Consider the following 60,948-nt stretch of genomic DNA (forward strand, 5'->3'; position numbering starts at 1 on the left):
TGTTAAGAAATTTCATATTAATTGCACATACATCATACTCTGTTTAGTTTGTTTTTTTTAAATTATTTGTGCCAACTTAGCAAAGGGCTTTGAGTTGGTTTCCTTTGAGTAGTAGCTTGTCATACTGAAACATCCTGTTCTCTTGAAACTCTCCTTTTAAAAAATAAACACTTCCATAAAATGTTATTTTGGAAGTTTATTAATCCCAGATTATTTTTTTTCTGTTTCTAAATGTCATGGGGGAGAGAAAAAAGAAAACGCTCATGACAGCTTTTGCCCCACCGTGTTATCTGTCTCTTATTTTATTTCGGGTATAAAAACTTGAGGATTTTGACATTTTAGGAATCTGGTTTTACCATTGTGTCATTAAAGCAATAAGATAATTTGAGAGCATATGATCTAAATGAAGACATTTGAAGGGTTATTTTAAATTCTAGAAGTTGATAATAGCCGGATAGCATACTCATTCCTTAACAGAAACTTATTTGTCAAAAGAATCAGAAAATATTAAAATATCTTTTTCCTAATAAAGCAAAATGACTTATACGCCAATTGAATAACTAATGAAACATAAGAAACATTCTTGAAAAGTGGTTTATGAATCTTTTCTCTAAAACCCCATCTGTAAATATTATAGAGTTAAGATTGCTTTCCAGCATCTGACATGACAGTAGGTAGGTTTCTTGTTATGTTTTTCATTTTTCTGGATAATTGCATGTGAATATATGCACATACCAACCAAAATAAAATCAGGGCCTCAAGTGGTAGTTTATTCAAAGTTTCTGGGCAGATAGTCCAAAAAAGCTGTTTACCTCTAAGTGCATATAGCCAGTTAAAGTGAACCTCATTTTTCCAGCTATAAAGAATTGGGAAGCATAATATTAGCCAGGCAGTAATGAAGCTAAATAGCTGTACAGCAGCTCTGCTCAATGATGTGCTGCTTAATACAGCAATTTGCTTTAGAAATCAAGGTGCAGATGTAAGGATTTTAGAAAAAATGAATTTGACACCAAATGTGAGTAGCATTGTTTGGCCTATTGAGTAGAGTCAGAATTTGAAGGGAGTTGAGGTTTAGAAATGAATGAATGAAGGTACCAGGTTCCTGACCCTTTCTTTCACGGTGTGTGACCATGATCACTCATGGGCATGTCTGGGTACTCAGCATGGGGCAGCTAAGTTAGCCTGGGGTTCATCCTGGCTCCAGGAATGGACTCTATTGGGCCAACCATTAGGCCTTCGGTTCCATGGGCTTGCTTTTGTCTTTACACTCCATGCAAGTGATGGAAATCTAAGTTCTAAAGCACTTTTGTGAAATACAAATGAAGTCAGAATTCTAAGAAAAATGTTTTGGTTTCTGCTGTCTCAAATATGTGGCGTTTAAAAAATTGATTATTAATATTTTTAATGGTTTTAACTCAGTTTTTTTTTTTTTTATTTCTTTGTCACTTCTTACAGCTTTTGAAGACCAAACTGCAAATACATACATTACCAGGGATGGTTTTGTGTTGCCCTATAGACTTCTTAAATTTGACAAAAAAAAATTCAGCGGAACTTATAGCCAACAGCTTTTTTTGAACTTCAAGTCAAAATGTGTTATTAATGATTCTATTATTACTTTCAGTTGAACTATTGTAATAATTTTGAAAAGGCAAAAAAATGAATAACTATCTGAAAAGCTTTAAAAGTGGCCTGTTACATATGTGGCACAGACAGCTCATGAGCACAGGACACTTAACAGTCTTGTGCCCTCTCCTTCATGTCTGATGTTGCCAGAAATACATCACAGATTCTGTATTTAACATACTTAGAGTGGTATGAGCCCTCAGGACTGCACCACAGAGTAAACACAACCTTTATATGGTGGCAAATTTGTGTGTCTTATTTGTTTCATTTGTGGTTGGGGACAAAGTTGATGTTTTTGTCTCAATAGTTGATACTGATCTTAAATGGTTATATAATCACCTGCTGTATATTGTGAAATGTGCAATAAAACAGAATTGTGTATATATAGTTATCTTTGGATGCCTGAAATTCCCAAGCTCATTTACAATATAAAGTATAAGGCTGGGCAAACATGTAAGGGAATAATCGATAGTAAACAGGATATATAAAATGGGAAGCAAAGGGCCTACTTCGCATTAAGCCAGTCGTATTGAACATGGGTTCAGTGTAAGTGAAGTACTATAGCGGGAGGAGTGTGCAGTCATCAAATGAAGGCTAGACAGAAGATTATATTTGAAAAGAGAGTAAGCTTTAAAAGAAATCAGACTTGGCTTCTTTTAAATCAAAGTATTTCTCTTGTGCAGATGAATGCAAATCAAAGACTTGAACAGGCATTCTAAATTTGAGGATTTTTAGTTTCTAATGCTGTCTTTTTTGCTTAATGTTAAATATTTGTTGCCTAAATGTCTCCCAGATTGTGTGGCAGAGTCTCTCTACATGTTTCCTCTTTTAAAGTTTCATTATTAAAAAATGGTTAAGCATACAAAGCTATTTTGTTTGATATCTTGAGTTTTGTGACTGAGTTTAAATGAAATCTGTTAAATGTTTTGGAGTTAACATACTTTTTTTGGTAATTGGAATAAAGTTGTTTTTTAAGCCTTTCTCGTAGTTGGATAGTATCTTATTACGAGCACTTTTCTTTTTTGTGGTAGATAAGTCTATGTCTTTTTATTGATAAAACATTTAGCACACTACCTTGACTTTTAGCCACTCACCAGAGGACTTTGCAGGTAAAACAATCCATTTATTCATCTTGTTTGATCATGATTGGTTCCATACAAGTTAATTTTCCACGTAGTTTAGTTGCAAAGCAGCTTTTTTAAATTAGTCTTTTTCAAATGTAATAAACTTTCCCCTACTGGGTATTAACTTTCTTGGTGAATTCACCTTATCGATAATTTGTTGTAATAGTGTACTGTCAGGTCATGCCTACCCCCAGGTTAAATGGTCCAGATGTTTATGCTTTTTTTGTTATTGTTTATCTACTATTGTCTTCATAGCTGCTCCTTTCTGTTGTAGCTATTTGGTTAGGAGAGTGAAATTATACTAACTACACTGTTGGCTTACGCGTTAAATTTTAAGCTGCTCCGTATCTCTGGGATAGTTGCAGTTGCCTGAAAAGGGGTGGCAAGGTAAGGGAGCAGTTGTTATATAATGATTCTAAAATTCCAGTTTTGGATAGAAATCCATCATAATGAGAAAGTGTAATATCCTGAACTTTGTAATTGATAAAAAGGTGTGTTTTACCATCATATCATCTGATGAAATGTCCTTTTAGCCCGCCTATAGCAGCCCTTACAGATTTCTAGACCTCCCGAGTGAGGCAGTAGATGTGACCATAACTGCAGGGCCCTCCCAAGTATCCAAGAGGCTGGCTCCCAACCTAATACATTTATCTGAAGTTCCCACCTAGGGAACTTTTGTTCCCAAATGAGCATATCTGATTTAAAGGTAGAAATTAAGGGTAAAATAGGATTTATCTAAATTCTCAACTCCCTTCAATCTATTCTTGATGTTGCTGTCAGAGTAATTTTTTAAATTTAAAAAAATGTATCATTACGCAATGCACAGAGTAATTTTTTAAATGTCACTTCAATAAATGCATTCCCTTTCCTCTACCATAAAGACCAAACACCTTGCCATGGCCTTCAAGGCACAGGATGATCCAGCTCTTGCCTCCCTTAGTCTCATATCTAGCGGAACTTGCCCTGCCCAGTTTCTGCACTCCAGTCCCCACCACTTCCTAATTACTTAGGGTGTGCTGTACTCATCTCTGCTCCTAGCCTCTACCCACGCAGACTCCCTGTGCCCTGAACACATACCTTCCCTATTTCACTTATGAACTGAGTCCTTTAGAGCTCAGCTCAAATATCCACTTCCTCAAGGAAACTGGCTCAAACTTTCACGACTAGGTCAGGCTACCCTGTTATAGGCTCTTGGGTCACTGTGTTCCTATTCTTCATAGCACTTACCCATTTTAATTGTGTTGTAATTATTTGATACCTGTTGCAACTTTAGAATGCCAGTTCAATAATGCAGAGACTTTGCTCTAGTTCCCTCCGTTTCCAGTGCCTGACACCTGGTAGATGTCTGATACATATTTAAGAATAAGTTGAGAATGAGGGGACACATGGATATTCAGGATCATGGCATTCTGGAATATCCTATCTGACTTTTTTTTTTAAGTTTATTAATATTTTTTTACATTCCATGATGTTGTGGAGCAGTTGGAGGGGAGGGGGAGAGGGCAAGGGGGAAGGGAATAGGGTGGGAAAAGGAGAAAGAAGGATGGGAGGGTTGAGGCCCCCTGGTAGCCCAGGGGATTTCTGGTTCTTCTAGGTTTTATAGTGTTCTTTGGTGATGTGACAACTTTACTAGTTAATATCAAACTTTGGTCTGTGGGTATATTGTTTTTTCTTACAGTTCTGTGTTGGATTATTTGCTGTTCCTACCACTTAAACTCAGCACTGGAACTAATTAGTTGTCTTTTGCTTACTTCTAAAATGGGGAAACTTCCTGTGGGGACCAGTACTTGAGCTCTGTAGTTGAGCTAAATTGCTTTGCTGCTGATTCCTTGGGGAAGGATTTTTTTGTGCAGCTCAGGTTTTAATGGTTGACTTTATAAGTATTTCCAGCTCTTGTAAGACCCGGTAAACCCGGGTTGTGTAGAAACTCTGGTCTGGGCCTGAGTCTTTTCAGCAAACTGCACCCCCTGCAGTTCTGTATTCCTGAGCAGTCTCCACTGAGTGGTACACTGACTGTAGGACAGATCAGCTGTCCCTGCTATGCCCCAGTGTTCTACTGGTGGGCCCTGTCTCCCCCACTGCCCGCACTCCAAACCCTTCCCATTGGGCGGGCCATATGCCAGCTATCTGACCATTTGTTGATGGGTCATGGAAGTTAAGAAGTAATTTTTATGCTGATCTCAAGGTACTGAGCTATCTTAGCTTGGGCTGCCATAACAAAATACCATAGGCTGGGTGGCATAAGAACAACAGACATCTATTTTTGACAGTTCTGGAGGCTAGGAAGTCCAAGATAAAGGTGCTAGCAGACTCAGTTCCTGGTGAGGGCTCTCTTCCTGACTTGCAGGAGGCCACCTTCTTGCTGTAACCTCACATAGTAGAGAGAGCACTCTAATCTCTTCCCCTTCTTTATAGGTCACTAATCTTATCATGGGGCCCCATCCTTATGACCTCATCTAAAACTAATTACCTCCCAAAGGCCCCACCTCCAAATACTATCACATTGGAGGTTATGGCTTCAACATATAGCAGGGGGCCGGGGGAGACACAAACATTCAGTCTACAACATGAGTTACATGATTGATAAGATATCCTCCTTTAACTTCAGCTATCCTTTACTTTTAAAAATGTCTAGCCAATTTGAGAATGAGTCAGGATGCAAATGATGTACAGGCACTCTGTTCTTATCCCTCCTGGCACTATTTCTTAATTGTGGAACTCACCCAAATGGAGTTAAATGAGAAGGGCAAAAAGAAAAGTATTCTTTAAAATAGTTTGCCATTGACTGCTGCTTTGTTACTGTAGAAGCAACCTGTTTTAGTTGTTTTGGAGCAAACCACCTCTGTAGCTGCTCTACCTTTCACCATCAACAGAAATAAAACAATTCAGTTCAGGTACTCTTTACTAGTTAAGTAGTTACTTGTGGGCAAGGCAGTTACTTGCTCCTATGTACAGTACAGTATAAAAGAAGAACACACGTAGTTACACTGAGATGCTACCTATTTGTTTCAGACAATAGTAGGAAAAAGAAACTCTCAAGGGTCGTCATTTCTATAATAATAGATGATTTATTGTAAGTAACTTTCTCCTTTCCCTTGGGCAAAAGCAGCTCAGAATTTTCCTTAGCCCTGTAAGACTTTTCTGGGAAAAGGGTTATTAAACAAATTTCCAGGTTTTCTTGGGCTCCCACTCCTCACTCTACACTAAATTATAGCAATAGAGTTTTGAGAAAGAACTGAAAGTAGAGATAAGGGTACATATGGAAGGTGAGTGCCTTTTATTTGTAGTTTGTGTGTAAAATATGGAGGTAAAGTATAAAAAAGTTAGTAGGTGAGGACCTGAACTTGGAAATACAACAGGTTTTACATGTCCTGAGAAAGCTAAGGTTGGGGGCTGACCAGTTAGCTCAGTTGATTAGAGCACGGTACTAATAATACCAAGGTCCACGGTTCAATCCCTGTACCAGCTAGCTGCCACCCCCCCCCCCAAAAAAAATCAAAAAAAGCTAAGGTGAAGTCCAAGAAGACTAAAGGTTTGCTATCACTATTCAGAGCTCTTGAAAACTTCCACTATACGCTGTCCAAGAATAGAAGAGCATGCTGTTTGTGTTTGGGAACAATACCAAGTATATTTGGGTTGATATCAGTTCAAACTAGAGGAAAACGGAATCCCTAATAATTTTAGTTCATGCCTGTTACAGTTTCTTCCTTTTACTTTTTTTTTTTTTTTTTTTAGCGAAGTTACCTTACATGTGCTCAGTATTAAAAAACTGCCCTTTTAGGACAAATTATTTTGACTTATGAGATTCTAGACTTATGGAAAATACAGAGCATTGGCCACCTGAGACAAGGTCCATGTAAACATTTAAACATCCCTTGGTTGTCCCACTGCCTCCCAGGCTGGATTAGGTGCCCTTCTGTGGCATGTGATGACTGTCTCGTACCTGGCTCTATCTCCACAACATTTGTGCTGGATCCTTCATGACAATGTGAATTCCTTGAGGGCAAAGATCTGTTTTGTCTTACAGATTTTTGTATCCACAGACTAGACGTCCTCATAATAAATATCTGTTCAATGAATGAATCTCAATCTGATCCTGGACATTCTCTTTATCACTATTATTCTCTCTGTTTCAGAAACATTTTTAATTTTTTAGAAATTTCTTCTAAAAATCATCAGCAGCAATACATATGTATGATTCCATTTATCTGATGTTCTAGAAGAGGTAAATCTATAGTGGGATAAAAAAAGAAAAGCGATTGCCTCTGGGAGGAAGGAGGCAGAGACTGACTGAGAAGGGGCATGAGGGAACTCTGTATCTTGACAGGCATTTGGATTACACAGGTGTATACATCTGTCTAAACTTACCTAACGTACAGTATTTGTGTACTCCGTTGCATGTAAATTTTACAACAAAATAAAAAGTTAAATATCGAACTCTAGTTAACAGGTATGTTGCGCATTTTTAGAATGGGTACAGATGTCAGCAATATTCAAAATTCACCAAAAACTAAGATGGATTGATGGGTGGATAGAGTATTAGATAAATGATAAGAACAGTAAAATGTTAATGGTAGAACCTTGGTAAACGCTGAAACCTTGTAAAATTCTTTCAACTTTGCTCTGTGTTTGAACATTTTCATAATAAAATGTTGGGGAAAATCATTAGAGGGTTTATCACAGAACACTTGATGTCAGCAATGTATTGAGACTCAGTTTAGTTCTTTCAGTATGCTTGTTATTCTTACACTGCCATGAAGTTATAGGAGAATACTTCAAAATGCTCGTGGAAAAATGGAATTAAAAGATAATATGAATATTTCATTTCCATGAACTTTCTGAAGACCCCTCCTAGGATAGTACAGAAATAGTTGCTACAAGGGAACACCAGGCTGTGGCCTAGGAATTTATTTATCTTTCACTAACAATAATGGTATGACAGTACCTTCCCTCAGACCCAAACTATCCCCCACAGACTGTGATAGGGTTGGTGGGTAAAACAGAGGCTAATCTTTCAACCTCGTTCTTTCTTAGGACTGCCCCAGAAGTGAGGGGTCTATCCATCTCCTGACTAGCAGGGACCAGGGTAAGGATCATGATATTCCTGCCAATAAATATACTGCAACTTTCAATAAATGCCAGGAAATCCTCCTCTCAATTACACACATTTATTAAGTACGTAAAACTAGGTAATAACTGCTACCGAATAAATATAATGTATTCAGAACAGATCTGATACTTAGTATATAACTTTTAAAAGTAATCCTTTCACAAGTAAATTTGGATCCTTCATCTCACCCCGACAAAAACTAATCTTTTATAAAGAAGGGCTGTTACAGTTGTCATATTTTACAAGTTACACAGCAGTCTAGTGTACTCATAATTTAAATGACTTTCAAGGAAACAACTATTTTTTTTTAAAGGTTAAAAAAGTGTTTTGAGTTGTGTATGCCCTGGTTAAAGTTTCAGTTGTTACTTTTCTGGATTTATTGTTATTGTTAGCAACAGTTGCAGCTATTTACAGCTCACACCAGGGAGTGTATATTTCTGTAGCAGCCCTCCTTCTTTCTTAGTTAGAAGATAAGACCCACAGCACCCAGTCTGTTCCTGAGAAGGTAAAATAATCTTAGCTTAATTAACTGCTCAGTAATTTAAATATGCTAAATTAGGGAAATCTTAACTCCAGCTGAATAAGTGCCAACCTGATAATGTACTGAGAATGATGTAGCTGATGGGATACATTGTTGTCCATCCATAATATCAAGCTCAAAAAGTTAAGATGTTTGCTAAACTGACTTCTTTTATCTACACAGAGATCGTGGGATCTGTCATCCATGAAAAATCTAAACACTAGCTGCATTTCTATGTCCATGGTTCTCAAACTGTGGTGCCCAGGCCTACAGCATCAGCTTAGAACTGATTAGAAATACTAAACTGGGGCTCCCACCACAGACCTACACAATCAAAAACTCTGGATATGGACCCAGCAACCAGTTTTAATAAATCCTCCCCTAAAGTTTGAGCACCGGGGGCCGGCCCGTGGCTCACTCGGGAGAGTGCGGTGCTAATAACACCAAGGCCCCGGGTTCGGATCCCATATACGGATGGCCAGTTCACTCACTGGGTGAGCATGGTGCTGACCACACCAAGTCAAGGGTTAAGATCCCCTTACCGGTCATCTTAAATAAATAAATAAATAAAAAGAAATAAAGTTTGAGCACCACTTTCCGTGTCCTCTGCCAGAGAGAGAGGCCTGGAGGAAAACTCAGGGGGCAGGTCCAGTGGATGTTATGAAAGGAAAATTCAGATATTCCCAAGAGGGGGTGAGATGGGATGGAGCAGGGGATAGCATGAAGCCTCTCCAAAGAATGAGAATTATACTCTGTGATTAGGATAAAGTCAGAGCTAATTAATGTTGTATTACGGCAGGTCCTTCTAATACCTTGTGAGAGGACAATGGAAAAGCTGGTTTTAGCTCAAGACTGCTGGCCCATTGTCTTGAGTGCTCCTGTAGGAGTAGGGGAGGCAGAGATAAGAACCTGATCTAAGGCCTAAAATGGCCTAGGATATGAATCCAAATGCACAGTCTGTCTCTGCCCAGGATACTCACTGGGAAATACAGTATTGCCAAATAGAGTTGATACACAGTCTTCTTATCCTTCACACTAGATAACCACTGACGACTGATGGATGACTTCTTAATACATCCACATTTACCCCATCATGGACCAGGCAAGCCTACAGTTATCCCAGTATTGTGGAAAGAATATTTATGAGTATGGGTTTCTTACTTGAAGCCACTCAGAACAAGAGAAACTTTACCAACTCTGGAAGTGCTAAACATTAACAAGTTTTAGGCTTGCTTATCTTTGCCCTTTGATAATATTGCGGATTTTTTTTTTAGTCCCAGTATGTAGTTTTTGAGATGCAGCAACTAATTTTACAAAATGTTCCATAAATGTACATATATGTCATGATTTGAATACCTGTTTCAGACTGATATTCCAAATAGTTTTAAAAGCAGCATATGACAGCTATAAATCAAAATATAGATAAACTCTAGTAGAAAAAGGTCTGAGGGAGAAAAGCACTTATGTGTTAGAAGATGACTGTGAAAACATTATTGACCCTAAACACTTAAGCAGAGGTTTTTCAACTTTTTCACATTGATATTAGAAAACTTTTACCTAATTATAAAGCTGCAATACATTTCTCTTACAATGACAATCTGTATTCACAATGTTCTACATAGTTAGCATGCAGTGAACATTTTCTCATTGAATTGTCAAAGCAGCATAGCAGTTGAAGTTAGGCCATAAAGTCCGACAGACCTGGGTATGAGTCTAAGTCTGAAACTTAGTAGGTATATGACTTTAGATAAATTAATCTCTAAGTAAGTATTTTCTTCCTCTGGAAAATGGGAATAACAACAGTACCAATCTCATAAGAATGCATTAAGGATTAATTAATGCCTATGAAGCACTAAGCCTAGTACTCAGTACACAGTAAGCAAGCAGAGTAATATCCGCTCCATCCCCACAGATGTCCACATCCTTAATACCAGAGCTTGTGACTATGTGATGTTACAGGGGCTAATTAAGGTTGTAGATGGGATTAAGTTAGCTAATCAGCAAGCCTTAAAATGGGAAGATTACCCTGGATTATGCAGTGGGCCCAATGTAATTGTAAATGAAAGAGGGAGGCAGAAGAGTGAGTGGCTTTGAAGGCAGAAGAAGCAATGAGCCAAGGAATGCAGGTAGTCTCTAGAAGCTGGAAAAGGCAAGGAAGCATTCTTCTCTATAGCCCCCATAGAGAACACAGCCCTGCTGACACCTTGATTTTATCCCAGTGAGATCCATTTCAGACCTCCAGAACTGTGACATAAATTTGTGTTGTTTTAAACCACTCAGCTTGTGGTAGTATGTTGCAGCAGTAGTAGAAAACCAATATACATAGTTAATTCATTAGCAAGAATGCGTGCCAAATAATAATGTCCTCTTCAGTAAAAATATCGATTTTCAGAAAGCCCCCAAAATGTCAGTAATACAGATAATTGAAATAGTGATAATTAGTGCTATGGTTAATTAAATCAGTTTGTCTACATGATTTCACAAAATCATCTGAATTGAAAGAGATTCTATTTTTACCTTCAATAACTTACCCAAAAAATGAGTGTCCCGAATATGACTGTCACTATTCTGGTAAAAAAAAATAATAATATGGTAAAATGAAGCATCAATCACACTGTTAAATAATATGACAAGAAAATGTTATTCTTGGGAACACTGTGAAAAACAGCATGTTCTAAGTTTATCTACATGAGAACCAATCACTGTATAGAGCTTGATAAAAAGTCAAAATTTATCAATTATGCTTCCTATCGATATTAATATTTTTTACTGAATAAAGAACTAATTTTTAAAACTCCACAAAACATGATTCATAACAAATAAGCTTGTAAATGGCCAGAAAATTAGTGAACATATTTGAACGAATGGGATCTTAGTAAATGTATTTTCAGTGTAAGATGCCAAGTCTATGTTTTAGACAGTGATCATGACAAAATGAAATGTATAGCCAAAGAATAGTTTATACCTGGAGGTACAGAAATTTAGAACTCTGATTTTTAAAAATTTTATCCTTTAAATATTTTTCTTCTCTATGTTTTATAATGTGTATAATAGATCAGTATAACAGTATATTTATAACTTACAAATAATCAAAATTTGGAGTATATTCTTAAATTTTTTATGATGGGGGTTACATGATCAAAAAGTTTAGAATATCACTAACTAGAACCACCAAGATACCACCTCTGTCACAGCCTTATGCTTGATTCTGGTCTAAACATGGTTAAAGCAAAAATTCTCAAACTATTATTAAATGCAAGTTTGCCATCAACTTCTTAAACAGGTTAACCACACATAGTGTGTCAAATGTTTCAAAGTAGCATTTATTTTTTAAAAGCACATTATGAGGTAGACTTACACCAAAATTTTTAGTGTATATATAATGTAAAGGTTTATTAAAACCTTAAAATTCCATGTACGTGTATGTATATAGATAAACTCATCACCTACAAATCTACCTTCATCCATTTGAAAGACTCAAAACAATTCAACTGAAAAGGTGAAAAGCCAATTACATTTTTAGAAAACTTTTCTAACTCTGAAATAAAGGACATCTAATCTGTCAAAAAATTTGTGGGAAGGAGATGTTTTGTTTTAAATTTAGATTTTAGAAGGTATTTTACTAAATCATGCTCTTTGTAGCTAGTTTTCAGTGAATGTGAATATCCACTAGACAGTAGGTGAAAGATACTATAACTCATTATTTTGTTTCCATCATGTCAAAATGATAACATCTAAGCAGGACCAGCTATATAATTTGTGAGCCCAGTGCAAAAGAAAAATGCAGGCCCCTTGTTCAAAAAATTAAGAATTTTAAGATGGTTACAGCGCAGCATTAAACCAAGCACAGCGCCTTTCTAAGTGTGGGGCCCTATATAACTGTACAAGTCCAATACCCATAAAGCCAGCCCTGAATCTAAGTCTATTTCAACTGCAGCTATGGAATACCAAGACTTTAGTTATTTTTGTCCCTTTAGTCCCCAGTACTAGCCTAGGCATATAACAGGATTCAATGTTTGTTGAATGAAAAATTGAGTCTTACAGTTTTCCAAATCAATGAGAAATGTTTAGTTACTTATTGTCAGAACAAATCTTACCCTGAGGAATATAGTCTGTTATTTATAACAATAAATGATAGATTCCTCTAGTACTGAATAATTTGCACATTGCATTCTGGCTTCATGGGAGCTTGAGGCCACATATGGGAAAGGTTCATTTGATTCACTCAGCAAATATTTATTGAACTACTCTGTGTCAGGTCAGGTCCTGTGCCAGGCACTCGGGATACAATAAATAAGACAGTACCTGCCCTCAAGGAGCTTACAGTCTAGCATAAGAACTTACAGCACCTCACAACCTACTGAGAAAACTTTCGGGGTATCTAGTATATTATTTGGAACACTCCAAATTTCCTGAAAATGTGACTCTAAATTTTACCAGAAAGCACAGTCTAAAAATGAAAGATACAGTGAAATTTAAAAGAAAATTCAAATATTCACCCTTTAATGTAAAAACCAAGAAATGTAAATGAGGAAGAAACTTAGGAAAGCTGAAAATTCTGCCTATTTTAAAGACTTTGGGCCAGATTTAAATTTTAAAAATTTATTACCTCTGGGTGGCATTTTCATTTATAGTGACGTTTATATACACAAGAGGTTTATATATATGAGATGTGTTCTTTGGGGCTTTTGATAAAACCCATATCTCTATCACATTTACAGCATAAAGGTAAATTTGAGACTTTGCTTTTGATAATAATTATCATTTGAATGGGAAAAATTCTTAAGACATCATTTAGAATCATCTCTAGAATATAAATTTTAGTACAATCTTATTCTCTAATGAGCCTAACCTGTCTTTGTACAACATGTGATAATTCAAATATATATTTTAATGGTTATTGACAAAGTTTAATGGCATCAAATACTCTTAAGTCTATCTAGATTTTATTTTCATTGTTTTTTTTATTTCCTGCAGTCTTCTGGTTTTTTTCTATGTAATCAAGACAGCAATAATGGACTGCTTTTTTCTTGAAAGCATGAAAGCCTCCTGTACAAACACAGAGATTTTGTTGTTGCTTTGCTGTACTTTGGTACATTGCTGTTTATTTTTTAATCTAGCAGCATCCTTAGTTCATAGTATCTTACTTAGTTGCAACTGAAAAAATCACTAGCCCAGGCTTTAACTGGGAGCTTCTATTATCCAGAAGGTGAACCCGTCAGAAAAGCAGAAAGCAACCAAAAGAGCTGCCTCTAAGACTGTGTACACAGAGTTTGTCCAGCTCTTACTTTAGATACTCTGAACAGGCTTGGTTATCACATGCCTCAGCTCATAACAGATAAACACAGCACATTAAAGAAAGTGGGTGGGGAAAAAAAAGAAAGCAGGGAACCTGACAGAACCAGGCATACTGATAGTGTGGGAAGAGATGGAACAAACTACTCGGCAAAAAAAAAAAAAAAAGCAATCTGAGGCAAATGATTATATATACCTCAGGGCTGAGAAAATCTCTCTATAATAGACATTAATAACTCATATTTGTTATAGCCCTTTACTTTTGATGAAGTATTTTATATATATCAGAGCTTTTATATACATCAGAATCCACTAGATATTTGTAATAATGTAACATTATGAATATAACTTTTAACTCTTCATCATGAAAAAGTGAATTCCACTGAGCATGCTGTTTAAGGCGGCAGGGAGGTATACTAACATACCTAAAAGACTTGCATCAAAAATAATTACAAGTTTTAAATTTTGGCACTTAAGAGATACGCATTAGTTTTCCAAAAATTCATACATATGGTTTCCTTCATGACCAACACAAGGTATTACTGAGTGAATTTTCACAGCATTCAGTGACTGCTGGTCATTAAACAGGGATGATTGTCATCAGTAAATTATCAGACTATTTCTCCTGCTAAACGCAAGTTTAACAGATACTTAAGGATGCCAGTACCATATATTCTGACAAATATGGGAAACACTAGGCTTCTAAAAGATTCTCAGTATCTTCCCTATATTGCACTTTCTAGAGAACACAACTTTTGCAGTGATGTAATGTGATCTTAGTTCTAGACATATGAGTGGGAAACGTTACTTCCCTGCTTGTTTTCCTAAAATTTTTGGCATAGCCTCTTCTCAGGGATGTAACAAGAAGAAATAACCAAATATGCGTGTGTTTTGGGTTTCTGAGGAAAAAGACCACAGACATTTAAAAAAGACTAGAATAGAGGTCTCTTCTGCTTTAGCCACTTCATTTTCAAAATTGAAAATAAAGAAGTACTGTATATTTGATGTTCCTAACTCTTTCAACATAGCATTGCTGTAAACATTCTGTTCTGCAGAAAGCTTTTTAAAACAGGAGAACAATTTATACTACATTTACCAACAATTACACTACATTACCAATTATAATACATTTAACCAATTAACATGAATAAAAACAACTGAATAAAATTTAGAGAAAAAACTCATCAGATTAGATTTTATACTGTAAGTGAAATGGGACCTTGAAATGGTAACATGTAATTTCCTCCAATAGAATAGCATTCCTGATTCCCTTTAATTCCTTGATTAATATTCCCTGATGACTATTTGATCATAACCATACCTCAAGGAGAACAAAGTTTCTTTTGTTGAATTTGCTGGCTGTTAATTTTTAATTCTCGTCTACACGGCTCTATTTTCATACAAGGATATTTATCCTCCATTGTTCTTTTCTATTTTATAGTTGCTTAAGCTGCTTGAGGTTTTTTAGTTAGGAATGGACTTCATATATGCCCTGAGTTTATGATATTAATTCTCATGTAAATTATCAATCTTGTAAATGTTCTTTTACACGGTACAGAAAGTAAGCCAGCTCCGTAATAAAAAAACTTCAGAAGATACTAAACAAATTAACAGGCTAGTCTGCCATCCTTTACAAACTAAAGGGCAAAATGGTAGAGTAGTAAGCAGAGACTTTGGACTAAAATAAACAAAAAAACAAATGTGGGTTTGAATTCTAGTGCTGCCACCCACTGCCAACTCTGTGACTTAAGGCATGTCACTTAATCTTTCTGACCCATCATTACCTCCAAAGTAAATTGGGGCTCATTCCACCTACCTTGCAAGGTTTTTGTGAGGGTTAGTAGTAAAGCACATACATTATTTGACATATAATAAGTACTCTATGGTAGTTAAAGAATTGGTGGCTAAATTTAGAGTTGGGCAACATGTTGGCCCGGCATCTGATCTGGAACTCTTTCCAAAGTTGATAGAATTTACAAAATCTTCCTTTGAATATCAGTATGGTCATTATATTTGGTAGCTTACTTATTTTTTATTGTACATATTTAACCTTATTTTTAATGATAACATTGTTTGGGTGTTTTTACCTCCAAAACTATGTTTTCTTTTAAATATATATTTTTTGCAAAGTTCACAGCAAGCCTATATTTTCACTGTGCTTTGTTAAATTTTTCAATGACTAGAAAGCTTTCAATTTTTTAACATCCATAGTAAAATGATATAATTTTAAAATTTGTCCTGGAGCCAAACACTGTTCCAATTAAGATATAACCTTGTATATGTGTGTGAATGGCTGTTCAGTAGGTCCTACAAAGAAATGTCTATTTTATTCATGTATTTAAACATTTCTGTAAGATTTAAAATACTTTTCTTACGGCTGGAATTCTCAGCATCTACTCCTATGCTTTCCTTTTTCAGTCTATTGGCTAGTTTAAGGGTATTCACAATAATACAACTTAAAGACAAAGTTTTCATAAGTTATTGTTTTTAAGAGTCACCATAATACAGTAGAAATTGTCCTGAGCAAAGAATTAGGAGACTAGTTCTGCCACTAACTTTGTTTGCAGCATGACCTTAGGCAAATCACTTAACTTCCCTCATTTGTCAAATAATGCAACTGATTCCACTCCAAGTTATTTTCTACCTTTAAAATTGTTCACTTAATATTATTACTTTTAAATAATCAAAACACTTTCTGGGAATTTTGTTAAGCACCAGATGGTTATAGAAGTATTTACTGCTGTTTAAGGTTGTGTTTTTCAAACTATGATCCAGAGACCACCTCAATAACAGGTTCCTGTTAAAAATACATATTCTTGTCTTCTCCCTGGCTGAATCAGAATTTCCTAGGGTGAGGCCCAGGTTTCTGCATTTTTCACAAGCTCCTCAATGATTATAATGCACCCTAATGTTTGAGAATCACTGGCCTAAAGAGGATGGACCTAAGAGGGCAGGACTAGTACATGGCTTAAATTACTCCAGCCTTTGGCAAACCCCTTCTAAACACAATTCTATTCAATGTGGAGGAGACTGGAAGAAACATGCTTATTCAACAGAGCAGTTGCCCTGTACTTGACCCCAGCTTGATGCTTTTAACCTCTTGTGTTCCATAACAAAACACAAAAAAAGGTCTTCTTATCAACATTTAGTCTTGATATCTAAGTCACTGACTACCACAATTATGACAACAGCTTGAAGAGGACTGCAGTTCTTCCCTCACTAATGGTAAGAAAGTTCAGCTTGTGACACCTGGCTTAAGGAAGAAAGATGAGTAAAACACCACCCCTTTACTCTATTCCCCCTCGACCGCAATACTGTTAACACATCAGCCTGTGTGATTCAAATAATCTGGTAGAGAAAACACAGATCTAAGTCACATTGTTCTCATCACTCTGTGGCCAGACATTGTACTAATCTAATAAATAAATCCTTTTCTGTACAATAGAAATGACCAAAGTCCATTCCACCTCCTCCTTTCCTTTCTAATGCTATTGATAGAAACAAAATACCAAGTAAGGACACATGCTACAGATTTTAAATTCATACAAGTAAATTACAAAGAGAGAAGGTAATATTTTTTCTAGAATTTCACAAAATCCCTCTCATCATGAAAAAAAATCTGTATAATTTTAACAGGAAATTTAAGACATTTTGTTGCAAGACTATCTAACAGTTACGAGAATAATACCATTATTTGTGCTCAATATAGAGAAATGTTAACAGCAACTTTAAAAGGCCAAGTATACTGATAAGTAAAGATGAAATTTCTTTTTCAATAACCAGTATGCCAACATCATACTTCTGGATTTTATTCAATACTAATGTCACGGGTCTGTCTATCCCAACCAAAACTCCTGCTATATGTCCACAAAATTCATACCAAAATCAAAAAACAAAAAGGGAGGAAGGGAGGAGAGAGAAAAGAATGGAGGAAGAGAGGAAGGAAGGGAGGAAGGAACTTGATAAGAGCTACCATGCAAAATAACCAGAAAACCTGGAGTTCAGTGGCACAGGTCAGCAGGAGCAGAGGAATGCTGAGAAAGATGATGCTGCATAGAGTCTAACTTGGAGATGTCTGTATGATGCTGGATGACCAAGTACTCAGGTCACAGGTGTGTTCATGGACCAATAAGAACCAGAATCTTGACCCAAACTTATAAGATCTTCTAAAAAGCAAATACTTCACTTAAATTGAAGTAGTTTATAGTCAAACACCAGAATTGTTCCTTATTTGATATAAGTTGTGCCTAAAACTTTGGCTGATACAAAGAAACCCGTCCACTAAGGCACCCTGAGGCAATCTGACAATGTGTTGGAGAGAACTTTGTTGTCAGTACCACATCATTATGAGAGTACAGAGAACGGATCACCCGCAGGGGACTGGCTTCTTTGGGCAAACAGTCAACAAGTTCACTGCACTGTTTGTCAAATCCCAACAAACGAATCCCGTAGCCATGTGGGGAAGAAATCATTCGCCCATCAGGGCTGAAACAAAGTTCTTTGATATAACCCCTGCCTACATTGGCTTCTTCAATGTAATGAGTCAGTCGTAGAGAACAGCGAGGTGAGACAGGTCGCACTGGAGCTCCTTCTTGGAATTCGTAGACACAAGTCCACTAGGGAGAGAGAAGGGAGACAAACTAAGGTTATAGGGTCCCAAATATTGCTATTTTTTAAAGCTCAACACATTGCCAAAGCCAAATAATTACTGCAAGAAATCAATCAGATAAATACTACACCGTCCCAACTAACAAAACTTGTAGGTCCCATCCCTCTTTTTATCGTCATAAACTGAGTTTATTCTGTGCTATGATGCTTTGAAGCCTTTTGTTCCCTGAGGCTGCCTGTGACTTCTGTAGTAATATATTACTTTTTTTTTTTTTTTTCCCTTTTTGGCAACTGGCTGGTATGGAGATCTGAACACTTCACTTTGGTGTTATCAGCAGCACACTCTCCCAAATGAGCTAACTGGCCAGTCAACTTTTCTGAGGGCAACAACAATCATGATATTTTAAAAACCTGGGGGTACATCCAAGCCCTAGAGTACCTCTTCCCCTACACACTTCAAAGGCTCTTCTTTCCTTCTTTCAGTTGTGGCCTCTAGAGCCAGTGAGATCCTTGGAAGACTCTTGCTTTCCAGAGTGATGAATTATAAGGTCATTTAAGACCTTTTCCCCTTGTCATCAGCTTAGTCCCTTCCTTTCCCAGAGTTTCCCCTAGTTTTTAAAAAGAGAAAAGTATATTACTCAATTGGCTTAGCAAAACCTCACATTTAGGCAGCTTAGCTGAAACATCGAAGTCCTACATTTACAATATGAGGGTATGTCAAAAAGTTCATGGAAAGATTAGTATTATCTTTAAATTCTATTTTTCACAAACTTTCTGAAGTACTCTCATATGAGGGATTTTTTTTAGGGTGAGATGAAAGAGGCAAGAATTAAAAAGCTGGGCACAATCTGAGCTGATGATGGATTTTATAATTCTCAGCTTGCTACACCCATGCAGGAGAGAAGGAAGAGTTTGCAAGGAATAAAGATACCATTTAGCACTAGAGGACAGAAACAGGAGAGTCGAGAAGCAAGATCTCTGATAGTGTGCCCTTGCAAGCAGGGATTGTGTCCAGTGATCAGGCTAAGGTCTAAACACATGGCAACGACAATTTATCCAATGAACCCTGTTGAAGGTAGAACACTGTTGCCTGTACCTCCTGATCATCAGTGTTGCTTGAGCACCGCAGAAGAGTGGCCCAGCCTTTTGGGTGCAGCTGTAGGGATGTGATGCAGTTTCCACGGTCTCTCTCACCAGGAACTTCAGGAGTTAAGACTTCAAGACTATTTCGTGGTGACACTCCTAAGACACAACAAAATGAGGATGTGGGATTTGTATTATCAAAGGACTAAGGCGGTTCTTCAAAGCTTTGATTTCTGGCAGTTATCTCCCATGCCTTCATTCCTTAGCCTGCCCCTTATGCTACCACATGTAAAAGAACATGGTACCAGCCAGTGTATGATGTGTGAGTTTTTGGGGTGGGGCCATGGGGAAAGGGTATAACTACAACTAAATAATCTAAGTTCCTGCAGCAGGAATCACCAGTGACCTAAGGCTGAAGCACGAAAGCTGACTATGGATCATTTTGATTTGGATCTATATCTCAGAAAGCTCTTTAAGGGCCGGCCCGTAGCTCACTCGGGAGAGTGTGGTGCTGATAACACCAAGGCCACGGGTTCGGATCCTATATAGGGATGGCCGGTTCGCTCAGTGGCTGAGCGTGGTGCTGACAACACCAAGCCAAGGGTTAAGATCCCCTTACCGGTCATCTTTTTAAAAAAAAAAAAAAGAAAGCTCTTTAAGTTAAAATCAAAGTTATATGACATGGAAGGAATCTAGAAAAGTAAAAGATAAGAACTCTCATCTCAGAGGACCTGGTGCTCTCTAGTCCAGAGAAGGATTTACTTGGAAGCCATGAGGATTGCCTTTATATAAATAAAAGGATCAGGACTTATGGCCCCTGACAGTACTATAAACAACAAATAGACCTATAACTTTGGAGGTAAGGGAGGACACCTCACATAAAGGTATGTCAAAACATGGTCTGGGAGACATTGCCAATTATATATCTTCCTGGTGACTCTACTACACCCCATTATTTCCTTCTACCTAGTTCCCAATAGAGATGACTGCTGTTGTAAGCCACTCTTACTACGGTGTATGTCATAAACTTCAGGTGTGTGGAGAAGCACTTGTAGACATTGTAAGGAAGCAGCTCAGAAATTTAATATGAAGAGAAATATTTCAACACTTTTCTGCCTATGGAAGGAGCTACTTTGAAGGTAATGAGCTCCCTGTCAGACCCTTTGTGAGTTGTTTCTCAATAAGGTGTGTTATCTTCTTTTTAAAGAAGATATCTTCTTTAATGTATCTTCCCTTTAGATTACTACACCACTGCAGTAGTAATCTAAAAACCCGTGAAGCTCTAAATTACACTATTACAGCCAAACTATACCTAAATAATGATTTCACATGTGATCAAACTTAAACAACTTTAGGAAAAAAAACTCCCTATCTTAAGAATTAATTTTGAAACCAATGTTTCAATTAAAAAATAAATTCCTTAAAAAAAGAATTAATTTTGAAAATCTGTAACAAAAGCAGAAAAGAAACCTACTATAAATAGGTAAGCAGTGGTTTGCTAAGTTGTGCACCTTGGAGGTTCCTCAGAAGCTGGCAAAAGTTGGGTACCATGTGGGAGCCAAGATGGAGATGGGATAGAGAAGACTGGTGTGTCAAAGGTTCCCCTAATTTCACTTGAACCAGAGCTACCTCGATTTTATTTCTATGGCATCCCTAAAAATCCACAGCCAATTTCAAGTGAAATGAGTTTGAAAGTCTCCACTCTGCACAGCTAATATATCTGCCAAAGAATGGTGCTAACATACTCTGACACCTGAAGACCCAGGATTTCCAACATTCAGACCAACTTTACCTATAAGCCTCACCTTCTCCCATCTTTTTCCTCTCTTTCCACCCTCTAATTTTCTTCTGCTTCCTTCCCAGACTCCTTATATATATCATCTCTTCTCTCATTCCCAACTCTGTACAGCATAAAACTGCTTTATACTTGCGTTTACAACACCGGTCAATAGCAAACAAGCATGTTAACTATTTTTTTCTTCTTAAATTAAGTTTCTTTTTCTTGTGGATGGTATAGCCAATCAACAAAGATTTTTCTCAATGATTATCAGGTGTCTTAGCTTGTTTTCCATAGCCCAAGTAAAAGAACAGGTAAAAAATCTTCAAAAGATGTTTCTGCCACAAATCAAAGGAGGCATGTTATGCACTTCTGGCATAATTCGGTATATTTAAGGGGAGGAGTTTTTAATCTTAAAGTGAAACATCACAATCTTCAATATCTAGAGGAAAGTGGATAGGCTATTGGTTAGGTTAGAAAGGGCTCTCAAATCATCCTACTGACATAAGTAGTCATGCAAGATAACCAGCATCTACCAGGTAAAGCCACCTAGAGAAAACACAACAAGTCCAAGATTTGTTCCTGTCCTAAATATTGAGGTAGCGACATGCCTATCTCCAAAAGGTGTCCCAAAATGACAAAAAACAAAATAAAAAAACAAACAAAACAAAGCCATATATCTGGCCATTAATACTCAGCCCACAAAGAAGAGGATAAACAATAAATGTTGTTGAGAGCTTAGATGCAGACTAGTATGGAGAGGGCTGGTAGGTGGAAATTTTACAGATAGAAAGCATTTCAATCAGGGGTGGCCTGGCTTCAGTATGGCCCGCGCTGCTCTCTCCAGTCAAGCTGCAGGCCAGATGCGGGTATTTCTTTCCAGAGCCTGCAATCTACATCACAGAAGGGAATGTTAGAATCCTGAGAGAAAGAGGTGTTAAAGGCAGCTGCTCTGTGGCCACTCACGTGGGTTGAAGCCTTGCTCAGCTAGTTTTCCCATCTAATATGAAGACAATTCCTTTCTTGCAGGGTTCTTGTGGAAACAGAACATTATGAGCTCCCCTTTTCTTTAACTTAACTGTGGTTGAAAATAACCAGAGTCAGAGGTCACAAAACCTCACTTTACTAATCAACGGTGAGAGCCTGTTGACCCAGGCTGAGAACCCTAAGCTCTGAATCACCCGTTACATCTTGTCAGATTTTTCCAAAAATGACTTTACCTCAAAAAAAAAAAAATTAAAGTTTATCCTGTAACTTAGAAAGTTGAGAATTCCAATCAATATGGCGGAATAGACGGTCTTCAGCGTCACTCTCTCCCACAAATCAACTAATTTACAACTATTAAAAATCAACACAGCCAAGCTGGGGCCACTAGAGCTCATGGGAAGAGGAGGCGAGACCTATGGAGTGCATGAAGGCCAGAGAAGCCACGATGAGAGAAAGAAAAAACTGCTCTGACCTTTTCGAGCCCCAACCACTTCCAGGCTGGAGCTGCTGAGTGCATGGAGCAGGAGCCAGCAAAAGCCACCACTGTGTCCTTCAGATGAAGTTGCATGGAGGTGGCAGGGAAGAAGATGGCCTTGGTGGCCCCCAAGCCAGCAAGACCACTAATAGGGTTCCCGTGAACCCACGCAGGACCAAAGAGCCACAACAAATGAAAAATAGGAGCCACTCAGAGGCCAGTGAGTCATCGCAAGGGACCAGCATACAGCCCATCCCATAGGAAGTGTTTGGAGCACGGGCAGTGGGGGAGATGGGCCCACCAGGAGAACACTGTCACACAGCAAGGACAGCTAATCTGAACACCCATCAGCATAGCACCACTCAGAGGAGATTGGTCAGGAATATAGAATTGCATGGGGTGCAGTTTGTTGAAAAGACTCAGGCCCAGACCAGTATTTCTACATAACCCAGATGCACTGGATTTCACTAAACCTGGAAGTCATATAAAGTCAACCATTAAATATGGAGCTGCACAAAAAGCCCTCCCCAGGGAATCAACAGCAAAGCAACAATTTAGCTCAGCCATAGAGCTCAAGTACTGATCCCCACAGGAAGTTCCCCACTTTAGAAGTAAGCAAAGGACAAAAATTAGTTCCAGCACAGAGTTTAAGTGGTGGGAATAGCAAATAATCCAACGCAGAACTGAAAGAAAAACAGAGTACCCACAACCAGAGACAAAGTTTGATATTAACTAGTAAAGGTCTCATTTCATCAAAGAACACCTATAACACCTAGAAGGACTAGAAGTCCCCTGGGATACCAAGCCAGAAAGGGGGGACAACCAGGCACACCAGCAGTGCCACGGGGCCCACCTGGGGTCCTGAGTTATAGAACCGGGGACCGGACCCTTTGCCCACAACCAGGCATACCACCAGTGCCACAGGGCCTGCCTGGGGTCCTGAGGCATGGATGAAGGGACTGGACTCCCTCCCATAACCAGGGACACCACCACCACCAAAAACAACTAGGTAAGGAGCATGCCAAAAACATCACCTCCATGTGGGTGGCCCACCATAGCTACCATAATAACCATAGCTGCTGCAAAAGCAGCTAGATGCCACAACCACTGTGCAGATGGTCCACCAGCCACTGGAGTACATTGACACAAGGAGAGTCACCAGCAGAAACCAAAGAAAGGAAGAGGATGTCTCTCTCCACAAAGCTCATTCCAGAGTGACAGAAGAAGCATCTGCTCTATGATAATATTGGGGGACCTGAACATACCTCTCAGTATTGGGCAGATCATCTAGGCAACAAATCAACAGAGTAACCATTACTCTTTCAGAAGGAGAGAAGAAATCTAGGGTAATTAGAGTGAGAGGGTGGAGGGAGAGGGGGATGGGGAGAGATTGGAAAAGGGGCATGAAGAATAAGTATGACTTGTAACAATATATATGCTAATATTGATTTGATCAACATATGTCAATACTGAACCCCAAAAATATGTATAATCAATTATGATTCAATTTAAAATTAAAAAATCAGGGGTAAAAGGGATAGGCAGAGCAACTAGTTCCGCCAGAATGGTGGGAGGGGGGAAACTGGCAAATATAGAGTGGGGCCAGGTTGTAGCTCAATTTATCCCATAATCCCTCTGAGACTGTCAGGCATTGCACAGATAAGGAAATGGCACAGCAAAAAGCCAACTGGGCCAGAACCAGATAACTTTCACAATCACCTGATAAATTCATCCCTTATATTTATACAGCACTTTCACATGCATAATCTCATTTACTTTTCACAACAATCTTGATTGGAATCTACATATCCCCACTACACTTCCTACTACTTCCTCTTCAAACTATACCAAACTAAGTCCAGGTAACAATAACCAAAGCTCAACTTCCATCAAAGATTTAAGCCCAAGATATTCAAACCCAGAGACTCTGGTTAGCTTTTTGAAAATGATGACTAAAGGGTAAGAAACTCTCATCTCGATTTGCTTTTATTTTTATGAGTTAAAACCAAACCAAAGAAAGCTACTTGGTGGAATCTTTTAACCTACCTTCTCTTTGAGAGGCTCGTGACATGAGCTTCTCAGAAGATGAATTAGAATCACTATGATGACAAGGTGAACCAGAAACTCTAGGACCGGATGAACTGGACGAAGTGGTCAAATCTTGAAAAAACAAAAAGTTCTGACAATAAATCCAGCATAATTCTAGTAATGTCTCTTAACTTTTTAAATATCCACTTGAACCATACTTTTAAAATCCATCTGAAACACAGCAAAAAATGCTCACATAAAACTGGCCTATAAATAAGACTGAGGAAGGCAGGATGGCTCTTTGAAAGATGGCTTTTAAGGCCTAATCCTTTTCTAAAATCTTTTATATCAAAGACTTGCTTACATGAAATAAAAATGGAAAACCAAATAAAGAAAGGAGCATCTTTGGTTCCCCATCATTTCTGCACTGAAACAGAACAAAAAATTCAATGAAAATGAAAAACTGAGCTATTTAGCCTGTTGTTTAATGTTAGAATAGTGTCCAAAAAACAGGTCCACCACTAGAATACAAACAAATCCTTCTTTAAAGCATAACAAAAACTTCTATTATCATTTTTGAAATTATGTGAATACTGTCTTTGAAACGCAGTACAAAGCCTTAAATTGAAATCTGTGGAAAAAGTCAAATAAATATCAGAGTTGAGTTTGATATATTACTCCAAATAGCAATTTCTATTTCAGCACACTTTTTAAAAATTAAAATAAAAATTAATATTTATTTATATAATTTATTATCTGTACAACCATAATAAAAGTTACCATTTTAGTTTTGCTAATAGGAATAACTTTTAACAAAGGTGATTTAAGTTAAATAGCTATGATTTCCTTGCACCTTTTCATTATTATTTTAAATATATCTTGACATTTGTTTTCAAGGCAAAAAAAGAAAGCTGAATCAGTAAAATGAATTTCATGATAAACACAAATGAGAAAATCTGAGATCACTATAATCCCAAAATTCTTTTATAGAGGAAACAGTCTGGGAAATATTATAAAAAATTAATTTAAGTATTACTTGATTTATGAAAGGTTTATGTAAACATAAATTTAACTCATTAAAAAAAAAAGACAAAAACGAACATTCTATAACTCCTCCAAAAAGACTTATTCAAGTACAAGTTTAAAATAAAAATTAAAAGGAAAATAATTTTTAGATGGAAAAGTTCACAAAAAGAGATACTTATCATCAAATGTAATCTTCTCCCCTGAAACACAGCAATTTTAGATTGCTGTTCTTTATGCCTCCTGCTTGCTTCCCATGAAGGGTGCACTTTTATTAAACTGATTCATGATGAGGTGAATTGCAGAAAGTCTAGGGTTTTGTTTTTTGGACCCTGTTCCCTTCTTGAGCTTTTAGATCCTGATAGAGTGGAAAAACACTTATTCTAACTTTCTGGCTTCTACACTTGGCTTGTTTTTGTCATTTCTTATATCCTAATGGATTTCATGTGTATCTTCCTTGGGTAATACTTTTTGGAGGGGTTTTTGTGCCTTAACAGAACGGCAGCTACTTTCCTTCTTTTGTGTCTGTCTGACTTTCCCAATGAAGAAGTCACTACCACGATCACTATTCTCAGACATGGAAGACATTTGCACCTTTCAGCATGTCTACTTTTTTCTTCAGAAGAGGGTGTATTGCTAGACGATAAAACCTTTCTTCTGTATTATCATCAAAATATTCCTTCTCCTCTTCATGTAATTCTACTTCACCATCACTGTTACCACCAAGGGAGCTATCAGACCCTTTCCTCTTTTTGGTTTAATGTTCTGATTTTTGGTTCAGGAGGTGACTTTTGGGGTTCAAGAAGAACTACAAAATCCTTTCCCAAAGGCTTTTATGGAGAATTTGGAATGTGTACTGCTTTGGGTTTATGTTTCATCTTGGCCAATTTTTTTCTTTGGATTATTTATTGGTTTCTTTACCAGTATTTTGGCTTTTTGATCGCTACTAAAGTTCCTTCATGCTGTAAGTTACCTGCATATCATTTGAATACCAGGCATGTTTAGAATGATTTTCTTTTGAGTATTCTTTGATGACTCAACTTCAGCAACACTTTCTCTTGCATCTTCAGAGGCTCGAACGGCACCTTTTAGCATACTTTTTTCTTCAGAAGAGGTTGTATTGCTAGACTGGCAATTGCTCTTTCAGTTGCAGTAGAATCTGGCTTTTTGCAGATTTTTTCAAAGTTGATATCATCAACAACAGATTTAGTTACTACATCAGTTTTCAATTCCTTCATGGCATTAATTTCAAGCAGTTGTTGCACCCATCTTTGTTTATTTTTGTTTGTTTGTTTTTTTGGTGGCTGGCTGGTACAGGGATCTGAATCCTTGACCCTGACTTGGAGTTATACCACCTCACTCTAACCAACTGAGCTAACTGGTCAACCCTTCCCTTCTTTTCTCATCTTCACAACCCTGTTATTGAGGTTCAGAGTTCCCAGATGAGCCACAATAGGCTGAAGGAGAGGATCCACTGCTGCCTGCACATGAACTCTGTCTGCCCATCACACTTTTCTAGTGACCCCACACTTCTGTTGGAATTCTTATTAAACTAATTTCCTGTGATGTTATTTAGCATCAGAATTACCCTTAGAAAACTAAAAACCTTCTTGGTTTTTGAGTCAAAAAAGGCCAACAAAACCTTGTTTTTGTTTTGTTTTTCATTTCTTGTTATTTTTGTTTCAACTAGACTTTCTAAACACTATTTCTCACTAAGCTAAAGACAATTATCAATGTTTAACTTAAAGGCAATTCTGAATCTAAAAGGACAATTTCACATACTTATGAAATCCATTGCTTTCAATTACATTGGTGAAACTTAAATTTCTACTTTTAGAAGTTGGGCAACTGCAGTATAATTATGTCTATTCTTTCCCAAAGATATCTTTAGACGTGGCCCTGTGCATACAGGAGAAACATTCCAACCATTTTTTTTTTGGCTCATAATCAAAACTTTATTAAAAAACTGACATCAAAATAGGAGATCACTGTTGTATACCTTAGAAAATGAAACATAATTACATTATCTTCATAGAGTAACTAGAATTACTGAACTTATGATAAGGTTTTCTGAGATAACACAAATTCAGGAAGTTATGTGGGTCATTAGAGTTGCTTTCTTCTAAGTTAGCACTCCTCTGTGAGTCTGGCCTCTTCTCCAGTAGGCTGGCACAACACTGTTGAACAACCTACACAAAGAACGACTATCTAAGCGTGGCTGAAAACTGTGGTAATCTTGTAGCAACCTTGACGTTTTACACACATAAAATAATAATTTGGACTTATGTTTTTTTCTTTTCCTCTTTCAAGGACGGATGCAGTAAACCTCTAGCCAAAGGCATGCTGATCCTTTCAGAAGTCCAGCCTGTCCAGACCTCTCAGGCAACACCCCTAGAGAGCAGCCCATTCTAACCATTTGAAGCTATATTTCATAGTAATTTATGAACATTCTGTGTTCCAAATGCTTAAGTCTTTTTTTCTAGGTTCTTGTTCATAAACACAATATTATAAATGACAGTTATGTTCCCAGACCAGTCCTCTCTTTACCAAAGGTAGATGAAATATGGTCTGTTTATCACACGTTGATAAAATATAGTACTTAAGTTTTTCTGAGCCCCAAGGTCACTTAACTCTAATGGAATCAGCAATGGGAGATGGGACAGGACTTTATCAAGGAGTGTTTAGGGAGACATGAGATAAGATGGCACCAGCTACCTATGCCTGGACATCTGGAAGTGTAGGATACAATACAGACTTAAAACTAAAACTCCGTATTGACCATAACTTAAAAGCTCTGCTGGATTCCAGAAGGACTTAAGAAGATTGATACTACCCTGGACCACCACTAACTTTTGAGATAATAATGATTCAGAAGTACTGATGAAAGATTCTCTGGCTAGAAGAAAGCTAAAAGAAAATATTTTTAGAATTAGCAGTTATTCTTCCTAGATCATTTGTGATACAGAGACACAAATTAATGCTATGTCAGAGATACACAAAAATCATAATACTTCCATGAAAAAGAAGCTATCACTGAGCTTTCTAAAAAATGCCTTTTAATTTTCTTCCTCTTTTCCTGCTATCAATCTCAGAAACATATACCATCTGTATGCCTGAAATTCCTTAGGAAACTTTTTTAATCAAAAAAGAAAAGCTTACCTGAACTTGATGTAGTTCTTCTTGCCCTCAAAATGGGATAGCTGCCTACTTCTAAAGACTTGGTTAAGTCAAGATCATGCAAAATCAAGAGGTATCCAGAGGACGTTGAGATCAACATTTTGGAACAATCTGGTGTTAATCTCATTCGCATGAGAAAACGTGTATGAAAGAATTTCTTATGTGGACACCCATCTTCTGTACACCTACAGAAAAAAATTAAACCAACAAAACCTAGAGTTATCATAAATATAATGGTTCAGTGATAGTCATATTATTTTTGCCCTTCAAATAAATTTACACTCAATGTATATTTAGATTTACACACATGCCCTTAACTCTTTTTTTGGTCACTATTCCTGCTTTCATCTCCAGTCTTCCTTTTCAGATCATCCTCTTTCTTAAGTATATCCCTCAGAATTTTTTTAAGTAAGACTTTGTTAAGGTAAGTTCTCTCATTTTTTATTGTTCTGAAAGTCCTTATTTCACACTTTTTTTTTTTTTAAATAAAGGTTTAGCTGAGCATATAACCTTTAAGTGGACAGTTATTTCTTTCTGAATATTGACACGTTCCCCTGAGTTCTGGCTTCCACTGTCACCATTTATAAGTCTGCTATCAGTCTGTTACTTTGTTTTTGTTTGTTTGTTTGTTTGTTTTTAAAAAAGATGACCGGTAAGGGGATCTTAACCCTTGACTTGGTGTTGTCAGCACCACGCTCAGCCAGTGAGCAACCGGCCATCCCTATATGGGATCCGAACCCGTGGCTTTGGTGTTATCAGCACCACACTCTCCCGAGTGAGCCACGGGCCGGCCCTCAGTCTGTTACTTTGGATAATTTACCTTTTTTTCTCCTCTGGCTAATTTTCTCTTTGTCTTTGGACTACTGCAGTTTCACTCTGATAGGCGTAAATCTAATTTCTTTTCATTTATTTTTATTGGGATTCATTTGACTTTCCAAATCTTAAGATTCATATTATTCATATATTCTAGAAAATTCTCAGTTATTACTCCATTATTATCTTTCACCCATTTTCTCTATTCTTTTGGAGCTCCAAATAGATGTTTGAAACATTCACATTTGACTCTCCTTGTCTCATAACTGCTCTTTCAGGTTTTCTATCTCCTCATTTCCATATGTTGTATTCTGGGTTACTTTTCAATATCTATCTCCTAAACTATTTTTTTAAGCTATGTCTAACCTGCTATTTGACCTGTCCAATGATTTTGAGATTTCCATAGTTGTATTTTTTTAACTTAAGTTCTATGTGGCTCTTTTCCAAATCTGCCTGGTCTTTCTGATAGATTTTTATTCCTTGCCTATTCTTATTGCCCTTTTATTTCCTTTTTTTTGTTAATTATTTTTAAAACTGTGAGCCATAGCATACCTACAGTAAAGTATATAAATAAAATGTGCAGAGTTTAAAGAAAAATGAACACCACTCATCACCCATGTTAAGAAGTTGGAAAATACCAGTACTTTATAAGCCCCCCTATTTCTCTCCTTTTTTGCACCCTATTTTTGCTTCAAGCATACAATATCATTTCTTATCTCCAAGAGGATAGTAATAGCTTTTTAAAAATATTTTTCCTTTTCCCTGTGTAGTCTCGGTTTATTCCAAAAAATTCTCCCTATTTGTGTCGGTCTCTATATTAGTAGTTTTTCTTAAATGTCTGATTATCTTTGGCTCATGATTAAGAATGGGGAACTAAAATTGACTGGGAACTCTGCGTGCAGGGTATGTAGGGCTTCAGTTTCACTATACAGGGTGAAGCCATGTTTTGAGGAGATCCTAATGTATCTTTGGACCATTAACTGGAAGAAGGCTGAAGATCTCTGAATTCGATATTCACGGTGCAAAAGAATCACTCAATCCCGTTGATTCTGGTAAAGTACCCAAGCGTTCAACTGTGTCTATCATCCTTCAACACAGAGATTCTCTATTTTACCCTCTTTAGAGAATAAAATTTAAAGCTTCTGCTAAAATGGCAGGTCAACTGCACAGTGCTGTGCATTAAGGGAGGAAACAGAAGTTCTTAAATACCTTTCACTTGACTCCTTACTTTAGCTACCTCTTCTACAACAGAGTACCCAGGGCTGCCAGTTCCTGTGATTTTTGAGGATTTTGTTTAATTGTTTTCAGTTCTTAACTCTCCCCTACTGCCAGCTTAGAATTCAATTTTTTGGACTTACTAGGTCAAGTTTAAGTTAGTTGCCAAGTCAGCTGCTATTTATCTACCTGCTTTCCAGCTTCTAAAATTCTATTGTCATTGCTTCCTCTCCTGTTTCTCCATCTTTATGAGTTTACACTCTTTATTTTATTTTATTTACTTATTTATTTATTTTTTGTCTTTTTCGTGACCAGTACTCAGCCAGTGAGTGCACCGGCCATTCCGAAATAGGATCCGAACCCGCGGCGGGAGCGTCGCCGCGCTCCCAGCGCCGCACTTTCCCGAGTGCGCCACGGGCTCAGCCCTTACACTCGTTATTTTAAAAATTGCTTATTGTAGTTTTGGAGGAGTCTTTTCATCTACAAACATTATTTAGGTCTTACAATGACTTAAATGAAGTTTTACAAGTTTCTCCATAGAGGCTATATACATTTTCTGTTGTAATTTATCCATATGTACCAACTAAATTTTTTTTATTACAAAAAAGTATATTCTTTTAAAAATTTAAATTGTTTGCAGTGATATAAAAACACTTGATTTTTACATTTTGATCTTATATCTAACAATCTTTATTTTTATTTTTTAATTGACAAATGAAAAGTGTATATATTTAGGTATACAAGATGTTTTGAAAACGTATACATTTTATGGGACTGGCCAGTTAACTCAGTTGGTTAGAGTGTGGTGTTAATAACACTAAGGTCCAGGGTTCAGATCCCTGTATAGACCAGCCACCAAAAAAAAAAGAAAGAAAAAGAGAAATGTATATATTTTGTAATGGCTAATTCAAGCTAATTAATAAAGTCCTCCCTTGGTATCCTTGGGAGATTAGTTCTAAGACCCCTGAGGATATTAAAATCCGTGAATGCCCAAGACCCTCAAGTAAAATGATATGTTATTTGCATATAATCTACATACATTCTCCTTATACATTAAATCACCTCTAGATTACTTATAATACTTAATACAATGCAAATGCTGTATTGTTATACTGCATTTTTTATTTGTATTGTTTTTTATTGTATTGTTATTTTTTAGTGTTTATTTTTTTCTGACTATTTTCGATCCTTGATTGGTTGAATCATGGATGTGGAGCCTGCAGATATGGAGGGCCAACTATATATGCATTACCTCATATACTTATCATTTACTTGTGGTAAGAACATGTAAAATCTTCTCTGTAGCAAATTTCAGATGTACAATACATTGTTATTAACTATGGTCACCACGTTGTACAATATAAATCTCTTGAACTTATTCCTCCTGTCTAACTGAAATTATCTATCCTTTGATCAATACTTCCCCAGCCCTGTACCCCACCCTCCCCAAACCCATCCCCAGCTCCTGGTAACCACCCACCATTCTACTCTGCTTCTATGAATTTGACTTTTTAAAATTCCACATGAAGTGTTATTTATCTTTCAGTCTGGCTTATTTCACTTAACATAATGTCCTCCAAGATTATCCACACTGTTGCAAATGACAAGATTTCCTTCTTTTTAAAGGTGGAATAGTATTCCATTGTGTATATGCACTACATTTTAAAAATCCATTTATCCACTGATGGACATTTAGTTTGATTCTGTGTCTTGGCTACCGTGACTAATGATGCTATGAACATGGAACTGCCGACCTCTTTGCAATACTAATTTCCTTTGGATATACACCTAGTAGGGGAATTGCTGGATTGTATGGTAGATGTATTATTAATTTTTTGAGGAAGCTCCATACTGTTTTCCATAATTTATATCTAACAATCTTGGTTAACTCTAATTCTGATCATTTCTCCAAAGAATTCCCATAATTTTCTACATAGACTAGGAATTGGAAAACTATGGCCCAGGGCAAATCTGGCCCATTGCCCATTTTTATAAAATTTGTATGAACACAGCCACACTCATTTGTTTATATATTGTTTATGGCTACTCAGAAATCATCTAGTACACAAAGTCTAAAATATTTATTACCTGTTCCTTTTATAGAAATAGTTTACCAACCCCTGATAGAATCATATCATCCATGAATAATATTAAGTCTGTTTCCTAATCTATATATATATGTGTATATATATGTATATATTTTCTTTCTCTTTTTTTTTTCCAACTAGAACCCTGCCTCTCTGTTCCCCCATGACACTGATGAACAGTAGTAGTAAGAGTAGGCATGCTCTCCTCCCTGGTTTTTTTTTTTTTTTTTTTTTTAACAGTTTGATGGGTGTCCTGAAAATCCTGCCTGATTTTATAGATAAACCTTCTTAAAGGCTTATCGTTAAAAATGTGCTATAGATTTTTAGTGTATACTTTTCATGAGTTTCCTTCTATTCCTAGCTAATTAACGGTTTGTTTTTTAAACAATTGTATTGAGGTTAATTTATACACCATAAAATTCATTCAGTTTAAGTGTACAATTAAACGCTCTTTAGGGGAGAGGGAGAGGGAGATGGGGAGAGATTGGACAAGGGGCATAAAGAATAATTACAATTTGTAACAATGTATATGCTAGTAAAATTGATTTGATCAACATATCTCAATGTTGAACCCCCAAAATATGTATAATCAATTGATTCAATAAAAAAAATAATAAATTAAAAAATAAAATAAAATAAATGAAGAATTGCTGGCACTTTAAATTAATAAATAAATAAAAATAAACTCTCTTTAGTAAATTTACAGAGTTGTGCAATCATCAACACAATCCAGTTTTAGAACATTTTTGTAAACTTAATAGATCCCTCCTGCCCATAAGCAATCACTCCCTGTTCCCTCTCCGAGCTCTAAGCAACCACTAATCTACTTTCTGTCTCTGTAGATTTGTCTATTCTGGACATAACATAGAAATAAAACCATACAATAAGTCATTTTTTCACTTAGCGTAATTTTGAGATTAATCCATGTTGTAGCATATAACAGTACTTTGTTCATTTTCATTGCCAAAGAGTATCCCATTGTATAGATATACCACATTTTATTTATTTACCACTTGATGGATATTTAGACTGGTTCCATTTGTTGGCTACTATGAATACTACTACTATAAACATTCATGTACATATCTGTTCATTTCTCTTGCATAGCTATTTAGGAGTAGAATTGCTGGGTCACATGGTAACTATATTTAACATTTTACAAAACTGCCAAACTGTTTTCTAAGGTGGCTATACTATTTTACATTCCCAACAGCTATGTGGGTTCCAACAATGAGAATTCCAGTTTCTCCATAGTCTTGCCAATACTTGTTACTGATTAATAATATTATGTCTTCAAATCCATAAACATGGAATATCTCTCCATTCACTTATAACTTCTGATATTTCTTTCAGTAGTGCTTTATAGTTCTTAATGTACAAATCTTATACTTTTGTTAAATTTATTATTATTTTATTCTTTTTGATGCTATTGTGAATGGAACTATTTTCTTCATTCATTTTTGGATTGTTCATTGATTATAAGTAGAAATACAATTGATTTTTGCATATTAATCATGTATATCTTGTGAATTTGCTGAACCTGTTTTATTAGTGCTACTGGGGTTTTTTTGGTGGACTCCTTAAAATCTGGTATACACAAAATCATATCTTTTGCATATGAAGACAGTTTTACTTCTTCCTTTCCAATTAGTTTCTTTATAAGAAGGCATTTTATTGAAATCTTCACAACAGAGGAATAACTGGCATTTCAGGTGGGACAATAACTGGCATTTTAGATGGGAATGTGCAAACTGTCCTGTGTACTGCAGGAAGTTTAGGAATTCTGGTCCCTGCCAACTGTATGCTAGCAGATATTCTCCTTCTTTCTTTCTCCATAGTGACAACCAAAACTGCCACACACATTATTTCCAAATATTCCCTTCAAGATCAGTACCACTCCAAATAAGAACTATTTTTTTAATGCATAAAAACAAAGTGCAAAAATTATAAAACAAATAGGTTTAGAATTGAAGGACCTAAGAATGAGAAACATTTTAGTTTCACATATGAAATAAAAATGTTTTTCCTTAAATTTCTTAAATTCAGAAAATTCATTTTATAAACCAGTTTTCATCATTAACTATACTACTTGGTCTCTTTCCCATATAATTTTCTCCAAAACTTTTAGTTGTAATATATGACTAAATGCAAGTAACAAAAGATAAAAATCACTTTTTTTTTTTTTTTTTTTTTTTTAAAAGATGACCGGTAAGGGGATCTTAACCCTTGACTTGGTGTTATCAGCACCACACTCTCCCAAGTGAGCCACAGGCCGGCCCTAAAATCACTTTTTGATTGTTTTTCCTAAGGCCAGTTTCTTTCTCAGGGCTAGGACAGAACACTGAATTTGTTCACTGTCTTTAAAAAAATGTTTTGTTCACAATCCTAACATGGTCTCCTAGTCACAAACCTGTTAGTGTCCCAAATAATGACATTTCCATCAAATCCTGATGTTACTAAGAGTCTTGTATTAGTATCATATTCGATGTTCTTCACCCAGCTAGTGTGACCATGTAAAGTGCATACTTTGGTGTTCAATTTTCTCAGATCCCATAGTGCTATTGTAGTGTCATCAGAGCAGGTAGCGAACAGCCGGTTATCAAGAAATCTACAAAAGCAGAAAAGAAAAACTTGTTCATTTAATCTTTTTAAAGAAAACTTGATTTGAGAAACGGTCTCTATATACAAACTCAACAACACATTGATTCTGATATACAATAAACAGTAAGTATAATTAACATAATCATAGGGTCAGGATACTAGAATTTATTGAGAGCCACAAAAAAACTTGATCCATTTGCTTTAAATTACTGATTTTTATTTGGAACTGGAAATATGGGTAGGTGTTTGGAGAACAGTGGTAGACAAAAAAAAAAAAGAACTTTAGAATTTGTACAGGAAATAAAAACGGTGAGAGAATTCAATAAGAGATTAAGGAAATTTTGAAAACTTGATTGCTGAGGGGCACACATTAAGCATAAAGTGTTCAAAATCATGAGAAATATTTACTCTGCTACAAGTAACATCTCTTTCTATTTAGAATATTTATATACAAAAATTGTTATTCAGTATAAATGATAACTCCCAGATTGCCATCATCTTTAATCTATTAATTCAAAGGCATTCCCCAAATAATGTCACTTAGCAAAATTTTATTGGGACTAGTCAAGATTATAAGATACAAGATTATAAGATAGACAATTAAAATGCTCTATAATTCAGACTTTTTATTATTTTACACTAATTTCTCAACCCTTAGTGGGGTATATTCTATACAAATACTTAAAACATAATGAACCTACCATTCACATTTGAATGTCTGTCTAATTTACCATTAGGATGCTTTCTCTAACCTATCCTGTGATATATAACTTCCTTATCTCTTGCAGGGGAAATGAATTCTGGAACTTCATCCAAGATAAAATTATATATAATTCTTCTCAGAAATAAGCCTCAATATTCACAAATACCATAATGATCTTCCTGAAAAATATCATGGTTTTAATATCCCAGGCCTTTATACAGGCTATTTCTGCTATCTGAAATCACTTTCCCCTTTTCCTTTGATCTGGCTAACTCCTGCTTTCTTTTTAATATTCAGCTGTCATCCCCTCCCGGAAGATTTCCTTCTCTATCCATCCTGGGGTAAATCTACCAATTCCCTAAGCTCCCTAAGTAGTCTACACTTCCATCATAATACTTAACATTACAGTGTAAGGAGTAACTTTACAAGGCTATAAACTCCTTGAAGGCAGAGGGACCTGTATGCCTCATTCATGATTAGATTTGCAGTAACCAACATGCAGTACAAGGCACATATGCACTTGACATATATTTATTAAATGAATGAATGAGAGGAGTTCACTGCCCAGTGGAGAAGACATTATGAACACAAGTACATAATTACACAAAATAATTGTGTGGAATAAGCAAAGGAAAGAGGGTGGTTAGGAAAGACTTCACAGTGGTGTCATTTGAATTGACTTTAAAATATGAGCAAGAATTCTTGAAGTGGCCAAGGGGTAGCCAAAGGTAGAGTGGTCACTGTATAAATGTTATCATAATCTTTCTTCCTTTTTAGACTGATTTGCAATTGTTGCATGTTTACATTGCTTACAATTTTTTTACTATTAAAAACCACTAAGATGAACATCCTCACAGCAGCCAAATATTAATCACGTCCCCATTTATTTCTCTATATACATTCCCAGAAAAATGTGTTGCTAAGTAAAAAGGGATTTTTAAAAATGTAAGGCATTTGAAACATATAGCCAACTTATCTTCCAAAAGAACATACTAACTTATAGTTCCACCAGTAGTTAGGAGAGTGTCCATTTCCCCAAACCCTTGTCACACAGATTTTTTTTCAAATTCTGCTAAGTGCTAGAAAAAAATATCATCTTAAGTTCTTACTTTTAGTAAAGTTGAACTTTTTTCACATTTATTAGAAAATTATATTTCCCTTATGAATTGGTGTTCATGTTCCTTAATGATGTTACAATAGCAGTATTTTTATTATTGAGTTGCAAAATTGCTCCCTTTTCGGGGGGGGGTCAGGGGGGTTGGCCAGTCTGGGGATCTGAACCCTTGACCTTGGTGTTATAGCACCACACTCTAGCCAACTGAGACAACCAGCCAGCCCTCAAATTTCTTTATAACAAGGATAATAATATAACTCAGTTTTTCAAATATAGTATTTGCACATATTTTTCCATACATACTTCTACCTTTTAATGTGGTTTATACGTTTTCTTACTATATCAAAATTTTAATTCTTATATTACCAAATCCATTTTCCCCTTATAAATTTACCTTGACTGATGAGGCTTTTTAAAGTAAAACTGGTTCAATGACGTCTACATTTCACAGGAATTATATGAGAAAAATACATATAAAAATATTTTTAAAAATACAAAAGACTACTGGAAAGTCAGTCAAACTTTTAAAATAAGTTGAGCATCTCATACATTTGAAAAATTTGGGGTAAAAGCCATATACTGAAGATATTTTCTTCAGTCTACAGAAGATATTTAATGCACATATGGATTAAAAACCCCAGTGGGGCTTACTGCTATAAGCCAGTGGTCCACCTGAAGGGATTTAAGGAATAGAGTGAGATGATTAGAAAGGAGTTTCAGAAAGATCTCTGAGATGACTAGGTTCCCCAACTCTTGGATTTTCATAAAAAATAAAATGGGTGATCAGCTTTTTGTTTTTGTTAATCAGATCACTTAAAAAAGTATAATAATTTCATGAAAGGATATTTTAATATAAAAAACATAGAAAGAAAATGATCTTGGGGAAAAAAACAAGTAATTTTGAATTGAGTAGGTTTACCTTAATGAAAAATTCAATACTTTGACTTTACTTGGATCATTTCTGCCTCAAAGTGTTATCTGTTAAAATTTTTTGTATCGGAGAATCATTGGTAAAGAGAATCCCAGAATATTAAGAATGGAGGATGTGAAGGCGTTCTGGCTGTGACATCTGTCACTTCACTGACTGCCAGGGTTGATTCAGCTGATCTGGCTGGCTAGGTGGCTGTACCCTTCCTCCCTCATGGCTCCATTTGCGTCCCTCCTGAAGCTGTGTGTTCCACTGAAGAGGACGACCTTCCCTGATAGAGGAGAGGACCATTCTTCGGTCAAAAGTACACAAGTAGCTACAATCCCCTGCTAAAATCTCCAAACAAGCTCTCAATAATGTAGACTAGGAAACCAGTTAAAGAACCTAGGAAATTTTTATCCTAAAATAAGTAGATGCAGAAAATGTAAAGTGTTAGACAAGTCCTTGGAGATGTGGCCTAGTCCTCTCTAACTAAAACTCAGCGTATCCTACTAAGTTAATAATTGTAAAATATTTATAACTCAACAGTCACTAATAAATAGGAGACATTTCACACACACTGGATCTCTGAATCACAGAACTTCTCCAAATGTCCCCATCAAACCCCAACATATGACTATAACACCTCTGGATAAACTGACATTTTGATAAATCAAGGTCTTCATTATTAGAGGATAATTGGTAAAGGAAAGAATTTGAGAGTGAAGTCTCTTAAAAGAGTACCAACATTTCACTGTATAAGTGAAAGTGTTGTTGAGTATCTTTAAAAAAATTAAACTGAAAATCATGAAAATAAACTTTTTTCCCATTTATTTAACTCTATGCAAATTCATAGAGCAAGAATGGATTAAATGTTGGGTTTTTCCATATCCTTCCAAAAAAATTATGATAGCATAACATGATATCCTCACTTCATATCTGAGTTTTGTACTACAATAAAAAAGGCCATTTCTGTATAAATAATCAAGGGTTTTATCAATTTTCCCAAGAGCCTTTCCTTAGTTCCTGTGAGATATTCACATAGTTCTTTGAAGTGTCTATCATGTCATCATTTCTGTCATTTTCTTTTCTCTAATTGATAACTAGTCTAACTCTATCACCTCTTCATTTGCCAATTGTTTTTTCATGTAACTCGATCAGTTTCCTAACATCATTTTCAGGGCTTCAAGAAATTCTACATCCTCTGCAAGATGAGAAATTTCATGTTCTCACTGATTGCAAAATATTTCTTGAAATATAACAATTAGCAAAAGACCAATAAAGACAGTGGGAGGGAGAAATAGATCCTGGGATACTTAAATGGATACTAACTTTTGAACTGTCATATCAGTAAGTAAATATTCTTATGATGACCTTGGGGCTTCTCTCTCCAACCTCGTAATTGGGGATGAGGGGGATGTGGATTATTAAATGGACTCTCCAATCCACATACAGAGTCCTCATGATTGAGAAATACATCTGTATAATAACTATAAGTATTTAAATTATATACTTTTCCCAAAATATGAACAGAAAATATTCTCCACAATTATCAATGTTTTTATTTTACAAGATAAGCAAACCATAAAACTAAGAAATGAACTAGAAGACATTTTCAAGTATGTGCAAAATGACCACCTAGAACCAAACCAGAAAATGAACGTCCACATCTTTAAGCAATAGAGTGAGGTGGTCTAATGAAACTGAGTATGAATTCCATCTCTACCACTTACTATATATAAGACCTTACTCAAGTCTCTTTATCTGAGTTGCAATTTCTTCATATCTGTCTCACATTGGGATACTGTGAGGCTTAAACAATATAACGTATGAAAAATGCTTCACAGAAGGTTTGGCACATACTAAGCATGCAAAATACGGAAGTTAGTATCATTAACAAGTAATGCACACTTAAATTCATGCACCTGAACACCCTTCATATCCTCACTCAAAACTTTTATATGTACTTTTAAACAAGCTTCAAAATCCGTTTCTGTAATCAACAGATCAGAAGAAGCAGATTCAAATTTGTAGATGTGCGGTGCTAATGCAGGCATACCGACAGCAGCAAATGAAAGCTGACACTGATAAAGAACACAAATTCTAACAGCAGATTAGTCAAAGGTCATTTTGAGTAAGGGCAAACAAGTTGACACAAGTTTTTTCTTTTAGAGATAAGAAAAATTTAAATTGTAAAATATTAAAAACATAGAGAAAATTATGAAGAATGTAACAAACACCTGTGATACCCACCACCCAGCTTTATCAAATTTTAACATTTTGTTATCTTTCAGATATTTTCTAAACATTACAAACACAGTTGAAGTACATCATGTATCCCTCCCCAATCCCATTCCCTTCCCTCCCTCCCTCTCCAGAGGGAACCACTATCCAAAATTTGTTGTCATTCCCCATACAAGTTTTTAATACCACAAATCCATACGTTTGTAGCCATAAACAATTTACAGTATCATTTTGCATTCAATTTATTCTGTAAATATTTAGTGAGCACCCACTATGTGGTAGGCACAGTTCTAGGTGCTGGAAGAGAGCAGAGAAGAAATAAATACATGCCCTCATCAAGCTTATGTTTGTAAAGTTTTCAAACTTTATATAAATGGTATCACACTGGATAGCTTCTTCTACAATTTGCTTTTCTGCCTTGACCTTAACTTTCTCAGATGTATATCAGATGCTGATGCTTTTAGTTCATTCATTTTAACTGATGTATAGTATTCCATTGCATGAGTATACCAGAATTTATCTATTTTCCTTTTGATGAACATTAATGTTGTTTCCAACTTCTCTTTATTACTAACAATGCTATAATGAACCTTCTTTATACATCCCTTTGCTAAGATGTGCATCAATTTCTTAAAAAATATATGGATCTTTTACTTTATCAGATATTGCTAAACTGCTCTTCAAAACAATTTCACCAATTTATACTCCATCAATATTAATTAAGAATTCCTACTTCTTAACATCTCTGCTAATACTTGGTATTTCTTCATTGTTACTTCCATTTGCACTTCCATGATAACTAGTAAGCTTGAAAATCTTTCCCTATCTATTGCTCATTGTAGTTTCTCTTACATGATTCTGGATACTAATCTTTTTTGGTTAAATGCACTGAAAATATCTTTTCCCATCAGCCTATAATTTACCTTCCCACACTGTTACTGTCTTTGATTATAATTTAAATTTAAAATTTTTATGCAGTGGAACTTAATATTTAATGCTTTTTAAACCAAGTTTTATGAAAACCTCTGTTGGTATTTTAACAAAAACTGTACAGAATTTACATACCAATTTGGGAAGAACTGACTTCTTTATGATACTGGAGTTTTCTCCTCCAGAGATTTGCATTTGTTTTTGCAGGTATCTGATATCACTTCCAACCTGGATTCAACTTAAAATTGTTGGCTGGAGGTTTTGAATCATATGGGAGTGTGAATTTAGGCCCCATATACGCATGAATGCTGGCCTATGGTTAGATATTCACAGAGGAGATTTTCTGACACTCCTCTACCCAATGTCACAGTCTAGATGAACATGGTGGTTTATTTCTACACCATCTTTATGCTGAAAGGAGCCTTCTGGAGTCCTAACCTTATGTAGAGTCTTTTATTAGACTCCTCACCTTAACTGGCCCTAGAATTAACTATCCTATCGCCTGTATTCCTCATACATGTCAAAACAGAAGCCCAAGGTGAGCAGCATTTGGCAGATACCTCTAGGGTAAAGCCAGCTGAATATGTGTTTACTTCTTTGCATTCCTGCTTCCATTTCACTTTTGGCCCAAGGATTCCTTCCTCTCTTATAAGCTCAACTATTAAGAAAAAAAAAAAATATATATATATATATGTTTGTGTGTGTGTGTGTAAATATATGAGGGTACTTCAAAAAGTTCATGGAAAAACAATTAAAATACAATATGAATCTTTCCATGAACTTTTTGAAGTATCTTCATATATATATATACAAACACACACATACATACATAAAACATTTCATCTAGCATTTGTTTTTAATAGAAAGATTGCAGATTGTTCAGGATATTTTAAAATCTTCTACAGCTTTATTTTTATCATCTTGATTTACTAGTTTTAGACAGAACTATATCAAAGTCTCTCACTATGATTGCAGACTTGTAATTCTCTAAAATTCTGTTCTTGCTTTGTGCATCAAGGCTACGTGTAAGATGCACATAAGTTTGTGACTATTATATCTTCTTGATAGATTTTTCCTTTTTTAAATATGTATTGTTGCATTTTATTCTTATTAAAGCCTTTGGTTTTATATTTGTCCAATACTGATAATCTCCACTGGTTTTCCTTTCCCATTTCTTTTTTTTTTTTTTTTTTTTTAAAGACTTCCGGTAAGGGGATCTCAACCCTTGACTTGGTGTTGTTAGCACCATGCTCTCCCTCAAGTGAGCTAACCAGCCATCCCTATATAGGGATCCAAACCCGTGGCCTTGGTGTTATCAGCACCACACTCTCCCAAGTGAGCCGCGGGCTGGCCCTTCTTTTCCCATTTCCGAGTGGTTTATTTTTGGTATCTCTAAAAAGACTACATAGATAATTTTGTTTTTTATTCAAATTGATGACTCTGTGTCATTTCATAAGGAAGGTCAATCCATTTATATTTACCGTGAACTCATATATTCGGAACTCTTTCTACTTCTTGTTTTCTATTTATCATATTTATCATGACACCAAGATCAAGGGTCCAGATCCCCATACCTACCCCCACCCCCCAAAAATTAATTTCACCTCTTTCTTTTTTCTTTCTTAATGTGACTACTATAAAATTTAAAACTATATATGTGGCTAGTATTACATTTCTATTGGATAGTGCTATCTAGAGTTTTAGTTTTAACTTTGTCTTAAATGTGCCCTCCTAAAAAACCCTAAATTATTTTCCTTCTGCTATTGATAACATTTAACATTTTACTTAGTTAAAATTCTTCAGTCTAGATTAACAGTTTACCTGGATATAATATGGTATTGAATGTTATTTTGCCTTAATATTGAAGAAATTAATATTATCCCATTTTCTCCTGGTATCAATTGTTGCTGCTGGGAAAGCTTCTGTGAGTTTAATTATCATAACTCTGTACTTGATCTGCCTTCTAACTTTGGTGGCTTTTAAGATTTTCTCTTGATCTTTGATATTCTAGAGTTTTACCACAACATGTATAGATGTAGATTTATCTGTATTTAACCTGTTTGACACTCTAAAGTTCACTTTTGATTTGAGGACTCAGGCCCTTCTTCAATGCTAATAATTCTCAGCCATCATATCTTCAAAAATGAATTCTCTACCAATCTCTGCATTTTTGTTTTCTGCACCTTTTAATATATGTTGGAATCTCCCAATTAGTCCTGTCTTTTAACTGCTCTTTCATATTTTATCTTTCTTCTGTGTACTGGGTGAATTTTTTAGTACTATCTTCCAATTCACTAATTAAAAGTGTAAAGGGTAAAGTTTATCCTACTTATCGAGTTCTTAATATACCAACTACACTTTTAATTTCCAAGAGTTCTAGTTGGTTCTTTACTACATTAACCTGTTTTTATTTCACTTCTTTTGTTTCATAATTTTTGAACACTCTTTAATTGGAAAATATCCCTAATTTGTTTCTTTGAGCATCCTAAAAATGTTTAAAAGTGCCTGCCAATCAATGGAATACTATGCAGCCATTAAAAAGAATAAGACTGCCCCATGGGTACTAATATGGAATGATCTCTAAATATGTTATAAGTGAAACGGGCAGGGTATATAATAGTCTGTGTAGAATGCTACCATTTATATAAAAGTGTATGTATGTGTGTGTGTATGTATATGTTTATACATGCATAAACTACCTCAGACAGGATAGCAAGAAATTGGTAGTAGTGGTTGCCTCTGGGGAGGGAAACTGGGTGGCTAGGCGACAGAGGTGGAGATAGACTTACTTTTCACTGTTTACCCTTTTGTACCTTTGAATTTGTACCACGTGCATGTATTACCTAGTCAAAAAAAAATAAATAATTTATTTTTTAAAATAATGCCTTTGTTGGACTACTCCATAAAACTAATTTTATCCAGAGAAAATGACTGTTCTGGTGGTTGATTTTGTTATGATGTTAATATTAGATGCCCTCATGAATTTTGGTTAAAGGCTAATTCTGAGCAGAAAAAGTTTATAATTTTTTCTCTCTTTCCCTATTTAATGGTTTTAGAGATGACCCCACTTGGCCATCTGGTTGCAGTCCACAACCAGGCCTTATATAACGACATTTCAGGGGTCCAGTTTCATGATAATGTTGAAAATATCACAGATATACATTCAGTCACTGACTCCGTAAGCAGCTTCTTTAAATTCTTATTGATGAAGTTGTGTCTTTTTTTTTTTTTTGAGGCTGTGTCTTTATCAGCTAAAACCCATAGCCCCAGGTAACAAATAACTTTTTGCTATTTTCAGCCTTTCACAAATGAGGCAGACATTTCAACCAAAACTCTGGCTTCACTTAGTGATTCTGGCTCTGGTTCCTGCCTCACATGAAGCACTTTAACACTTTTTAATCCTTTTAACTGACAGGAACAAAACTAATAGATGTCAGTGCTAGACCGAAAACCCCTGCAGAGGCCTGTGTTTTCAGCCCCACTCACAGCTTTGTGTTCGTGTTCCATTTCTGGCCCACAAAGATGTTTATGTTGTTCCTGAACTTGGCTGTATTTTTTGTGCTATTTAATTTAACTATTGTTCTATGGGTTTGGAGCATAGGGGTTATGTCAAAACTCATACGTTATCTTGACTAGAAGAAATTTTTACATCTCTTTTTTTAGAATGTTAAAAATAATAATTATAAAAGTAATATAATCTCATTATATAAAGTTTAGAAAACAGAAAATTACTCATAATCCATCCACTCTAACTACTACTAGCATTTAAAAATATTTCCTTTTAACCTTCTTCATTTCATATGTGTACAATTTTTATCACAATTTTAACCTATATTATCCCAAGCATTTTCCTATGCTATGTAGTCTCTATAGCCATCATTTTAATCATCGCATATTAATCCACCAAACTGTACAATTGTAATTTACTTCCCCCATTACTGAGAATTTAAGTTGCTTTCAACACTGCTACAAGGAATTTTTCTGTGCACGTGTTTTCTCCTCTCAATAGTTCGGATTTGGTGGGTGATAGAGTGACAGTGAGAGATGCTATGCAATGCAATTGCCATAAATCTACACCTATCATTGGCACAAAGGCATTACAAAGACTAGCATAATATAGCTGAGGTTCATAATGATGATGACCCTGATATATGAAGAGAAAAGATAAAATCATATGAAAGTAAAAAATGAATTTCAGAAAGATTCCAATCCAAAATGGTTAATGGTAAGTTTTGTAATTAAAGGAGTAAGTTTTATAAGGAATTAGATTCACAATTCACAAATGTGGACCATCTAGCACTGCTGGACAAGGCATTATACATTTTGACCAACTTCCAAAACAGAATATTTTGGGCCACACTAATAAAGTTCACCTTTTCACTATAATACTAACCTGATATTATTTACACAGTCTTCATGAGCTTCAGAAAGTGTTTTTATGTGCTTTGAAGATATAGGGTCAAAAAGCAGAACTTCAGTCTGTTCACAAGCAACTGTCAGCACTGACCTGAAAGCAAATGACACATTTCTCTTGTTTAGTTTTCTAGCATTCTCTGGTTATCGATATTCACTTATTTATAATTACACAAGCTATAGATGAATAACTTTTTTGCCCATGTTAGTAGTGAATATTTAAAAATTGGTACTATCCACCATTGGCAAGAGTAGCAGGATATGGTACTCTTACACATTATGTTAAGTATAAACTGGTACAGCTTATGTTTGGAGAGTACCTCTAATGTACCTATCAAAATTTTAAATGTGCATACCTTTTGACTCAGAAATTTTTTCTGGGAATTTAATCTACAAAAACAATTATTTATAAATACAAAGAAACATATTTAAAGATATGTTTCACTGTAAAAAGTAGAAATGAAAGTAAACTACATGCATATGAAAGAAGGAAAGATTGATTATGCCATGGTACACAGTATTATGGAATACTATGCAGAAGTTGAAAAGCCAGGGGTGGCTTTATATGAATATGAAAGAACACCAAAACCTATTTTTAAATGAGAAAAGCTAGTTGCAGAAAAAAATGTATAGATGAGACAACTTGGGGGAAAATCATATACAACCAAATTATATATTTCTTCATCTTTCTATAAAATGTACTGTAAAAGTTCTGGTGTACACCTTACCAGACCAGTTAGACACAGCAAAACTTTTCAATCCTTTGAAAAGTTCAGTCCTTTATGGTTTGTCTCTCATTTCATGCCTTCCCTATTGCAAAGTTTTATTTGTTAAAACCTTTTACAAACCCCATTTTGATTTGTGAAAATCTATTGTCTTTGATTTTGATTAAGTCTCAGTTTTCTGTGGGCACTGCTCTTTCAGATTCAGAGCTAGCAAATGAAATCCTGAGTCTTTAAAACTTCAGGTCTTCCCAATTTACAGTTCCAATAACAAATGGAATTTCACACATGTAAGATGAAAGTGCATAAGACAGAATTTTAAAATAGTCAATATTCAGAACAAACTTTTTAGATTAAGTAGGAAATGGAAAAAATCTACTATATTAAAATCTTGGGCTGGCCAGTTAGCTCACTTAGTTAGAGCATGGTGCTAACGATACCAAGGTCAAGAGTTTGGATCCCCATACCAGCCAGCTGCCACCCCCCTGCCCCCAATTAGAACCTTTTCCATATTTAGTAATCATGGGATTGTCCTTTAAACTGGCTGGTTAGCTCCGTTGGTTAGAATGCAGCCTTATAACACCAAGGTCATGGGTTTGGATCCCTGTACAGAACAGCCACCAAAAAAAAAAAAAAAAGGTATCAGCATAAACTCTAAAGATATCTGAACTTCAAAATTTAATAATATCTGAAGGATTTTTATGCTAGTGGATCGTCAGGAGTAAAATTATTCAAATTAACATCTGTCCCAATATCAAAGCCTACCTTTTTCTCATTGGTTTATAATGCCATCACATACAAATTTTGTTTTGGGATTCTACATTATATTCTATGTAACACCACACTGTTTTAATTTCTGTAAGATTTACAGTATATCTGCTATGTGGCAAAGCAAGACCTCCCCATTGCTTTATAAATATTTTCTTTTTGGTTAATACCATGCTTTATCTTCAAATGAATTTCATATATATCATGTCAGGTCCTACTAAAAAATCTTGTTGTGATTTTTACTGGGATGCACTGACTTTACAGATTAATTGGTATAGAATTTATATCATACAATATTGAGTCATTTCATACAATAATATGCATACTTTCCCACATATTCAAAATTTTCTCAGCAAGAGTAGCTTAGCTGTTCTTGGACCTTTGACCACCCTTATATATTTAGAATAAACTTATCAAACTATGTACATACACACACATACAAAATCCAGCTGCAAAGTTTAATGGAGATTGTACTAAATCTACAGAAAAGTTTGGATAGAATTGACATCTTTACAATATGGAGTCTTCCAATCCATGAACATGGTATATCTCTGTCTATTTAAATCTCCTGTAATTCTCTCAATAAACTTTTACAGTTTTCTCCATATGGGTCATGCCTATCTTTTGTTAGGCTTATTCCTGAGAACTTGAAATTTTTTGGTTATTTTCGTTAATTCTTTCTTTTAAATTTTGCTTTGTTATTGCTGGTGTGCAGAAGTGTAACTGATGTTTAAATAATGATTATCCATCAATCTTGGTATTTTAATACTTTATCTGTAGAGTATTTTAGGTTTTCTTTGTCAACAATCATATCATCATCTACAAATAATTCCCTTGTTCTTTTTTAATACTTTTTTCCATCTGTTTTTCTTTGCTACACTGGCTAGGACTTTCAGAACAATGTTGAATAGAAATGTTAATAGCAGGCACTCTTGTCTTGTTCCTGATCTTCAAGAATACATTCAACATTTCACCACTAAGTACAATGTTTGCTGTAGGTTGGTTTTTTGTTTGGGGGAATTTTTTTTTTTTGGTTGATTCCTATTATTGGATTAAGAAGGTTCTTTTCTACTTCAACTTTGCTAAGCTGTTTTTCTATGTTAATTGTGTAAAAAATTTTCAGCATTTATACTAACATCATAAGTTGAAAACTTTTAATACAAGAATAGAGTATGAATTCTTTCATGGCTGGCTTGTTTTACACAATATTATGTTTTGTGAGATTCATCCATGTGGTTGCTACAAGCTCTGCGTTCTCGTTACTGAGTCTTATTCCACTGTACAAACACATTATAATTTATTTATACATTCTACTGTTGGTGGACTTTGTGTTCCTTCTAATTATAGATAAAGTTGCTTTAAATTCTTGTACATGTCCTGCAACACACTTTTGTAGACATTTCTGTTGAATATATGCTAGGAGTAAAATTGAATTATAGGGTATGAGTTTGATTATTTAGAAGATAGTGACAAATAGTTTCATAAAGTGGTTAAATTGTACTCATCTTTATTCCTTTTTTTTTTTATACCTTCTTTGGATATAATTTGCTATTCTGTTTCAAACTTCTTGAGATGAATCTTTAGGTAGCTTACTGACTTTCAGCCTTTCTTCTTTTCTAATATATGCATTTTGTGCCACAGATTCTTTATACATGGCTTGAGCTACAATGCAAAAATTTTGATATACAGTGTTTTCATCATTCAGTTTCAAATATTTTATAACATACTGTGATTTCTTCTTTGACCCACAGGTTATTTTAAAGGGTATTTCCAAACATAAGGAGATTTTCCAGACATTTATTTCTAGTTTAACTGCACTCTGCTCAATCTGAATCCTTGGAAATTGTATGAGATTTGCTTTTTGTGTTGTCTGATATTAACAAAGCACACCAATTTTCATTTAGTTAATGCTAGCAATGGTATGCCTTGACATCTTTTCACTTTAAAACTTTCTGTATCCTTACATATCAGCTAAGTTTTCTGTAAGCAGTTTTTAAAAAATCTGATCTGACAATGTTCATCTTAATTGATTTATATTTAACGTAATTACTAATTTAAATTGTCTTAAAATTTGCTTTCCATTTGTCCTGTGTCCCTTTTCATTTCCTTTCTTGCTTTTAAAATGTATTTTTACTATTCATACCTGCCCCTATATTACTTACTATGTAAAATATACATTCTTTTATTATTCTTTTAGTGGATACCTAAAGAGCTTACTACATGCATCAACTTTCCAAAGTGAAGTACAAATTATTACTTCTGTCACTTCCTGGATGGTACAAAAACCATCTCCCCTTAGCCCATCTTGTCTAATACTTAATTTTTTAAGTATACTTTAAATATATATATATAAATCTCTTGATCCAATAAAATTCTTATTGTATTATAATATTCATATTGATTTATATGCATATTTACTTTTTCTGTTCTTTTCATTCCTTCCTGCACCTCTGATCCTCCATCTAAGATAATTTTCCTTCCCCCTAAAAAATTACTTTAGTTCTGGTGGTGAATTCTCTCAATATTTATGTCTGAAAATGTCTTTGTCTTTAATTCTTGATGAATTTGGGTATAAAATACTAGGTAGGCAATTGTTTTCTTTCAGCACTTTGAAGATAGCCTCTATTGCCTCATGACTTCAACTGCTTGTTATAAACTTAGCTTTCCTTTTGTGCTTCCTTTGAAAGTAATCCATCTCTTTCCTGTAGCTGCTTTTAAGATTTTTTTTTTTTCTTTTTTTAAAGATTTTCTCTTTATGTGTATTTATATGTTTTGTTTTGTTTTTAGCAGCTTTACTCTTGTACCTGAGTTTGGTTTTGTCTTTCTCTTGCTTGCAATTTATGGCCATTGTTGAATCTATGAATCTATGATGTCTTTTGCCAATTTTTAAAATTATTAGCCATTATCTCTTCAAATATTACTTCATCTCTATTCTCTTTCCCACTTCCTTCTGAAACCCCATTTACATTTCTATTAGACTTTTTTTTTTTTTTTTTAAGATGACCAGTAAGGGGATCTTAACCCTTGACTTGGTGTTGCCAGCACCACTCTCTCCCAAGTGAGCTAACCAGCCATCCCTATATAGGGACCCGAACCCATGGCCTTAGTGTTATCAGCACCACACTTTCCCAAGTGAGCCACGGCCCTCTATTAGACTTTTTTACTATGTCTTATGTTATATATCTAATTTCTGTGTACCATCTTAGTGAATCTGAGCTTTAGTCTGTATATTTTTTTCTGACCTATTCTCAAACTCACAAATCCTTCAGCTGTGTCTAGTCTGTTGTGAAATAATCCAGTGAGTTATTATTATCAATTAGTGTATTTTCCAGATCTAGTTTCCATCTGGTTATTTTCTTTATAGCTTCCAGTTCTCTGCTAAATTTCTCCATCTTGTCTTTTAATTCCTTTAACACGTTAAATATAGTTTTAATGTTGGAAACTCTTGTGGATCTATTCCTATTATGTGTTGATTCTCCTGGTTTTTCAGACAACTAATCTCCTTGCATGCCTTTTTACTCTTTATTGAGTGACCGTCACAGTACATAAAAAGTTATAGAGATAATTTAAAGCATTGGATGATATTATCTTCTTCTAGAGAAGATTCACATTTAATTATGGCAAAGAGGCAAGATTAGAAGTGCCTAAAATCTGAGATCTTTTCTTAATCTACATAGGGAATGAGATGATTTGAAGCTGGCTATTAGTCCCTATGATGACCATCTATTCCTGAATCACCCTTAGTCCTAGGGTGTATCCTTTTGGAGTTTCACCCCAAAGCCGCCTCCTTGTCAGATCCTACATTATAATTCTTGCCAACCAATCCACCCCACCCAATGAGTCCATTAGAAACTCAATTCAGTCTCTTCACTGCTGCTTTTGGAATTGACAGATGCCTCTCAGAGAAAAGTGACCTCAAATGCTGGGCTCACATCTTTGGCTTCCATCTTGTACAGATTTCGACCCTGCAATTTCTTCACTGCCCTGATATTTCTCCAAACCCCTCAAACATAAGCTTTTTATATCTTATGTTAAATATTTAATATTTTCTCTAGTTTTTCTAATTCTCAGTTGAAGGGTTGGTCCAAACCACCTCATCTGCTACTTTGGGAAAGCTACAATCTGTACCTCTTTATTTTTTTATTTTTTATTTATTTATTTATTTTTGTGACCGGTAAGGGGATCGTAACCCTTGGCTTGGTGTTGCCTGCACCGTGCTCAGCAGTGAGCGCACCAGCCATCCCCATACAGGATCTGAACCCGCCGCGGAAGCGCCACTGCGCTCCTAGCACCACTGCGCTCCTAGCACCACACTCTCCCAAGTGAGCACGGGGTCGGCCCACAATCTGTACCTCTTGCATCTGAACTTATGTCCCCCTTTTTACTCTGTGTATTGTTTGTGTATTCTTTTATCCATATTATGAATGTTTTTCATTTTTATAAGTCTTTACATAGACAAACTTTTCTCCCTGTTGAGTATTTCTATTGAATTTTTTTTTTTTTTTTTTTTTTTTGTGACCGGTAAGGGGATCGGAACCCTTGGCTTGGTGTCGTCCGCACCACGCTCAGCCAGTGAGCGCACCGGCCATCCCTATGTAGGATCCGAACCCGCAGCCTCAGCGCTCCCAGCGCCGCACTCTCCCGAGTGAGCCACAGGGTCGGCCCATCTATCGAATTTTTATTTCACTAATTTCTACATTTTTTTATTGTATTTCCTTCTGCTTTCTTCAAATTTACTTTATTATTACTTGCAGATAACTTTGTTATTCTCTTTCTTGAGATGGATACTTATCTCATTAACTTACCTTGTCTTCCTTTCCAGTTTACTAATTTAAAGACTGTAATTTTCCTACTAAGTACTGTTTTACTTCTATCCCACAAGTTTTGAGACATGTGCTGCTTTCATTACCATTTAGTTCTAAATATTTCTAATTTCCTTTATCATTTCTTCTTTGACTCATGATGTACATGTTTCTTTAAAACACAGGGGATTTTTCTAGTTATCTTTTTGTTATTCACTTCTAGAGATCACATTGTGGTGGGAAACTGTATACCAATCTTTTGAAATTTGTCACCTTGTAAGTGAAAATTTTGTAAATGTCTCTAGTGTGTTTTAAAAAAACAAGCACAAGGCAGCTGTTACGTGTAATTAAGTGTGATATTCAAAAAAGTTAAACACTTAATGGTAATATAAATTAACATATGAATAAAATTTTAAAACATTTTCTAAATAAACTAAGTCATATAGATTATAAAAATGCTTACCAAGTCATATTAGTTGTAGCTCAAATTGTTCACCAAATTAGTCTAATAATTTCCTAGCATTTATTAATTTTTGGAAATTATAGCCATAATCTTTCATTTGACCCAGATGGCCTTGTCTGAGAAATGAACTGACATAGGAAATTGGATAAAGCCCCTCCAAGAATTTCCACATTAAACTGACAGTCATTAAGTAACCCATAGTCTTAATAAATAAAAAATCACTCCTAACATCAACAGAATTGTTCACGGAGATGAATCCTCTTTTCAGCTTTTGCTTAAGTAAGTATATTAAACTTTTTTTAGCCCTTACAATGCTCACTGCTACTTTTATATATTCACTATGTGTTTAATTGTATTAATAAATAAATCACAAAAATAATTTATCATATTTAATTATATCAAACCTAATCCCTCAGCCCAGAGAGGTAATGTAGTACAAACGTTAAAAGCATAAACCTAGAGCGCAGCCTTATAACAAACACCAAGGTCACAGGTTCAGATTCCCATACCAGCCAGCCTCCAAAATAAATAAATAAATTAATTAATTAAAATTAAAAAATAAGACCATAAGCCAGGGTACAAATCCTCTGTGTTTAATGACTTTCCTGCTTCTCATTTCCCCCAACTAAATATGCCTGGTACAGAAAAAAAGATTTATTTGGGGTCATTTTCATTAATAAAATTAGTGTTATTAATGCCCGTGATGGGAAAGTATTCAGTGGGTTTTGACAGACCTATCCCACTAAATAATGATGAAGTTCATCAGGAATGATAAAATCAGGTATCTACATCCTAGGAGTTATTCATACATAAACCATCCCCAAAGGTCTCATTCATCTGCCATGGATTCTATCCTACCATAGCAGTGCACTGTGCCAAGAGAGTTAATATGTTTAGAGGATGCCTGCGGTAGTACTACTCTCATCTGACTGCTCTCTTCATCTTTCTGGATCTCCCCAGAGGCTGCAGTTCCCACAAGTGACCATTTGAGAGTAATGGGGAGAATGCCAGAGAGAGGAAGGCAGCTCTGCCTTCAGGCAAGCCAGATGGTCACCGGGCACTTGTCTATAGGTGTGCCAGGCATGAGTGAGGAGCAATTAGAATTGATGACAGCCTATATAGTTCTCCAGTGAGATGTTTGCTGACAGCCTCTTGCTGTGCCACTTTAGCTTATATACAGTGGATTACTCAGGGAAGTCCCAAGGAAGGTGCTGAAGCATTAGAATGACAGTTTACAGGCTTGGGGCAGTAACTATTCAACCACTATGGACATATACCAATATTTTAACAATTGGTACAACTGAATCAATGTGTGCCAGCAAAATATGAGACCTGAAAGTAGTATTTTATACATGTCCTTTAGAGAAAGATTTTAAGTGGTATTGCTCATATCTTGGGTATCATTCTTATGTTTGTGTCTGCCTAATTAACTGAAATGCACTAAGATGTGTATTAAAATCTTCCCCTATGACGATAAACTAGCTTTGAAGTTTTATTCTTAAAGTTGCCAAACGCTGATGTCTATATCTTAAATCTAGAAGACACATTCAAGTTCAGACACTTTCAAATCCATAGGCAGGGCTGGCTGGTTAGATCATCTGGTCAGAGCACAGCCTTGTAACACCAAGGTCAAGCGTTCAGATCCCCATGCCAGCCAGCTGCCAAAAAAAAAAAAAAAAAAAAAAAATCTGATATGTTAAATCCACAGGCAAATGCCTATTCGCGCTTCCAGATGAACTGAGCTTTTATCATTATGAAGTGACTTTCTATCTCTAGTAATTTTTTCTTTTTGCCTTAAAGCCTATTTTATTCTGATACTAATATAGTTCACCAGCTTTCTTTTATTTAGAAAGCATCTGACATACCTTTCTCTATCCTTTTACTTTTTTCCCTGTAATCTAACAATCTTTATCTTTTAATAAGAATATTTAGTACCTTTATATATATTATAACTAGTTATATTTGGATTTATTTTCAGCTATCCTTTGTGCATTTTATTTATTTTATCTTTATTTCTTTTCTTTACTGTTTTTGCTTCTTTTGGAATTTTTTTCTCATTCCATATTTTTTCCTCTACTAGTCTGGAAATTATATATTCTTTGTCTTTAATATGTATACTTATTAAAGCCTAAAGTTAATATAAAAAAGTTAATATTATAAAGCTATTACAAAGTTAATATAATTATATATATTATTATTATATATAATTCTCCTCAAAAAAACATAAACTTAGAACATCCCCTCATAACTTATATGTTATTATTGTCTTTATTTTAGTTATATCTTTGTTAGCCCCAAAAGGCTTTATCGGATTTAGTTTTACATATATATTTACCACTTTCTTTGTTCTTCATTCCTTCTAGCATCTCAGACCTTCCAACTGAAAACACTTCTCTCTAAATTTAGAATTCCTTAATAAAGGAGTTGAGTTGTCTGCTGGCAAACTCACTCAGCTTTGTCTGAATATGTTTTTATTTCATCTTTGTTTTTGACAAGGACAAAGAACCCATCTTTGCTGGGTATGAACATCTAGATTGAGGACTTTTCCAGCATTTTAAAAATAATTACCACTGTCTCTTGATTTATACTATTACTGATGACCAATTGGTTATCACTCTCATAGTTACTTCTTTGAAGGTCTCTTTTCTCTATCTTTTAAGACTTTATATTTGATGTCCTAGTTTCACTATAATACGTTTAGGGAGGATTCCCACTTGGGTTTGTTTGGCTTCTTAATTCATGGCTTGGTGACTTTCTTCAATTCTGGAAAGTTCTCGGCTATTATCTCTTAAAATCATTTTATTCCCCCATCTATTTCATATTCTTCAGGAACTCTGACAAAATATATGGTATGCTTTTTCTTTCTATGCTCCATGTTGCTAAACCTCCTTCGTGTATTCAGTCTGTGTTTCTCTGGTCTGCATTCTGGATAATTTCTTCACTTCTATTTTCCAATATACTAATTCTCTCTATAGCTGTGCCTAATGTGTTTTCATAAAGAATAGCTTGAGAAGGCCCCACATACTATTATCTAATCTATTAACATTATCAAATTTACTTTCTCGAAATGTCATCTTAGGAGGTGATGCACTTATTCTGATAATGCTGCTATTACTTAAAATACTTTTGGAATTCTTTGGAAATAACATTCTAGTCCATATATCTTTTCATTTGTTTTTTAGTGCTAAATTCATTCTAGTCTGGTCTCTATTAAATTCATAACTTTAATTATTCGATTCTAGGTCACCCCTCCTCTGTATTGAGAAGTCCTTGTAACTGGTTATGTGAAGTTAAGAATACCTAAAAATTAAGACCTTGAACTACTTTCACTCATCACCCTAACAAAGATGAAAAATGGCAATATGCAGTGATGGCAAGGCTATGAGCAGACAAGCACTTTCATGTGTGTCCATGTGTATCTGATAGGAATGAAAATTGGTATGACCTTCACAGTTGGCAATTTAACAATAGGTATCAAAAATTTTCCTAACTTCTGACTCATTATAGGAATTTATCCTAAGGACATAAATCTAAAATATCTGTTCACAGAGGTTTGATTTAAACTAATGAAAATTTTTAAATAATGTTGTAGAAATATGTTTATTAACATATAGTTCAAAATATACTGTAAGGAAAAAAGCAATCTACAAACCAGTATAATTCCATGTTTATATTAATATAAACATACACAAAGAAAAAATGTCCTTGGATATCCATTCAGTCTCTGGGATCATAAGTGACGTTTAGCTTCTTTTTTTGCTCATTTATTGCCAGGTTTTCCACAATGAGCATATATTAACTGTATAATTAAAAAGTATTAAATTTTTTTGTTTTAAATACCAGAGTATCTAACCACCTTTTACAAAAAAAGTTCTATGGGAAAATGCAGCCCAGATTCAGTCAAGAACAATGAGTAATATATCCCTCATTCTAATGGCCCTGGCAATTCGAATTCCTTTTTTATAACTCATTCTATTCTTCCTACCCTATATCTGAAATCCCACCTCCAAAGAATAGTAACTGCTACTTCCGAAGTCCTGAAACTACAGGGAGGAGGCTGGGAGAAGAGGGGCCAAGATATGGAGAAAAGAGGAACTGAATGTTTATGAAGAACAGACTCTTGGTATTTTGGAGGAGCTTTAGGAATAGGGCTTTGTTAGAGGGAGAAGAGGATGTTCCATGAATAAACTTCAGCAAAATAATTTATCTTCTCACCAATATTCTGCCTTACTCGAGCATACATCCTTTGCTACAAGCTCCACTCAACTGCTGTAAGGAGAAACTCCATAGATCCCAGCACCAAGTAGGATTAGGAAAAAGTATTTGCATCAGTGAAATGGAATAGGACCTATGTGCTCACAGTGATTCGTGATTCTGTTCTTTTGCCCCTTCCTTAGCATATGGTAGGTCTTTCTTTGGTAACATTTTTTGCTTCGTTAACCTATCATTTCTCAGCTTCTCTAACATGACACGCTGCCCCTCTCCTTTCATAGATCCTCTGACATACCAGTCTCCATCTGAAATACTTCTATCACCTCCCCAACCCTCTTTTTTTTCCCCCATTGTTTTTGCTTTTGGTGGCTGGCCAGTACAGGGATCTGAACCCTTGACCTTGGTGTTTTAACAGGGCACTCTAACTGAGCTGACCATCCAGCCCTCCCAATCCTATCTTGACTAATTTATCTCCTATTCATTTTTCTGATATTGGTTCAAGTGTCACTTCCTCAGGGAAACACCCTAGTATAAAATAGGTTCCTTCGAGCCTTTCTCTGAATTCGTAAATATACATTATGCATTATTTAGTATGGTTATCTAATATCTAGTTGAACTGATAGATACCAAGCTCAATGAAAGCAGTGCCATTAGCTGGTTTTGCTCACCACTGTTACCCCTGCATTTGGAACACAGCAAGTGCTCAACAAATATTTGCTGAATGAAGGAATGAATGAATGAAGCAAATAACTAGCAACCCAGAGGCCTTGATGGGGTAAGAATTGTATTAATGATGTCATCTCATGGTGGAACTGGGTTCAAATTTTTTCCTTTGATTGCTGTTAAACTTCCGTACTCACAAGACAAAGTTTTAAATATATATGTTATTTTGAAAATTCCCCATAGCCCAAAGTAAACCAAGGCCAAATATGAAATATTAACCAGCCTAGAAAAAGGCTGGATACCCTTAACAGAAGCATGTAGTCTAAATTGGGAACTTCACAAATGGCCTAAATCTTGAGAGATGCCTCCCAGCAGTGTCTTAGTAACTTCCTTGAGCAAAGGAACACACACTTGTTCTCTCATGGCAAGTTCAGGTACAAGGTACAGGGAACCCGCAGGTCCCCGACCCCTGACACAAGTTTATAAGCTGAGAAAAACGCAAGGCTAGGATGACAGAGGGGGAAATGGGCATTTGTTCAAAATGTATTTACTGAGCACCTACTGTATACGAGAAAGCCCTAGTTTGGGGCTGGCTCTTATAGACTTAATGTGTGGCGTTAGGCATGTCTCCTTCACAGAGCCTCCAAGTCCTGAAAGTGAGCAAATTTGGCCCGGGCTTTCCTACTTCAAAGGGCCGGGATAGGGGCTCCAGCAGCGACAGTGCGCTTCAGAAAGTGCCAGAGGGCATGAAGGCCAGCGTACCCAACCAGACTCGAAAACTCCGGCCCGAGCTAGTTAGCGAGCCCTGGGCGGCCGTCCACGGGTAGCAGAGCTGGGCGGAGGCGGGTACCCGCCCTCCAGGGGGGCCGCGCTTACCCGTCCGGCGAGTACTCGAGGTTGAAGACTGCACCGTGGGTGCGGGTGCTGAGGTACACTGAGTCCGCGGGGTGGATGGAACCATAAAGGTTAGTCATGGTGCGGAAATTGTCCCGCACCGGGTCCACGAACAGCCCGCGGCCCAGGCTGCGCTCTCTCAGCCACCCGAACAGCCTGGCGCCAGGGCCGCCCAGGCCCCCGCTGAGGCCATACCGGCCCCGACTTCCGGCCCTGCAGTCCTGGCCGGGCCGCCGGCGCGGGGAGGAGGGCGGTGACGGCTCTCCCTGGGCGGAGGCAGCCGAGGACTTCGGAGCTCCAGGCGGCCCGAGCTCTCCGACGCGCGCGGCCGGGGGCAGCGAGGGGGCGCCGGGTCGGCGAGGGTTCCGGGCGGCCGGCGGGGGAGGGGCTGCATCAGCCCTGGGCTGTGGCGTGGGGGACGGGGGAGAGGGCGGCCCAACAGTTGCCGCCTGTCCCCTGCGGGTCGTCGGCTCCTCAGCCCCGGCTGCCCCTTCCCCTCCAGGGCTATGGGGCCCGAAGGGAAACATGACCAACGCCCCCGCCCCCTGCTAGGGCTGCTGCCCAGCCGACCGACACCTCGGCACTCCCGCTCCAGCCGCCACTTCCGGCGTGCTGCGGCCTAACCCCGCCGGCTGGGAAACCCGCGCCTCCCCGCAGCCGCCATCCGCCGGGGACCGGGAAAGCGGGGACACAGCGCGGCTGGGGTGCTGCAGCCCCGGGGAACGGTGGTTGGGAGCAACTATCTGTATGTGCGAGACCATAAGAGGCAGAATTAGCACTGGGCACCGCCGGCTGAGAGTCGGTCTGTGGTTGTCAGTGGCCGCTGGCTGTGTGCCTGGGGATGACCGTCCTGACCAGTCAGTCGTAGGAGGTTGGGTACGATTATGTGCTATTGTCCCCACTTTATACTGAGATTATCAGCAAGGGGAAGAAATTATCGTATTTATGTGCCGGTCACACATAGTAAGTGGGCATGGCATACTGTCTACTCAGCCTGGAAACCTAACTCAGGTTAAAAACTTTTGCACTAAAAGTCCCTAGTCTGTACAGTGCCAGGTTTGTACAATCCCATAAAGGGGCATACTGGTGCCTTGAATATCTGCCAACTCCCAGCTACTGCCCAGTAGGTCAAGTCTTTGTCATGGCCAAAGCCTTCCTCTCTGCAGGAGGAAGCGCGTATCCAGCCAGGAGTAACTGAGGGGAGCTGGGGACCTGAGTCAAATCAACCTCACAAGCATCAGAGCCCAGGGTCGGTCCAGCTTACCTGCGCCAGGTAGGGCGTGGAGGCCACCACAGATGTGATGCTTTCAACACTGCTGTGGAGGATAAATACGTAGTACATTTTTGCAGAAAAGGGTTACAGGAACTTCTTTCTTTTTTTGCAGAAAGAAGCAGAGCCCTCAATAACGGAGAGCTTGAGGTAAAGGAGAGGTAGATATAAAAACCTACAACTCCTTTAGGGCTTGATCAAGAGCTGTGTTGTAGAAAACTCACATTTGGTGACTCGGGATAAATCTGGAGGAAGATCTCTCCTGTGAGGACAGATCTGAAGGATCTCTTGGGGAAGTAAATGTGATTCAGAGGCTGGACATTCAGCAAGTCCTCCCAACAAGAAGGTTAGTTGTTATTCAGCTCTTCTCATCCATAGGCTGAGTGAGAAAAGGGCAAGAAGCAGTCGTGCTGAGTTAGAAGACCAAGTCAGTCATTCTTCTGGAGATATCCCCTGTGTTCCCCCAACAGAGAAGAAGGGGTGGAGGTCTGTTTTATGATTAACAAACAGTTTCCCTTAAGAACACACAACTAATGGCTGCAACAGAAGTAGAGGCCCTCTGCTTGACTCCCTGCCCCTTCACACCTCAAGTTATGGCCAATGGCTAAAATTTTATGGTCTGAAAAACCTTGATCATGATACATTTATCAATGTTATTATTACCACTTTAAGTAAGAAAAATCAAAATCAATTTTAAAAGGTTACGTATTGCAAGCTAGTTGAGGTCCAGTTTCAACAAACAAATACAAGCTCTGCAATAAGAGTTTGTGCTGGCTCAAAATAATCAGATTTCACAGTTCAGGCAATTCATAATTAACATACTATAGCTTTAAAGCTGATTAAGAACTGTTCACCGACAATTTAGAGAATCTAGAGAAACCAAATGGGAGCAAACACATTTTTTAGGTTTACATGTGACTCTATTGGGTCAGATAATAAGAATGATCCTTGAAAAGTTAAGATAGCCACAAACTTAAGGCAGTGGTAGTTGTAACACATGGAATAAGTCATTTAGTAATGACAGTTTTTTTCTAAATGTTCCCACTTAACATGTGAGTGCTCACTTATTGCAAATAGTTTTTACTAAATCCCAAAATAAGAATAAATTACATAAGGACTAAAATTCTGTTGAAATTACCATGATTTTACAACTGTCAGTAAAGAAAGTCACTGGTGGTTAATTAACTGAGAAGGCAATAAAGATAGAATTAAACTTTAACTGTTTTTGTTCCTGTTTACCCATTGCCTTTAACAGCCTTTAAATACAACCATCTTAATGAATTGATTTCAAATCAGT

The 60,948-nt window shown here is 36.3% G+C and overlaps 2 protein-coding genes and 2 pseudogenes across 5 annotated transcripts in view; 1 reads left to right on the top strand and 3 right to left on the bottom strand.

Moving 5' to 3' along the window:
• The window catches only part of SLC25A51 (solute carrier family 25 member 51), an 8,881-nt gene extending 8,695 nt beyond the window's left edge, over positions 1–186 (top strand). For both annotated transcript variants that reach the window (XM_063082507.1, XM_063082508.1), the window contains exon 2: positions 1–186. This exon is cut by the window's left edge and continues 1,681 nt beyond it. The gene's annotated coding sequence lies outside the window, so the exon portion shown is untranslated.
• Positions 187–14,879: 14,693 nt separating this feature from the next.
• Positions 14,880–58,961, bottom strand: DCAF10 (DDB1 and CUL4 associated factor 10). 3 transcript variants are annotated; one of them, XR_010022174.1, is made up of 8 exons: positions 58,364–58,961; positions 45,838–45,951; positions 35,356–35,553; positions 28,813–29,015; positions 24,649–24,762; positions 19,377–19,522; positions 18,720–18,888; positions 18,200–18,288 (listed from the first exon to the last, which is right to left on the bottom strand). XR_010022174.1 is itself a non-coding variant. In XM_063082045.1 (7 exons), the coding sequence occupies exons 1-7, from the start codon at positions 58,906–58,908 to the stop codon at positions 17,920–17,922; spliced, it is 1,689 nt and encodes a 562-aa protein (XP_062938115.1). In that variant the 5' UTR covers positions 58,909–58,961; the 3' UTR covers positions 14,880–17,919. The 3 variants fall into 3 exon arrangements, 2 of the variants coding, with proteins under 2 accessions (XP_062938115.1, XP_062938116.1); XM_063082045.1 differs by lacking the exon at positions 18,720–18,888 and having other exon boundaries at positions 14,880–18,288; XM_063082046.1 differs by lacking the exons at positions 18,720–18,888; positions 24,649–24,762 and having other exon boundaries at positions 14,880–18,288.
• Positions 25,816–26,652, bottom strand: LOC134366118 (serum response factor-binding protein 1-like; annotated as a pseudogene).
• Positions 27,760–27,995, bottom strand: LOC134366120 (small ribosomal subunit protein eS27-like; annotated as a pseudogene).
• Positions 58,962–60,948: the final 1,987 nt, after the last annotated feature.

The sequence above is a fragment of the Cynocephalus volans genome, chromosome 17 (assembly GCF_027409185.1).
Source record: "Cynocephalus volans isolate mCynVol1 chromosome 17, mCynVol1.pri, whole genome shotgun sequence".
Lineage (NCBI taxonomy): Eukaryota > Metazoa > Chordata > Mammalia > Dermoptera > Cynocephalidae > Cynocephalus > Cynocephalus volans.

Bases quoted from the DNA above. Each gene is read 5' to 3' on its own strand.
- DCAF10 (XM_063082045.1), bottom strand. From the start codon at position 58,908: ATGTTTCCCTTCGGGCCCCATAGCCCTGGAGGGGAAGGGGCAGCCGGG. The intron at 45,952-58,363 runs GTAAGCGCGGCC...ATTTGCTTTCAG, and splicing joins CTCGAGTACTCGCCGGACGG to GTCAGTGCTGACAGTTGCTT. The intron at 18,289-19,376 runs GTACAGGCAACA...CTCTCTCCCTAG, and splicing joins GCAACACTGATGATCAGGAG to TGGACTTGTGTCTACGAATT.